The sequence below is a fragment of the Sinohyriopsis cumingii genome, chromosome 15 (genome assembly GCF_028554795.1).
Source record: "Sinohyriopsis cumingii isolate HCF-2022 chromosome 15, ASM2855479v2, whole genome shotgun sequence".
Classification (NCBI taxonomy): Eukaryota; Metazoa; Mollusca; class Bivalvia; order Unionida; family Unionidae; genus Sinohyriopsis; species Sinohyriopsis cumingii.
The window spans coordinates 78468328-78540416 of record NC_142975.1 but is presented as its reverse complement, the minus strand read 5'-3'; the positions used below and the strand labels follow the sequence as shown (position 1 = coordinate 78540416).

General features: G+C 34.7%; 1 protein-coding gene and 1 long non-coding RNA gene across 6 annotated transcripts; one reads left to right on the top strand and one right to left on the bottom strand.

The window, feature by feature from the left end:
- The first annotated feature begins 14591 nt into the window (after positions 1-14591).
- LOC149782134 (uncharacterized) lies at positions 14592-69913 on the top strand. Of its 5 annotated transcripts, none has more exons than XR_016414240.1 (6): positions 14592-14684; positions 40183-40335; positions 41225-41317; positions 60307-60418; positions 64664-64815; positions 67719-69913. It is a non-coding gene; the product is annotated as an uncharacterized LOC149782134 (long non-coding RNA). The 5 variants fall into 5 exon arrangements; XR_016414243.1 differs by having other exon boundaries at positions 14659-14684; positions 40183-40222; XR_016414241.1 differs by lacking the exon at positions 14592-14684 and adding an exon at positions 36227-36308.
- On the bottom strand, positions 28466-54207 carry LOC149782135 (uncharacterized). Its single transcript, XM_089933576.1, has 3 exons — positions 53986-54207; positions 29419-29508; positions 28466-28888 (listed from the first exon to the last, which is right to left on the bottom strand). The coding sequence occupies exons 1-3, from the start codon at positions 54001-54003 to the stop codon at positions 28541-28543; spliced, it is 456 nt and encodes a 151-aa protein (XP_089789702.1). The 5' UTR covers positions 54004-54207; the 3' UTR covers positions 28466-28540.
- Positions 69914-72089: the final 2176 nt, after the last annotated feature.

Here is a 72089-nt window from a genome sequence, read left to right as displayed (position 1 = left end):
CGTAAGAGCCTTGGTATTTGGATCTTGTTGACGCTATGCAGATAGAGCAGATAGGTTTGACATTTAGAAAGAGACGTTTAACGGTCTAGAGCACGACCTAAAATACAAATTATATAAACAAGATATATATTAATCATACAAAAGACAATGATCAAATTGTGATATTATGTCATTAATTATGTCATTATGTTGTATATTTGTTTATTATCGTTTCTAGATATATCTCTGACCAAAACTCAATCTCTTGCACTGTTTAAAGCCAGGTAATATCTCATACACACACGCTGGTATAAACGTTTCTGCACTCACACGTATACGTATTTTGTCTTTCATTATAATCTGTTTTAAAGTTATTTATTGCATTCAGTTTGCATTGGTTAATTAAGCAGTAACTGGATTTGCTTATTGGTGCCATGAAAATATTTATAATAGTGTATTATATCATATATGGGACACTTAGGGGTCGAATATTACTCCCAAAGCTTAAAATTAGGTGTACTCTTGGGGTATATTAAGTAAAAATGGTCGATAGGCTAAACTGTAGCGGCCTCTATTAAGTCAAACGGTAAATCCTTTGTTAAATGGGTCACTATGTTTAACATGAGGGTAAATGGTAACATGATTAGAAGTGGCTGATCTCAGATGTCACACACATTACGTATCTGCTGCTTAGTGGCTATATGCATGCATCGGAGACTTGTATATACAGCATTAGCTAGACCACTGGTTATGTTAGTCTTTGCTTTTTAAATTTGTATGAATTGTTATGATGTTATAAATAGATATAATCAAGGTAGGAAGCTCATATTAACACTAAGACGGATGTGAATATGTGTGATGCTAAAATTGCAAAATTGTCTCGGAACTTAACAGAGACTAGAAAAATCCTGGAACATGGGATTAAATTGATTTATGATTAACATTATTACTGAAATTACGAAAATGCTCCAGACTCGAGCAGAGACTGAGAGGAATTCGGAAAGTTAACGTTCAAATCGCCGTGACCAAAAGTAGCACTAAAATTATAAAAATGTACTGGAATTTAATGGAGCCTGAAAACTGGCATATATCCGGATTTTTTAAAAATAAAAATATTTTAAATGACCAATAGAATAAAATTAAATTCCGAAACTCTACCGAACTTTAGCGGAGACTGAAAATAATCCGGTAACAATGCAAAACAAATTAGGCATGATTAAAATAGTACTAAATTCCAAAACTGGAAGGGAGTGAAACAGTGACTGACAAAATATCCAGAAAGAATTTAAAATCGAGGCTAAAATATACTTACATTTCTAAACTAATATATAATTTAGCCTGATTGAAAAATCAATTTTCTCCAAAATAAAAATATTATAAAAGTAATTTAATAAATAGTCGACAATTTTAAAAGTGATGAATTTGCAAGTTAGTTTTCTCACAAATAAAAATGCAGATAAAATACAGGGAATTTAGCAAAGACTCTGCCAGAGAAAATAAATACTTATTTATGTATGCGTATTAATGCGCCATGGGCGGATCACATTCTCGTATACCAATAGTACTGTTATGTCAAATTCCTTTATGCCAACACTTTTAAAGCCATGCTACTTTTAATATATATAGATTCCAATATATCGGAAGTTGGAAGGATTCGTCTCTCATCAATACCGAAGTGTGATATAAAGGGAAACAACTCTGTAGAGACTACAACATAATCCACTAAGCTGAAGCCATTATTTGCAATGTATGTTGCATTCCCATCCTTATCGCAGAAAAGTCTTCATTTAAGTTCGTGACTATTAAAACTTGTGCTCATTTTTACAAAAGCCAAAACCAAACGTCTTGTGTGTTTCATAGCCTTTTGTATTACGTGGCTGAGAGACATTATCGCCATGATACATGTCATCTGCATTACAATGTTATAATGTATCATCAGCTACAAAATCAAGACAATCTTTAATACGAACTGTAAAATCACCAGCAAGGACCAAGGCAACTTCTTGATGTATTGATTTATTCTTTCTTATCTCTCAGTAAATAAATTGATTCAATTTGCTTTAGCATCGTCATAAACTGGGTACCTCCGGTGAAAATGTACAAATATGAAAACTACGCAATCTGGCATATCACTGCATATTCTTGATACTACACCTTCTTCTAGATGCGTCTTAGCAAATACCTTTACACTCCCTGAGTTCCTACCGAGATTTTTTTCTTTATGCGCACGAAGCTAAATCTTTGTATCCCTCAGAAAATTTGAAACTCATCGTCCATCACAACCTGTCTGGCACAAACTATTATGTCGAAATGCATATAATAAGAAGCAAATTCAGAGCAATATTTGTGGTTTGTTAAGTACTTCCATAGTACAGCACAAGACAGAAATGCGTATTCTGCATAAATTATTGTCATTATTTATAATATTGTGGCCTTGACCTGCTCCCTAATCCTATTACTCTCTGGTTACATTTACTACATGAATAACAGTCATGTTGATTCACCCTACTCATATGTTGGTTAGTTTCTCTGCTTTAATGTTCGTGCCGTGCCAACCGAACAAACCTCCTCTTTCTCCCAGTGATACATGTAAACTTGCCCTCTGAGATTCAGTTTACTATATTCGATTGTCGCAAAGTCATCCCTTTTCTTTTATTTCATAATTAACTCAGAGAAACTTCCTCTCGTCTCATGTACGTTGGATGTAATCTTCTGTCACACGGTGTCCGCTGTGTTTGTTGATTACTTTTCTTACCGTTTGTAGAATACGGTCTCTGTCCTCATACATGGCTATAATCAGTGAATAGCCCTAAGAGCCTTGGTATGTGGACCACAGCCTATGTGCCCTCTCGATTGGAATAACTCGCGCGTCGTCTATATCAAAGGTGTCCTATAAGAAAGTTTTGATTTTCTTCTCACATTCATCCAATCCTTTGTTCGCTGTGCCAGATAAACCATGAAAGTTAGATTGATTCTTATAGATGGTGCCTCAGCTGTGTTCATCTGTTTACCCAATTTCATTTTTTCTCTCAGATTCATTATTCTCCTGCATTAGATCATGGAAAAGATCATTACGTTCATGCTTGAGTTCAGTGTAATTGTTGTACATGGTTTTCATATCTGCTAGGATACCTTTCAGACCTTAGTTAATTTCCATTGACAAAGTCGACTGCTATGCGGATGTAGGGTTATCAACCCTGATGGCTCCATAATCAGATTACGATGACCTTGTTTGTCTCGTCACCGCTCCTCTACTGGGCCCCGGTTTAGGGTTTCGCTCAAACCTAACCACTCACCACTAACAATAAGCCAATTGCAAGCAAAAACTTTAAACTAAAACATACATCTGGTCTAACTTTCCTAAACACTTGCATTCTCGTGTTTAGCTTTCTTGATTGTACAAACCTGCCAGTTCTAGCCTCCAACAGTTCAACATTTACACCCACGTCTCTATCTTGCCATAAGCAAGATGACCCCCGTAAGTTTGTGGTTATTATATTTTGAATAGCTAGTGATTACAAAATGACTTTACACCCCCATTCTCATCATCAGCTTGTATTTTTTTGTAAGATGGTAAATACATATGCTAATCGTTATTAGTTAACTCCCCTTTCACTCCTTTGCTATGTTTGTAGGGCTGGATGTAGAAAGTCAAGCGTGCTTGTTGGATTGTAATTATGTGCGTTAGTAACCATATCCTAACTACCCCATCTCTAGTTAAGTTTGTTGTATGTGAGGATGTTTGATTTTATGAAGGTATGTTAATGAACACTACCTGTCCACTACCATCATTAATCCGTTTTGGGTTAGGTAAAACTCAGTTGTTGCTTAACCTGATAATGAGGTGGCTCAAATAGGACCAACTTTATTTTGTGGCGCCATCCACAGATGACCTACGATGTTATGATGTTCTTAAGGGATTCAGTGAATTGGCAGCGGGTTTGGAAAACAACATTGGTGACGAAGACGTTTTAGAATTTATCACTGACATCGCTGAGGAGCCGTTCGTCGAGGTTCTTAACGGGGATATGAACAATCTAGAGGTTTACGATGATGTTATGGTTGACAAACAAACAAATCCATCCAGAATATTTTCACGGGGCAGACATAATAACACACATTTATTTACGTTACATAGAGGTACACTGAAATCGCCATACATTATCAGCGATAACTGTAATTTTGGGGTTATTTTTAACGGCATTGACACGCATAGCTGCGAAATATTCACCAGACTTGGTGCCCATGCGACATAGACATAAACAAGTTTAAAAACTTCTTTGAACATGTTGTGAAAACCCCGCATGGGTTCATTACAATAAGTTGACACCATTCAGTAACTCGTTGTCGAATTGGTCTTCATGAAATCTTTTGTTAATGAAATACATTTACTGTATAATGAACCAAACAAAATATTAACAAGATTATCTCTAAGATTCAGCAACTACAACTAGATGGTTTTGCGATTCAACTTGATGTTGAAAAAATCAACGATGATTTTGAAATGATACAGCAACGATGGCAAAACGGCAGATATACACTAGCGGAAGAATTTAGATTTATCAAATTACTCCAGCTAGAAATGGAATTGTCACTGGCGGATATACACCATCAACATGAGATAGCTATATTTGTTCCACAGGCAAGCGCCGTTGAGAAAATATGATCAGAGCTGTCTCGGCAATACGAAACTCGAGCGGCTGTAAGCACGCGTGCGAAACCGCTTTGTGCTTAAATCCGCTAGTATTCCCGATCCACCAAGGTGAAATCTCAACGTCACCAGTATCTAAAACAAATTAACGACAAAAAAAACATGTCTTTGTTTCGTCAATTTTTGTTATGGTGGTGGAATGCGCTATTATTATTATTATTATTATTATTATTTGTGCCTTTTATCGTCTAGCACTCACTTAGAAACTAATAGTTAATTCCTCTCCATCTTGGTCGGTCAGACGAAAACGTGTTCGTGACAGCGACGGATTGTGACATCGTAAATAAACATGATTAGTGGACACGGACACAATCAAATCACCCGATGGGACATCTGGAGAAAAGCCGTAAAGAACACATTCCTGCTGGACCCTCCCCATCTGTGATCCAGACGAGATATAGCGACCGTCTACTGCGTCGCATACCAGATTTACAGAACTCGTCGACGTGATATTAACTATACCTGCAATACATGACGAACACCACATGTTTAATCGTTGTTATGTGCGAGAATACCTGGAGGCCTTTTAATTTCTCCCATTTTATCGGTTTCCAACCTGAACGTACTCGGTTAGTCTTTAGTGATCTTAAAATCATCAATAAATAATTGTTTATAATCAGGATCACTACGGGTTTCTCTGACAACTATCTTTGTAAAAGATGAAGCATTTGAATTCACACGGTACAGGTGTCTTATTGTGTTAACGATCTTTTTGTCAAGATCATCATTCGGATATTCAGTGTATTTTCACGTTCGTGCGAAATCGCGACATTTGGAACTCAAAAAAAATCATTAAAGGCTCTATTTATAAATCTGCGAAAATTCGTAAACGCGATTACACGATTATAATATTCAGATCTGAAATTAGCCTATCCATCAATGATTGTTACTAACGGGGTCCTTATCGCAATGTAGTTGTTGTCCACGTAATTCTTTGTTGCAGCGTTATCCTCTGATTCTGGTTCTCTCAAGTTAGCGATTGCATTTCCGCTAATGCTGAGTTCACCAGTCAATGTATCGCCTGATCCAGCAACACGTTTAAAGATCTCTCCTATTGTCTATCCGATTGATACGCTTGAATCTTTGATTTTTTCACTATCAGTTAATACCATGATATTATAGTTGACCACACCTGAGACTCGCAGGATAATATTGACCCATTTTATTTGCCTCGTCTTTAGCGGCCCATATTGATCTTAGAAAACAACATCATCATCCGGATCAACCCCGGTGAGATGCATAAGATCAGAAAGTTCATCTCGTGTCGCATACGCTGACATATCAATGCCTATGGGACCATTGCACGAAGCAGATCATCCTTAAATATCTACCATTTTAAATTATCAACCTGTTTAAAACAACTGTTCTGTATGACCTGGTGTGGTTCGATCGTCTGATTATAAAATGTTCACAGCAAAAACAGTAAGATTAAATTTCACAATGTCTTTTGTAAATCTGTTTGATTCTGAACATATTATTTCAATTATTCCCGGCCTACTAAATTTGAGAATAAAAGAGTTTTGTGGGAATTCTATACCAGTCTCATAACCCCCCAGCTTGAATTTTACTCCAGTGTCAGTACAACTACTTTATTTTAAAATTTAACAAGATTCGCCGCTTCTTTTATAACCAGTTTATGATACTGATATTCTATATTACCCCTACATTATCTCTTTTATGTTACTATGTTCTAACTTAATAAAATTAGAGCTTAAAAAGATAGTATCATATTCATCGAGTATAAAAATACTCTTACCAATTACATCTTTCCGTACTTCATTTGTTCTAGTGTTCAGATTATCAATCTTAGTATTTATCTCTGTAATCTTTTCATCAAATCTCATAGTGTCTAGTCTATAGGCTAATTCCATTTGCTGCTGCTGATACTCTACTGAGCTCTTTTTGAATATTATTAACTTTATTCAGTATATGTTGTATTCTGCTTTCAACTTGTTTATCTTTCCATCAAATCCTTTAACTGATTCTGATATTTCTGTGAGCTTTCTTTAATCGTTTTTGGTCGAGGTTTTAACGCCGACCAGATCACTGAAATGTGTGAGAATATCAGCAAGCTTAATCTTGACGAGCAAAGGAAGTTATAGGCTACTTGAAGAAGAAGTTGGTAGTTTATGATATGCCTCCTAAACACGCCCACATGAACATCATTTTCAGATCTCAGTGTGGTTAATCTATCACTCGTTGTCGTTAACAATGCACTTGTCGCGGCGTTGATGTCGTCCACGTACGTCTTCGTTGCAGCGTCACCGGTTGGTTCTCCCAAACCAGCAATTCTATTTCCAGACACATAACAAGTAAGTCGATCAAGATCAGAGAGGATGTTATTGGGACTAAGTTTCTCTTGAATCGCTGGGTAGGTTTGTTTTTGACAACGTCGATCGCAAGTTGCAAGGCCACTTTCGGACGCTAATTCGGGTGGTTGGTCGTTAAAGTCAGGTTGTTTGTCAGGAGAGCGCTGCCGGGGAGCCTTTTAGGCAGTTTTTCCTGTTCCCTTCTTATTCAAGATCTAGTTTTTACACCCGACTTTCTCATTCATTTCTACATTTTATTTGCTCTTCCGCTATAATAATGTCATCTACTGCTCGGTTAAAGATTTCATATTTCCTTTTATCATCATTAGATTTGCTTTGCTTAATATTTAAAGCAACGCGAAATACAACTTTTGCCGAATCATCGGATTTGAGGTTGTCAACATGTTCAGGTTTTATATATTTTTTCTACGATAAAGTTCAAACGCTGCAATATAAAGTATTCTGTCTCTATCCCTGATAGTGGTAATAACTTCCTCAGTACATGTATATATTATATTGGTTTTACCTCTTTTTGATTGAGGTTGCACTTTATGGGATGTCTGAAATGGTGGTGGTGGGGGCTGAAGACAGCCAGCAATATCGGCAGGTAATGTCTCAAGAATCTGCTGTGTTACCGGAATTCCAATTCGACACACAATTTAGACATTCCCAGGTTGCATGTCAAGTAAAAATAAGCGACGAATTGACCTGCTAATAATATCATGCAGGTGTTTTCACGCTCATTGTCAATACCTGTTAGGATATACATAATAGAACAGGCATGATTTACAGTCCTCAGATATTTGATAAATTCTCTGTTTAGTGTTATATATATTTAAGTCCATGTTTCTCATTGCACTTCATGCATCTCGATGGGTAAGGGAAAACGACAGACAATCTGGTTGCAGAAACCCAAACTTAAGTTCTCTCGGGTGCAGATTAGTGACGATGGTTTAGTTGTCAAGCTTATACATTATAAACAATCCAAGGGTACCCTTTTTTGCCTAATTATCGTGCCCCAAAAAGTACAAGATCAGTGTTCTGTCCATGAGCTGCGTTAATATTTGCAACTGCTGGGTTGTCATTTGGGACCACTCTTTCTTACCTCTGGAAGGGGAGCTCGTCTCCCCATAACTAGGCAGGAGTTCAACCATGCCTTGCGTATATCGCTCGCGCTATGCGGTTTCAATCCTCAATCATCCAAACCTCATGCTCTTAGGATTGAGGCAGCATCATGGTGCTAAGCATGGTCTATCAGAGAGTATTATTCGGGTCATGGGTAGATGACAGCCATATCACTTTAAGAAATATATCCGCCTGAACGACATAATTTCCAGTTTGTAATTTTGTGCTGACTTCTGTAATTTTGCAGATCACCATAGCACGTCCTTCTGCCTGGTTCTGCTTTCCCATTTTTCTTCTTTCTTGTCTCGTGGGTGCACAGGCTGATACAATGGTCCACATCTTATGAACACTGCATTTCATATGGGTTCATTGAAGAGCACTTCACTTCATATGGATTCATGGAAGACGTGACCATCTTACAACACAACATTCTTCCACTGGCGATATGTGACATGGAATACAAACATTTTTGGATAGTGTCTGCACAGCTCGACAGTCTTATGAGTGTACAAACCGATACAGCCGTACACATCATACGGTACTGCACATAATATGACTTTATTGGAGAGCATTTCATATGGGATCATTGAAGGCGTTACCATCTTACAACACATGTTTCTTCCTCTGGCGTTATGTGGCAGGGGCTACACATATGTCTGGATATTGCGGGCCATTTTGACACAACGTGTGCAGGACTGGTGGTGTCTATTTGTGTTCAACAATCCTAGATCAGTGTACATGATCGGCTTTAAGTGTTTATTGAATTTTATTGCTTGCGTCAACATTTCACTCTATCAGAACTTGTGGTGTGTCAATTATCTTCTTTGGAGCAGCATTTGAGTGAGCGGACTTCATTCTGCTCAGGAACAGATGTGTACATACATTTAATGTCAGGTGCTTTGGACAAAATTCCTTCCAAATGGATTGTCAAACTGCCATCCTCTTAGGAGCTCTCATTTAATATATTTTAATATCAAATAGAGTTAGACATTTTCCTCCAATCGGTTACTCATATGCTATACTAAGAACATAAAGGTCATGTCCGTTTAATACATTTCTTTTACAGTTTTTAATAGGAACAAAAGAATACCTTTGTCAGGCTGGGATCAGCCAAGCTCTATCACACTAATCTGGGTTCAACACAGGATAATCTCTGATGCGGGGATCAGCCTTGCATAGATTTAGTTGACATGGTATCAGCCCAGAATACACTAGTATGCTGTGATCAGTCTAGCACATAGTCTACTCAAGCTGGAATCACCCAGAATACACTTGAATGCTGGGATCCACCTGGCATATAGTCTACTTAAGCTGGGATCAGCCTAGTACAGTATATGGAAGCTGGGATCAGCCCAGAATACACATTAATGCTGGGATCAGCCAAGCACCAATTATGCTTGAGCTGAGAACAGCGCAGAATACACTATAATGCTGAGATCAGCCTAAAATAGATTTACATGAAGATAGGATCAGCCCACCAGAATACACTATTATGCTGAGATTGACCTAGGGCAATGCGTACCTAAAGCTGGGATCAGAACAGTGGCGTCACTAGGGGTGCGGGGGTGCGGGTGACAGCAACAGAGGGGGTGACACCAAAATGACAGTCTATAAAACTTTGGAACTTTTTGCAAAAAGGAGATTCATTGGGATGACACCATGAGTTACCGTGCATGACTGTCTATAAAAGTTTTGAATTTTTGTGCAGGAAGGAGGTCCATGGGGATGACACCATGAGTTATTGCACTGGGTGACAGCAGCCCTAATGTCGCCACTGGCCCAGAAAACACTGTAATGCTGGGATCAGCCTTGCACCGATTGGCAATCATATTCTTGTACATTCAGATTCTAGCCCAAGAGTAGCCCCCAAAGAGAGAGCCAAATATTTAAAATATTTTAATAAAATATTGATGTTATTTTAGTTATGATGTTGTTGTTGTAGAATATTGGAAAAAATGAATAGTGGTTTGTTTGAGATAAGGAATAGAGTGATAGAGAGAGAGAATGAATGCATATACTCGTGTATCCTATATTTTCTTACAGTTCATGTATCAAATCTTTCCTTGTACAATTCGATATTTTAGTTCTGGATAAAAATGCGTGTATACTATTAATTTTTATCTGTATGCATGTCTGTCTGTTCATAAGTGTAAATGTACTGATACGTTCTCTGCGATTCGCTGTAACAGCACTGCTGTCATAAATAGCACGACGTTAAGTAACTTGTACTGTAATCGATTGTATACTGTATGCAAATATTACTGTACAACAGTATCAACATGTCGGAAAATAGCTCTATAAATAGCGTTTTAAATAAGACAATCATGTGGAAACTTCAAGTGTCGATTCCAGGAATGCGCGACTGACATATTGTGGGCGTTAAAATAAATTATTGTAAATTGAGAGCCGGTGTCTACGACCGATTGGAAGATGAAATATCATTGAATAGGTAATTTTAAACTTGTAAAATTTACCCCAAGTAAAATCGCCTGGGCCTCCTCCCGAGTCCTAATAAGGGTGCACGTTTTAAAGCGTCAGGGGTTCACTTAAAGGTTTGTGTGTGCTTGATTACTAGTTAACAAATTAAAATTCAACCTGGACAGCCCTCTGAAATCTTTAAAATTGGTTCTAAAATTTTGTTTCGTGCTTAGCGATTCGCCAGGAGGTATGTTAATATTCAATGGAAATAAAACTAAAACAATTACCAAAGAAAGTTATACAAGGCTCGGATCGGCCTTTGAAGATTGATATATTAGCATTGCCATAGATACAATCAACACCCTTACAAAGCCCGATTGTAAATCGGAGCATTGATTAGGGGTGGTCCCCTTCAAGTGAATATATATATATATATATATATATATATATATATATATATATATATATATATATATATATATAGTGAATTATACAGAGTTAGCCATTGTTGGACTTGTGCACATATAATTAGGTATTTGTATATTTTATGTGTCGTTTTCAAATTGGTAGGGTACGAAATGCGTGTGATTCTTGTAGAGGATGATAGTTTACTGCATCGAGAAGTTAACAATTAGGCACATGTTTGCATGTATCAGAAGTCGTTGATAATATTATTATTGTTATAGCACAATTATTGTAAAACCCAGAATGTATTTAGATGTGAGTGCGTTAGTTGACCTAATAATTTATTCGCCATTATTCTAATTAAATGTCTGCGAGAGTATAGTTAATTCTCCTGAGATTAGAGCAGGACACCAGATTATACGTCCCGTCTAATTCCACAGGAAGCTTTCCGGATGGGAGTGAGAGGCGACACCCGAGGATCGGAGAAAAGAAGACACGTTGAGAACACGTGGGAGGTCTATTGTGACGTAAGCAGTTTGGTAAAGCCGTAGTGCCGGAAAAAAGCGTGGAAGAGGTCCGGAAGTGCTAGGAGAAAACGGAGTTGAGAATATCGGAAGTACTAAAAGAGAGAAACGAGAGGCGGACAGATGAGTAACAGAATCAAAACCGAAGGGGACCACTCTTTCTTAAGACTGCAATTTCATATGAGGATAGTAAATGAGAACTGTGAATAGGTCATTGTTTGTATTTGTAGAACAATATTCGGTAGAGAAATTGTCGATGAAATAGTTGAATACGTTGATAACTTGTTAAATAGGTAATACTTTTCACCTTAAGTGTTTTATACACCTAGACCGTCGGCATTGCTGACTGGGGGCTTAGAGCTATTTAAATTTTAAATGTCCACCTTCTACGGTGTTTAAAATAATGCCGTTTGAGGCCCGTTAGATAAGTGTGTGTGTGTGTGTGTGTGTTTTCTATCTCTCTCTATATATATGCACGAGCACACATTGATAGATCACTGGTAGAGAATGTGTCGAACATGCTATACTTTGTTGATGTGCACCATGCACGAGCCTGTAAATGTATATTTTAGGTGGCCTGATTAAAATGCCTAATAGGCTATTATTCATCACATGCTGTTTCTGCATTTCAAAATAAGCTGTTTTCAGTTTCTTGTCCAGAAGGCTAGTCTTATCTCGTTTTGATAATCACCCAGAGCGTGTGAAAAATTTATTTTGCCTGTTTAGTGCTGACGTGATCTTTTGAATTTTTTTTTGTTGCAATTTCGGCAAGAATTTATTAAGTTACGGATGAGTGCTTAATCATTTCCACCAAAATGGCTTTTTAGCGCGTACTTTCCATTTACCGGTACCTTGTCACCAATCGTTAGTTCTACACAGGATGTTCGTTTTATTTGATTCTAGTACAGTTAAGCATGTAATTTTATTAAGAGACTTTTTGGCACTGTACATCATCTCTATCTGACAAGTACGATTCTAAGTTTATGTCAATGGCTGATTTATCTGGTCATTTCTGTTCACATAATTGTATATCTTGTTGCAATGTTTTTGTTATTTAGACTTGACTTGTTCAAGCCGAGTATCAGATGCAAGCAAATTGCTCGCTACAAAACCAATTTGTCTCGGCCTGAAATTCTTTATCACTCTCAGAATGATAACTTCAAGGTGCTCTGGATAGTTACTAGCAGTTACTAGACTTTTGAAGGTAATATAAACTACAGAAAAGATGAACCTCATCAATCACAGTCTAAAAGGGTTGAATCTTGCTGTTTAGTGGGACATAATGCTTATGATCAATTTCAAATTCGAATTGTGAGCGAATTAAGTAGGTGCTGACAACTTTCTCGCCAGAACCTCTTGTTTCTATTTGAGATTAGCGTCGCACAGTTTGACAAATCTCGATGTGTACGCCTCCGGTCTCAGAGCGGTACCGTGCTTCTACCTTAGGCACATCTTCCCAAAATAGGCATCTGCAGACCTTTAGATACAAAAAAAAATATATTGCTTTTCAAAACATAAATATGTTATAATTTGGAAATGTCATTGATGTGATGGATATACGTGCATTAAATTTCAATATTCATAGAGCATGAGAAGTTGTCTTAGGTATATTTACACAATATTATATTGTAGATGTGTGGATCATACTTATAGAGTGATCGATGGGCATACCTGGAGGTATTCCGGGGTTTTCTTTCTGGCTTCAGAAAATGTATTTTCAATTATTGAAAATGCAAATGTTGAATCAGAATATAGGTCTGATCGTTATCTTGTTTAACTAATGTAAATTAAAAAGAACGACTTCATTATTAAAAGACAGGGACTATGTTAGAGGAATTTTAACAAAATCAAAGTTAGACTACAATATATATATATATATATATATATATATATATATATATATATATATATATATATATATATATATATATATATATATATATATATATATATATATATATATGTATGTATTGAACAACTGGACACGTCTATGAGAAGAAAAATATGCCAATATCTGGAGAATTAACATAGATAACACAACCTATGTTCTTTCTGAGTATTTGGACGGAACATCACATGCAAGAATTTGAAGAACATTGTCTGACGAAATGTAAACCTTCGTAACAATTTTCAATATCAAAGACTGATAATTTCTTTAATTTGGAATAGGATTTTTTATTCAGTGAAAAAGGATCCATTATTGCTAGATTTGTTTGGTTCATCTTCAACGCAAACCATGTCATTTAAAATTGTCACAGCTGTACATTATTTAGAATCACAAATATGGTTTAATCTTTGAATTACAATAGGTGGGATAAAGGGTGCTACAAAACACGCTTTCAGAAAGACATTTAGTTTGTTCATGATTTTATTAATTAGGATGGTTTCTTGGTGAGATTTGATAAGAGATTTTTTATTAGAATTAATTTTATAGTTTTCAAGGCATACATGCAGCTATAAAGTTATATAAAATAAACTTAGTATCACTTAAGACTCAAATCTGCCACAGCCTTCTCATCGTTAGCTGTGCATATATGTATGAAAAATAAAATAAGATAGAGAAGAATATATTAAATAGTAACTGAAAACAATGGCGACTGGCAGGAATTTTTCTTGTTACCATATCCACATTTCCTAAACTGAAATGATTCCCGCTGAAATTATTGCATATCATTTTGTCTACGAATGTACTAAGAGAGTTAGAAATATCTCAAATGACCTCTTCTCTTTTTTGTATGGTGCATACAGAAACAATTTCACACACCTCTTGGGATTTTCGCATAATTAATATTTTTATTAATCATATTTTACAATGCATAAAACGTAAATGTTATCCGAAAAAAACTGAAATTAAAAAAACCCACTATTTTGGGATAATATACAATTTATTAATTACAAGACATCAATACAGAAAGATGGCTGTGATAGTATTTTTCTGATAGAATTTAAAAGCTAGTGCATACACAGCACAACCAGATTCTGGTGTTTATTAGTTCTCATCAAGTTTAAACACACACGAATGCTATCTTAAATTGTTTATAGTAAAGGTAATACTACCGATCCAAGCAGAACTGTATTCGGTGTGGATGGTTATTGAGGTTGTAGGCGTTGATGATAAATGTCTAATTTGGGGATTGTGATATAAATTTTCGCCTTAATTCGAATTAGATATACTCACTCCTGCTTTGCCATTTCACTTTCCGGATTTTGAAGGTAACTTTTGAAGTTTTTATTTGATTTTTGTTTTCATTTTTTAATTAATTTATTATGATTTCAGAGGTAATGAATTGTCTACTCTGGTAAATTCATTTTCCTTATTGTAAAATTTGATCAAGTTAGCGTACTCTGGAAAACGTTCAGTTTATTTCTGTTTTAGACAGAGCATTCGTTCTCTATTAGCACATATAAAGAAATGTCATTCACAGCACATGAAAGTAGAATAGAAGCATGCCAGAATTTTCTCCACTGTGTTGGCTGCAAATGGAAACAACTTCACCTTATAGCTGTTCATCTTTTACAAGTACTTAATAACTGTTGAGTGGTCACAGGTTAATTTTGTATGATTTAATTTTGGATGAATAATTAAAAATTTAAGTTGAAAATATGTTCTTCAGATGAACTGAATATATTGTTAGCATCGTTTTTTACAAGCCACGCATCCTCACCCTCTCCGGTACTATAATATGGTGAAATATTAGCTATTTTTCAGATGCACATGCATGATGACATGAAAACTAGAAAAGAAAAACTAGCAAAATAGGTTATTCTGTACTGTTTCGTACTTTACATGCGGAGTGATATTTCTTTTAAATTTCATAATTTTTCGCATTGATAATCCTATTTTATTTTTTTATTATTTATTTTTAGAATTTTTTTTACGTTATAGGAACTTTTAAGTCCCTATCTTTTGGTGCCTGCTTAATGAGTGTAATTTGGGTATTAGACTATACAGCTTGGCATTGCTTCAGAGGTAAATTATAAGAATTAAAAAAAGACAAGCCGCTAATTGTACTTGCTTCCTTAGTTCCAGACAAAACCAAAACATAAATTCTATTTAAAGTCAGCATTCTTTTCTTAATGCTTAAATTCGTTTGTTTCTAATTTACACTGTCAAAGTATATCATTCCTTTCAAGTACAGGTTAATTTTTCAGATGAATACAACCTCGGAATTCATATCGTTATTATTAAACAGTCTGGCAACAGTTTAAATGTAAATATTAGTCAAGCATTCCCAAAGAATTCCTAAGTTCCGGTGCTTTTCAAAATCAATGAATTCTATTTAGGCATGATGGTATTGCAAGCCGCATGCAATATTTACTATTATTATATGCTCATTTTTTCCCCCGTTAACTTTACATTGTCGGAATCGTTCAGTATTCCCCGATACTGAATGCGCGCGACAATACACATATAGCATTCACGTGAATAAAGGAACTACTTTCTACTGTAAACAAACAATGGACGCAGACACCAACACTTTTGATTTATTTAATTTGTCCGCGGATGAAGTAAACCAGTTGTTTGAGCCATTTGAGAGTAGAGATGTCAAAATTGAAAATGTGGATGAATTCATAGAATCACAAAAGAAACTTTCAACAAAGCAGGCGACTGAGCGTGATATCAGAAATGTACACCGATGGCTGTATGATAACAAACGTGAGACATGGTGCATTGAAAACATCATTCCGGATCATTTAAACATGCATTTAGCCGAAATGTTTATAACGACTCGCAAAGTCAATGGTTCTGAGTATGAGCCATGCTCTTTAGATTCCATAAGAAACAGCATAGAACGACATCTTAAGGCTAAAGGGTATCCCGTTTCTCTTAGAGACCGTCAATTCCAGAAATCAACCGAAGCACTAAATTCTAAAAAAAATGCAACTGAAAAAGCTGGTTTTGGAAGGAAAGCAAGAGCATCAGAGCCGATAAGCCAAAATGACGAAGAAGCTTTATTTTCAGCCGGTGAACTGGGCTCTCTCGCGCCAGCTGCATTGCAATTTTCACTATTATACTTTTTTGGAAAAATGTTTGGATTTAGAGGCCGAGACGAGCACAGAAGATTAAAGTTTGGAGATATATCAGTTTTCACCGATTCATCCGGTACAAAATATCTTCAATATGCTGAGAGGGATAGCAAAACCTTTGACGGTACTGGGAAGGATGACTACAGATCAACAATACCTCGCATTTTTTCTACTGGAACAACACCGGAGCGAGACCCAGTTCATCTTTACATGCAATATTTGAAACGAAGGCCATTGGAAATGATGGATGCCGACAGCCCTTTTAATTTGACACCAGTTCCAATTCAGAAACTGACAGAAACTTCCCAGATATGGTAATTATATTTCTAAAGATTCAATTAATGCCCTTATTTAAAATAAAAATATAAATACAAACACTAATATTCGTAAAAACATTTAAGACAAATAATGAATAAATGAAAATAAAATTATATGAAAGAAAACAAAAAATATCGGAAAAATATGGAATAAATTTTGTACTCTGCGAATACTAAACCTTGCGGAATATAAGAAAACAAATTTTAATGAACGTGTAAATTTAAACAATATAAAAAATATATTTTACTGGACAAAATATTACAAATTACATGTATTATCCGAGACCAATGGGGGTTAATCAACTGGGGAGTTTGATGAATATATAGTGGATCTATGCTATATATATATATATATATATATATATATATATATATATATATATATATATATATATATATATATAGTGGATCCATGCTATAAGAGGAATCCTATCTTGTGTTTCGAAAATCAACTTAACTATTTTACCAGAGTCTTTTAAAGCTAAGGGATCCTAGTAAAATTGAACTCACGTTTCGGTTGATGTTTAGCAGTGCAAAGAAACAAATGAAAAAAATAATGATTGCACTGTAAAAAAAAAGTACACGTTGGACAGCATCAATGGTGCAAAACTACAAAAGACTTGCTCAAAACAGAAATATATATATATATATATATATATATATATATATATATATATATATATATATATATATATATATATATATATATATATATATATATATATATAATAAAAGATGAGAACTGTAACTTGAAAGAGGGTGATATTGAAAATGTCTGTATAGTATTACTATTGTGGAAGCACTCAACTAATATGCCAATTATGTGCTGAAATATATTACCACACAATTAAGTTAATTTCAGTAATAATCAAGGGCGCCCGTAGAATTTTTTCCGGTTGGGGGGGGGGGGGCCTGTGTAGTGGTCAGCCATTAAAATTTATGAATGCAGGCCAAAAGATGTTTAAAAAGTGAAATCCGGAGTGAGACAAGTGTCCCCCCCCCGCCGCCCTTATGTGCGCCGCCCATGGTGAGGATGATAGAGGAATAGCTAAAAAAAATCGGAATAATATTTCGCCGTTCAACAAAGTTCATCATCTTTGAACAGAACATCAGTACATCCCCTGAAAGCACCCCCTTGCACATGCACACACTTTCGCAACCTGATTATCTAGTTATTAAAGGCCATTTTGTTTTCACATTTTGGTATAATGTTGCAATGGAAAACTGCACTTCCTAACGCACATGGGTTTGATATCGTGTTCCACTTAGCGATCTGTTGATAATGTGATTCAGCCAAATATCAGTTGGAGCTAAATTAGGGATATATGATGAATAGGGCAAAGTTTAGATGCTGTACTCTTTCAAGTAATCAGCAAAGGCGCCATATGTATGGGCCGGTGCGTTGTTAAGGAGTAATTGGATACCACTGGTAGCGGTGCGGGGATTGACATATCGCCAGTTGTCAATCATTCTGCTCGATTGACCAATCAGCGAGCGCTATTATACACACCTCCAGGCACTGTTTACGTTCGCCATTTTCTTCCAATAATCTGCTTTTGTCGATATCGACTCGGCTATTGTATATATTTACAAATTTCGCAACGGTTCGGAGAAGTCGCCCCACTTTGCCTGGCGAAGTCGCCCCAAGGAACATATATAGTAATTCTGAGATATACCCACATGGTTAAGGCTTCATTTATTGTTGTTTTTCTTCAACTTAATAACTTATCAAATTTATAAAGTTTGCAATTTTTCAACTATTCCATTTGATCAACTCCGCTTCTGTACTTAACAAAAAATAATTGTTATCTGTCCCTTTTGCTCTGCTCTTTAAATCATTAGATGCATTTTAATAATATTTGTAGAGATAGTGTCATCAATATTTTTTATTATATTTACATCTAAAAATGAAACATGCATACTAGATGCAGTATAAGTAAATTTAATCGTCGGGTGAAAATGATTTAGGCGATCACTCATTTTTTTCAGTTCTTCAGTTGAATGCTTCCAGATATAAATGTCATCGAAAAATCTGAACCAAAGAGATCGATTAAACTTTTAGTTTTGAATAAAATCCTTTTCTAATTCACCCATGAAAGGGAAGGGTATATATGAGCCATATTAATACCCATTATCTGTATGTAATTCGTATTATTAAATTGAAAATAATTATTTTCCAAGATAGTTTTTATTATTTTTACAAATATCTTCGCTTGATACTGTGCTATTATTAGGATTGTTATCAAGAAAATATTTGCACGCTTCAATACCATCTGCATGCGGAATGTTGGTATACAGTGATGTTATATCTAATAATACCAGGATTGAAATTATCAGATAGATGTGGAATAGACTTCGACTTTTTAATGAAAGTAGTTGTATCTTTAATGTATGAAGGAAGTGATTTCATTAAAGGTTGTAAAACACTATCAATAAATTTGGATAGGTTTTCAGTATATGAATTAGAACCTGATATAATGGGTCGTGATGGAAAATATAAAGGTAAATTATGGTCAGGATTTTTATGAGTTTTTGGGTAATATGTAGAACCGAGGTGTACGTATGTTAAGAGGGAAAGTATCAAATTCCTCATATACGGAATTATTATTATTGAGGTGTACGTATGTTAAGAGGGAAAGTATCAAATTCCTCACATACGGAATCATTATTTTTAGCGATCTCATTAATGCATGTTGAACTTTTTTTATTTAATTTCTAATTGACGTTCAAATTCTTTAACATGATCATCTGATTCACAATAATGATAGTGTTTGACTTACCATTCTTTTTAATTACTATACTGTCGTCATTCATTAGATGATATACAGACTTAATTTCGTCCTTATAAATATTACTATGATATTGCTTTCATTTAGTTAATATTTCTTATGTGATCACGTATATATATATATATATATATATATATATATATATATATATATATATATATATATATATATATATATATATATATATATATATATATGAATCACGTAAAAGATGACTTAAAAACGATGAATTGTAAAAAGGTTCTTTGGGTGACATGTTTTGGGATGACTTCTCCAGCCAATTGGGGCGCCTTCTCCAACCACTCTGGGGCGACTTCTCCAAATACATGGGGACGAGTTCCCCGACTTAACTTAGAGAAGTGCAAGCGATGGATAAATGCTCTTGCTTTCTGTATCTGTCTCAATGTTGTTTCATATAACAAATATTGCTCACCAATGTCGTCTGTTATATATTTTAATGTTATCACGCCGGCCATTTTCACAGACTGTTTGTCGAAAGTTAAGACGTTGTCAAGTGACGTGTTCGGTAGGTGGAGCGATCTACCTTCTGGCGTAAGGTCAATTGGTGCTTCCGTAAAATATTCCACAACATTTGCCTCACATAGGAGAAAATAATATCCAGTCAAACTAGCATAGTCAGGTAAAGACAGCTTGACGACTGGTCATTTTGAACTTTTTTTATATACGCTCCAAGAGAATTTAGCATTAACTTGGCAACAAGGTAGGACGTCGTGTTAATTAACATCACATTTCCCATGTCACATTGCATGTTTTGGTTTTGGGTGAAAATAGCACTGTGGGATAAGTCAATGTTAAAAATTTAAATTAAAGTCTCCTGTGGATTTATATTTGGAGATGGTGGGTGGGTACAAAACTGACTCAATGGCAGAAAGTGGAAAGTTAATCTTAAAAATGTCTATGGGATTAACATTAATGTGGAACTATGGCGACAAACAAGACGTTAATGTCAAAAAACTGATACAAACAGACAAACACACACACAGACTAACCAACACAAGTCATCTAATGACTAATAACATTCACACACACCTTTAGATCAACGTTCAGTCTTACTAACACACCCATATCCTAAGCAAACTTACTAACCAGTATACAGTGTGACTGACCAGTACTTACACCTACTGACTATCACCAACAACTGCTGGCCAACATAGTCTTAATGACCATTGCCCACATCTAAAAATCAACACTCCTGGCCAATACATCGTGTTATTTCACTGTGGTTTTAAACTAAGTAATAGTAAAGAACGAAAACCAACAAGTATTGCAAAATTCAGCAAACAAATTATTACCCTACCATTAAAAGTCAAAAACTTTCCATCACAATTCCAAATGTACAGAGTTCCAGAGGAATTCCGGTGGTGTTCCAAATAAATTCCAATATTGAAGGCTTAAGAAGAATTAAATAGTACTTTATAATTTCAGTGAATAATTGTTTTACAAATAAATCACCCAAATTAAAATTTGAACAAAACAATAAGACTGATTCCACTTTGCAAGTTAAGAGAAGAATGACCAAGTTAGAAGTAAATAACAGTAATATGAGAGCTGACACAATAATAGTGCCAAGGTCAGTTTCCTTTCTAAAACATTCTACGTTGTCAACAAGATCAAGAATTTCCATGTGAATAACGAATGTACTAAGCTCAAATACAAGTAAAGATGTTTACCTTCATTAAAAATATCTGAATATTGTATCTATACTCAAAAAGAAATATTATCCATGTCTAATGTATTTACAAAATAAATGTCACTAATTGGGTATACTTTAACTTGATTTTAGACAAAGGTCAATTAAACAATTCAGATAAACGTATCATATAACATGAAAAAACTAATAAACAATACTAATTAAATATACATTGCAGCTACCCTCATAAAGGAAAAGCAAGATGTAAACAATAAAATTTTCTTTTACATACAAGTCAAATATACACATAATTAAAGTTACATCAGATTATGTCTGACGAATGGAACAAAATATGCCTTAGGCAATATACTACTTCTGTACGCGTGAAAGGGCCTCTTCAGTTAAGTTATATTTTCCATTGATGTGCCTAATGTCGATACTGTATTTATTCAACATCAAACTCGACCTTGATAATCTCTGATTTTCGTTTTTCATCTTGCTAATGAAAGTATGGGAGTTGTGAAATGAAATAATCGGAGAATGCGCTGAACTACGACCTACATCAAAGTGATGCAAAGTCAATATCAAAGCCAAGCACTCCTTCTCATTTGTGGGATAACATCTCTGGTGGATGTTTATTTTTTTAAGGAAAATAACACACCGGATGTTTAACCCAACCTTAATTGAACCAACAGATATTTGAAATTTGGTTCTGAAAGAGCTTGCGCACTCTTATGTAAAGCTTTCATATTTCAGACAAATGAAACTTGGATTTCGTATTCAATAAACTTGTCTGAGTTCAGTAATTATGGAGAACTTGGAGCACAATCTCCGATAATACCCGCGATATCCAAAACTCGCATCGGTTGCTTTATACTGATATGCACGGGTAATTCAGAGATAGCTCAGACCATAGCATCTATAAGTTTAGTTTGACCGTGTGCCACAATATGTCCTAAAATGTAATACACATACGGAAAAAACTCATTTTTACTTGGATTAGTTGTCAACTTTGCATCCGATTGTTTTCCAAGTGAGCTTTCAATGTCAGCAAAATAAGCGCCACAACTATCTAGACTGGGTGTAATCACGTTTTTTGATCTTTGGAAAATAAAGAAACCGTTCATTTCAAACGTCATCCTTTTATATTGATAAAGTCCATCTGGAGCTACAAATGCCGAAATTTCTTTTGCCCTTTTTCGTCAGTGGAATTTGCCAGAATCGTTTCAAAATGTCAAACTTGCTGACAAATTTGGCATTTCAAATTTTGTCAATTCAGTCATAATTTTAGACACTGCACATGCATCTGTTTTAGTGACTATTTATTTTTCTGTAGTGTGTGCACATGCGGAAACTATCATCTGGTTTCGACACTAAAATAGCATGGTGAACTCAAGTTACCGTAACTTCGTTCTCTGATATCATTCTCTAGCAAATACTGAATTCTGTTTTCAGATGTTACTGTTTGAGATAATTCCTGTACAGATGCTTTTTCACAAGTGTATAATGAATAAATTGAACATCAAAGTAGATTTAATTTGTTCTTGTCGGAACATCTAGAATCATATGCTTATATTCAATTAATAGCTATTTTAGTTCATTCGTTTGTTAAGAGTGTCTATATGAATGTTTCAGGTCAAGATTATTCAATGTTTCTGAGTTGCGAGGATTAGCTACAACAAAGTCATTACAGTCAGATTTCTTTCAATCACTTAAGTCCGTACAGTACGGGGCAGGGACAAGTAAATTAACTGCATGATGAACACGGCTATCTATACGAATATACTCCTTTAACTTATTTATATCCCATGAGTATTAATTACATAATTTAAGTCAATTACATTTTTTCCACGATATAACGGTGTTTAACCTAAGAGGATTTTGAGGTATGAGCAAGAAAGCCAGAACTGTACGATCAGGCTGAAACCCCCTTTCCTTCGTATTTTATTCATACCTTGATATCATTTTTGACTGAGACTGATGAAGATTATTTCTTGCTACTTCACAAGCCTATGCCAAATTATTCTGAAATCAGAACCATAGTCAAGAAGATTAATATCTAAATCTTCGGTTGAAAGAAGTTTCTCTTTCAATAATTTAAATGGTTATTGAACAGTATGACCAAAGTCCAGTTCAAAAGGAATAGAAAATAATGATTCTTGAACTTATTCTCTAACAGCAAACACGAGCGAATGAACACCGTCGTCCAATCTTTTCCGATATCAAAGCAATACGACGGAAAGATGTTTTTCAACTTTGGATAAAATATTTCTAAAGGCCCCTGTCTGTCAGGCTCATAGGAAGAATATTTAAATTCTTTGATTCCTAATTCATGCATAACTTCCTAGTAAATTTCAGATATAACATTTGACCCTTGTTCAGTCTTCACAGATTTGGGAAGGCCAAATTGCACAGAAAGCTCAATCAAAGCTTATACAATGGCTTCAGTTTTAGTATTCCTCAAAAGGGATTGCCTTTGGAAATCTTCCTGAAGCACACATCAATGTCAACAGGTATCGATTGCCTGACTTGGTCTTAGTTAAGTGAACGAAACAGTCTACCATTATTCTGCTAAAATGCAGGAATAGGTTGCAGATGAGATTTAGGTATCTTCTAATTTTTTTGTCCCTACCATTTGACAAGCATGACAGGGTCTACAGTATTTACAAAGATCACATTACACTTTCAGAAGATACAAATGTGTCAAGATCTTTTGATCAGTCTTATAGACTCCTAAATGACCAGACAAATGAGTTATATGGCCTGGAGTAAGAATTCCCTGTCTCTACTACTTTGAAACTACAGTTTGATAGTTCACCGACCACTCGTTACCAGCAGGTACATCGGGTAGTCTCCAGTTTTTCATAAGCACCCCAATTTTAACGAAACAGGTACTTACATAGCTTCAGTTTCGCTAATAGCCCTCTGAAACAAACAGGACACCTCATGATTTTGTTTCTGTTCGACAACGACTGATTGTCTTTTTTCGTCCAGGTTAGAACAAACAGAGAAAGAAGTAAAGACAAGATCCATGCGATCAATAACTTTTGAATGGTGAATATTAATAATGACCTCATCAAAAGCCTGACTATAGGAATACCTTCCTGATTATGATCATTCTCAATAGCTCTTGTTGCTATAGCTCTAGCAACTGCACATGCATGGCATAAATCATGGATTTTATTTTCAAGAGGATGGACTTTCTGATCCAAACAAGACTTCAATTACAAGTGAATTACCAACATTATCTCCAGATAAATCGTTGCCTAGTAATAAACTAATGCCATCGATGGCTAACAACGTCACTGTTCCAACTGTCACTAATCATGGCACTAAGTCTGACGCACTGGAGAGGAACATTAAATAATCTGTAGTCTTCTAACTGAATAAGAACACTTTCACTGGAAGAAGACTTCTCAAATAAAAGGCAAAGTACCTGATAATACAAGACTTGGGGACGCTGATGTATCCCATACAATTATAATCGTAAAAACCTTGACAGAATCGTAAATAACTGATATGAAACTGGTCGACATGAATGGTTTATAATTACCCATAACAAGCTCAGACTAGAATTTGTTTGACCCACCAAAATGTGGCTTCAATACACGACCGTGGCCTTGACGTCCAAGAATAAGAGCATTTGGGATATCTCTGCCTTTATTACGTTGCTTAATTTTCATTATGAAGTAGTCAGAAATAGCGTGCCCTTTCTTTGTGCAATATGTGCAAGTAGGAAGAGATAAGGATTTTGATCAATCTTATCAGAAATTTGTTTACTAAAGGTTGTGCCACATTGAGATTTGAAAGTTATCGTATGACACTGGGGTGGGTTTTTTTCATCAGTAAACTAACAAAAAGAAGACGTACTGACAAATGAAACTTTGTGATTCAAGGAATCATCGTCAGCTGTATGAGAAGAAATTTCTAATTTTCCGACATTTTGCTCATTAATTTAGGTTTGATGGTCGCTATGGAAGCTATTCTTAAACTCTTCAACTAATATAAGTTGTCTGAGGTTATCGTAGTCTTTACCAACCTTCCCGGGTGCGCACCAACAATCAGACGGTTCGAAGTGGGTATGTACAATTTCTTTTCTACAGTTTCTACACCTGTATCTCTGATACCAAACTCATAACCCTTCATGATAGAATCCTTAACTAGATCGTAATCTGCACTTTGTTGTACTAACAGTGAAGTGTAGAATGATTCCAAGAGCATTGCCAGTAAGTACACTTTGTAATAATAGAGTCAAATGCTATCTTGGTCATTTCAAATTTTTCTGCATTATTTTCAGAATGAGGGAAATATTGTTCACCTTCTTTTTCTTTAAAAGGGCTACAAGCAAAGCATTTCTAAAAGCATCAAAGTACTTGTGTGTAAAGGGGTACATTTCTCCTTTTATGTCTTCACTCATTTAATCTAAGTTGAATCTAAATTTCATTTCACTATCTTTCTTTTCTCTTTCTCCCTGTATTTCGATCTCTTATTTTTAATTTGCATTTGTCTTTTTTCTCTTTCTTTATCTCCCTTTCCTCGTTCAGCAACTAAATTTCCGTGGGCCTCTTTATTTCCTCTTCCTTTAACTGCATCTGCATTTGCCTTTCTTTACTATTTCTTCAACTGCATTTGTCGCTGATCTCTTTCAATAACTGGATTTGTCACTCTTTGTTCACTTTCAGAAGCTGAAATCTTCTTAACTCGATTTCCATCTGGTCTTCTAATTTCAGTTGTATTATTTTCATATCAGAGCAAATATAGACTTAATAATCAAACATAATTCACATCAATTTTAAACTTTCTTTTCCACTAAATATTGGACCAAAATATTTTTTATTTCTTGCTTTGTTAAAGACTCACTCGTTTCAGAAAGATCATGTTGCTTGGCAAGTTGACTCAAAATGAAAGTTTTCACTTTAGATGACATTATGAAAGTTTGTTGATTTCACTATAGAGTTATGAAATGTGGGAAATTAAAATACCCGAGACATAGAACATTCTAAAACAATTTTAAGTTTCAAACTCTGATATATTTTAAAGAAATTCGTATCGCGGACGAAATGCACCAATTTTCTGTCAGGACTATGTAGTCTTAAACTAAGTAACAGAAAAGTGCACCAGCCAACACGTTTTGTAAAATTCAACAAACAATTGATTTCCCTAGAACACAAAGTGAAAATTTAAAAAGGGACTTACAACATTGTGAACTAAATTTGAAATTCTCCTAAACGTTATATCACACATCAAGATGAATACATTTCCAAATGAATTCCAATGGTGTTCCAAATAAATTCCCGTATCGAATGTGTTGTCGGGCCTATAGCCTCATATATGTTAATATGTTAAAAGTCTTTCTATGTGCCACAATAATAAAATCCAAACAGTTCATGAATGAATTAACTATAATTCCGAATTAGTGATTTTTGATCAAAGAAGTATTAACGAATTTTAGTTAATAATTTATATTAAAAAAATCAACTCAAGTTAAAGTCTGAACACAATAACTTATTCCACCTCAAATGCTAGGGCGGAGGAATTTTGAAGGAATCAACATTAATGTAAAGGATAAGACACACTAATAGAGACAGGATTACAGTCAGTTTCCATTCTACAACATTCTAAGTTCTCAAGAAGTTCAGGAATTTGAAAATAAGAAACAAGTGTCCTAAACTCAGGTACAAGTAAACCTCCATTAATAATGATCTCAGTATTTAATATATAATCATGGAGAAAATACCGATCACAGCTACCGAGAACTCTTGCATACCATTTACCTATCTGTCCGTAAATCATATTTTGGCATTGCAAATATTTAGACAAAAGAACGTCGTGGACAAAAAATACTCCAGACAGATTAGTTTGGTAAAAAGGTTCTAGGCTGAGTGGTAACTCGTGTACCCTGCGTGACGACGAGCACCTCAACAACTAGGACGTAATTAGTGAAGCATATTTGCATCTAGTTTATTGTCCTTCAACGATTGCATGGTGTACGACTTGCTATTCTGTGAAAGAGAAAACATCTCATCCAAAATACCAATGAAGATTAAAGCGTTGTTGCCTGCTGTTGATCAAGACTATAAATGACCTTTCTGGGCCTCTTTGAAACCATAAATCTTCTATATATAGAAGTGAAAGTTCATGTAAAATCTGTCAAGGGAAACCACACTGATAATCAGGATGTCCATAACGCCAAATGAAAAGGAGCTCCTTATCCTAAAATAGTAGAACCAAGCCACCGAGCCAAAGTAAGTAGAGAAATATGTGATTTGTGATTTTGATTTTTTACGTAGCTTTAACAATTTTTCAGTCATATCGCTACGATGTATGCAATGTGTCAGTTTAAAGTGATGTCTAGCACTGGGGCATCATTCCTTAGACATGTAGCATGATGTCCCACCCAGTCACATTATCCTGACACCAGGCCGACCAGTCCTAACACTAACCTCTTAATGCTGAACGCCAAGCGAGGCATCTGTTAGTATTATTTTTGTAAGTCTCTGGTATGACTCGGTCGGGGATCGAACCCACGACCTGCCGCATCCGTACGATCTTTTGACTTATCACGCAACTATAATTTATAAAGATTTATACAGTTTATTATATGAACTATCTTGTCCTTTCTTATCATAGTTCGAATCGAAATGCTATGATCTCAGCAAGTAATTCAACGCATAGGTGCAGAAGAACCTTTGTCTAGAGATTACGGTGCACTGCAGTTTCGGGTAACATGCAAATTGTAGGAGTTATATCCATAGCACTAATTTGATTTCATATTCCTCTAGACTCATACTTTAAAGTCAATTACACTGTCATACTTGATGAGAATTCAAAGAGAGGAAAGATGTGTGCTTAATACGTCAGAGTGAATAATACGTCATATATGGCAGCAAAACCTAACCGCGAACCGTTCAATCTGCATTTCCCCATGATTAGTTTGCAACAATTTGGTGTTCTCTGTGCTCCATTCAAGGCGAAGTAGTTGTGCGTGAGATAATTCTATTCAATTAATCAAATCTGGTGTTTTTTCACTGTCCGACTTGTTGTATTGTACTATCTGCATTTATTTTCAAGAATATTTCAAATTGCACTATAGAAAGACTGAGTTAGTGTATATCGAATTTTTGTGAAATAATTACAAACTCATACACTAAAAATGACCATGGAAACAGTTTATTCATATTATATGCTCTGAGCCCATATTAGTACATTTGAATAATAGTATTTCGATAATATATGGTCCCATTTTACAAGAAATAGATAAAGCGAAAACAATATAACTATATGTTACGATGGAATACGAATATATGGATGGAAGAAAAGATTTTCGGAGGGTGGAATTCTAACAGTGTTTCCAATTGTACTGGTCAATTGACGCGTGTTGTACAGCCTGATGTCCCAGCCTTTCCCCTGAATAATGGGCTCTGTTCCTCCTAAATTCAGCGACTCAGGTTCGTCAACTCCATGTTCCTGAAAATGGAGCCCATCTGGTAGGTGAATAGGCAATGTGTTTCCAATCAAAGTGGAAAATGGGTGTGTATTCCCCTTCCTGTTAGGAACATGGGAATATGTCCCCTCAACAATGGATTCTGTTCCTCCTAAATTCAGCACCCCAGGTCCTTCAAATTCTTGGGCCTATAAACAAGGAAATTCAGTTAAATATGTATTCATCATAATGTTTAGTGGTCATCAGCGATATTGAGGCTATATAGTGTCAATTAAGAATACGCTCTCAACTTTGAAAGCAAAACATGTTATAAACTTTTAAATCTGATAGATGATAAAGCATTCCAATCAAATATAAACATACTCTTCTATAAGATATGATATAAAATGGTAAAGTTATAACATACTTTAAAAAGCATATTAACAATAAGATACAGGTATCACGCTAAAACCCCAATTCACAGCGCCAACATATGTCATAAAGACCACATTCTTTAATAAAACGGCCACTTGCAATTATGATGGTAGATCACGGAAATACTGCTATGTTTTTAAGATATAAAACAATAATTTCAACAGAGACACATACATACAATATATATATATATATATATATATATATATATATATATATATATATATATATATATATATATATATATATATATATATATATATATATATAATATTGACACATATTTAAAAGCATAGATATAAACCTCTTCAGGATGAATATCAATCCTCACAGGACGAATTGCAGCGTCTATATGCATCGCCTCATCTTCTTGATTAAGATCCCTCGCCTGCAACTATAACAAAACAAAATATTTTCTTACCTACTTCTTTAAATCCTTAAAGAAAACTTGATGCTCTCACGCTCTATTTATCCGTATCTAACTGAATAATACAATACATTATATAGTAAACTTCCAATAATGCTTTCTTTACTTCTAATTGTCAAAAAATATCATAATAACAGTATATAAACACAGATTTCTAATACACAAAGAATTTTTTTTAGTTCCTAGGTAGTTAGATGACTAAGCACAGGTTATCTCCCACTTTAAATCGACAGTCATCAGTCATTAAATATTCATACCTGTAGGAACTGAGCATCTGCTGCTCAGTACCGTTTTGGGACCCACACAAATGAAATTATAACATTACATAAATCACTTCTAATAACAGACAACTTATCAAAATGTCTGCTGAATACCTCTTCCGATCGGAAACGAACTATTCAGGCTGACCAACACCAATTGTGGACAAACCGGCTTAATTTTTGACTGACGAACGCTTATTCTGACAGACAATTACCAATTTTAACTGACTAAAACGATAATTACACATTTGCTGACGTAATAGCATAATGTGATTTTTTTTCACATTAGGACCGCATACATAAATATATTTAAATTTAATTGGGTTGTACAAGTAACTGACGGAGAAGAACTCGCCTAATCGGAGATAAATTCTTCATTTTGCAATAAATAATTCACACATTTAACCAAATCGATAAAGGTAGGCAAATGATTGATAATGTTTACTAACATACGGTTTTAAGACATTCAGCCATATATGCAAACAAACTAATGAGGTAAGGTAGGGGGATTGATAACTATCACTTAAAGACGTTTTAAAGATTAACACCCACGCTTGCAAACACACGGATAAAATAAGGCAAGGAATGTGTGGTGTTAATAACGTACATATTTTTCTGACCAAGGCATAATGTTACTGACTAAAATATATACTTGCTGGTCATATTTACCCTTGCTGACGATATCTGATACACACATACATGATACTGTGAAAGGGGGTTAAAGTATCGGGTAGGGTTATAAGGATATAACACCTTTTCCAAAACACCCACTCATTTTACTGAAGCCAAACGCTCGCACATACAAGCCTACAACGCATTAGGGAGGTACAGTTTCTTTTCCACTAAAAAAATACTATTACAATCCAACAACGAACGATGCCATCTATCAACCCCTTACAGATACAAAATGGACGAGTGAAGGTAGTAGACAGGTAATGGTAACTAATACTCATAGTTAGAATCCACCATCCACCGTTACAGGCAAAATGGATGAGGAAGGTATTGGATAGGTAATGGTCACTAACAAGGAAATCACCCACCTATTTATTTCAAAGAGAACGGTCGCAGGAAAAGGGACTAACGCGATAGTCACTAAAACACATCACTAAAATGTAACAGAATATGTGAGTTCAGTCAAAATAGATACCGGTAATTTGCTATAGCTATTGGTCAGCCCGAAGACGTGTTGGTAATCTAGAACATGTGCATACTTCCCATAGGCCATAGTATCATCCTGTGCCTGTAAAATTCCATATGGCACATGACAGGTGTGGTCCAGAAATATTATTTCGAATATGAGCTCATTCACACCCCAAACTCCCCAGTAATGTTAATTGCCTCCCGTAGGACTCTACAGTGGCGTAAGCAATGTTTGCTTTAACTTCTCCACTAGTCATATTCGGTTTATTGATGTTGATATGTGTAAAGCAGAATGTTAAATCTCGTACATACTCCTAGTGTGCCGTACTGTTAATTTCCCAGGTTCCCTCATGTCGACTAAGTATTGATAATATCATTGATCTCCATAGGAACCCCTGATACTACTAATGTGGTTTTATGACAAATGTTGACCCTTATAAGATCTCATATTTGAGGATTCTTTAAGTATACACACCTTTAACTAAATGTTAACAAGAGTATGGTTGATATTATAAAGCGTTTCTGCGGTTAGTATGTTTATTTGTTTTCGGGATATTTATTTATATGTTGATTTTTGTATCTTCAATTTCTTACCTGGTACTTTTGATACTTTAATTTAATGGGCTCCTTATAGTCAGTAAAGTTAATTTTGTGGTGATATGCCCACAGAAAGCGATGTATACATACATACATACATACATACATACATACAAGGAAGAGAGAGATGGATGTAGTAGAAGGAATTATCGCATTGTCAACTATTCAAGACGTTATATCGATTGAAGCCAATCACGCAAATAAAGCCCTACCTCATGTGGTATATTAACAATACCACCTATTTCGACACAATGGTCTAACAAGACTCAACATGCAATTCATACAACATTACTCAGCTATGACGACTAGATTGTGGGCAAAGAATACACTTCAAAGTATAATCTCAGTGCCGCTCACATCGTGAATTCTTCGCAAAGCAGTTAGACTGTTCATTTGGAACAGGTCGCCTATTATTATTATTATTACGTACGTACGTACATACATACATGCATGCATATAAACATACATGTATACATACATCCATCCATCCATCCATACATACATACGTACATTATTATTAATATTAATATTATTATTATAATAATTGTTTTTTATTATTATTACAGAGACGACAATCTAACATTAATTTATTACTAATTATTACTGTGATAATATACTTCCAAATTAATTAATTAATCAATTGATTTTAATAATAATAAAAATATAAAAAAATAAATAATAGTAGTGGTAGTAGTGAACATCAATGTAAACGGCTGGTTATTCAGTCTAATGGAATCTTGAAACTGAAAAGGTCTACTTTTAACTCCCTCCGTCACCATATTGTGCCAGGCGAACAATATTGTCCCTAATTTAGTTCTGAATAGTGGTGAATTACATCTTCGATTTTTTTCTCGCAAAATTGGTACACAAACCTGACTCGATTATTACAACAAAGGTAGTTGGATACATTAAATATTGCAAAACATAAACATAAATAAAAATTGACAATGATGAAAAGCACATATTCATTAACTATCACAAACCCTATCAATTGTATATGTCTAGCATGTACAAATGGCATACAAATTAAATGACGAAGTGATTAATTAACTGAATAAAACAAGCAAGACTAGGAATTATATTTTCGAGAAAGTGTCGTCAAATAAATGATTCAAGTACGTAAATTAATTAATAACAAACGATGTTCGATTGTATAAATTATCATAACACATAAGCATACACAAAGTTATTGAACCAAATGAAACGTAGATTTAGTACATGCAGCAAACCCATACTATATTAGTCAAGTATATATTTTCATGTTCACCAATGAATTGTACTGCCTTTCACAACCATAAGGCTGCACTTCCCAGCCCTATCTTTAACACTAAATACCATAATATATAATGTAACCACCCTATTATTATGAATATATTTTCTCCATGTATGTTATTTGTACAAACTATTTTGATACTGACAAATCACTAAATTTGATTACATAACTATATTTGCACATCAACATATCATTATCCATCTCTTTCACGATACACTTCACTGCCTTTAAATATCCTTTGACTTTCATGGTCTTATGTGCAAATTAACCACATGGTTTCCCCTATCTTTCCCGTATCTGATTTATTATCCTTCTTTTGGCACCGATGAGACTGTTTCCACTTGGAGTTTATTTACACAGCAGTTATTTGTTTTTCCTTTCTTAAATATTATTTAACCAAAATGAACGTTGAAATATTTGTATGTCATCTTAAATCATGCAACAGATAAAAGTTTAGTTTAAATCCTAACAATAACTACATGGTTTTTTTAAAAAAATTAGAAATAGAAACCCTTGTCATGCGAGATGCAACCAATTTCCTATTTAATTAGTAAACTCCATCATGATGTACCACCAGAGCAAATCTTGGACGTTTTGAGAGAACGCGAGTAGTAAATGGTGCCATGATGGATATATATTTCAAGCAACTGTATTGGTTACTTTTCGCAGATATGGATATCTAATAGTATGGATCACTATAGGAATATATGGCAATGTAAGATTTCAAGGCAATGTGCAGATTATTATTTATTTTTACAATATAAATTCCTCATCTACATTCAAATGGGTTAAGGTAAGTAGGAGATAGGTAATTGTCACTAACACACGGTTTAAAGACAAACATTCATACAAACAAACAGCGGATGAAGGAAATATATGGTAATGAGTAAAACACGGTCTAACTTACCAAGCCACATTTGGGAAAGAGTTATGAGGACCAACGCCTACTCTTACGTTCTTAAAGACAAATACACATATACAAGCAAACAAACAAATTAGGGAAAGCAAAGTAAAGTGATGATTACTAACACAAGTATTTACAATCCAGCACTTGACTTAACAAACACAAAATGGATGAGGGAGCGTAATACATTGGCAAGTGACACTAACACACACAATTGCAATCGAACACCTAACCTTACAAACATAAAGGATGAAAGAAGTTAGGATATAGGTATTAGTCGTTAACAAATGAAACATCAACACACAAACAACGCGAACAGAGAAAATGAGAGTTCTGACATAGCCACGAACACATTTAGTTTCAGTCTAAGATGCTATATCCTAATCAGTCCAAATAGGTACTCATTAGTCATAATATGTATTGTTCACTCAGAATAAGTGTTGGTCAGACAAAATCCCAAAGTCTTGATACGATTTCATTCCATGCTAAATTCCTGTAGAGCTTAATAACCGTTAATGTTAAATTATCATATAGTATAGACCAGAATTTGCAGTAATGGTAATTCCTACTGAGCCATATATTAGCCCAAACAACGTTCCAGTTATATTCTTGTAGGTTAAGTATTGGTAATGCATGAAAATCTTTTGTTTTATTTATTTTTTTAAATATTTAAACCACATTCCTGGATAGCTGTGGGTGGGGGCACCATCCCACAGTCTACCTAAGAAAGAATATGATATAGTCACATAATTAAGCAATTAATTAAACGTATCTTTCGATTACTAAACACTTTCAAATCTTTTCATACAATAATTTTAAAAAAATGGGACTGGAAGAAGACAATTTGAATGGAATATAACAGCGCCGATGTAAAAACGGAGAGAGAGAGAAAGAAAAATAGAGATAATATATTATTTTTAAACAAATTAGTTGTTTTGCACATACTTCAGATGTATTCGATTAACAAACGATCAAGTGTTTTATATTCCACAGAGCAAGCCGCCATGCAAGCAATTGTTTTTAAAAGGTGAAACAATTTTCACTGATCATTGCGAGATCATACATTTTTGTTTTCGACTATATCTAAATAGTTTAATTCTATATGTTCTCTGTTTGTTGTGAACCTAACGCCTAGCAGTATGAAAACACGTTTCCCAGATAAGTGATTTTATGACAACATTTATCTTTTCTATATTTCTTTTTCCCAATCCAAACGGCGGCAATCCTTTCAATGTCAACGATAAGGATGGCGATTTGTGCACAGTGACACAACATTGGATATCCTCGTAAAGAAATTCAATCCCTGTCTTTATCATTGGGCCTAAATGCAGACAATTAAGACCTTTATCTGTAAATGTCCATAAAATTGATTCGAATCTTTTATTAAAGTCGACAAGTAGAGCATTGATATTCTTTTCCTCTATGTATTGCATTACAGCATACATGTGTTTTAATATATTTCCTCCTATATATCGATCAGAAATGAACGCTGTTTCATCTCAGTTTATCAGTTTTGATGGAAAGAAAATTCTTAATTCTGTTGACAATAGATGCTGACGCAAATTTATAAGTAGTATTTAGCACAGATAAAGGTAGCCAGTTATATAGTAATATTTTTCCCTTTTGGAATACAAATTATAATTATTTATTTCTGAGGAGTTGATAGTTCACCATATTGAAAACAAAAAATTGGCTGTATCTAAGAAGAAATAAACCTAAATCTTTCAAAATGAATTTGAAGCTTTCTTTGAAAGAGCCCTCTGAGCCTTGGCCCAGAAATACAAAAAACGCACATACCCTATAGGAACCACCAATACTAATAATGCGATTTATAAAACGGACTTTGACCCTACTTGACACAATATCAAACGACGTTTTATTTGCCACTTTTTAATTTACACACAGTTTTCTCAAAGTAACAAGTTTTACATTTTTTCTTATAGGGCTATTATTTTTTTAATTTCTATTTTTGTCTTTATGGAACTTAACTTTTAATGTCCACCATATTTTCATACATACATACATACATACATACATACATACACACACATAACATAACATACATACATACATACATTCATACAGACAGACAGACAGACAGACATGCATACAGACATACATACAGACATACATACATACATACATACATACATACATACAGACAGACAGACAGACAGACAGACACAAACAGACAGACATACACACACAGACCGACAGACAGACAGATATGCTATGTACCAGATTATTAGCTATATAAGTTGTATAATAAGTAGCGGGTATATGGCTTCATTTGTAACATAAATTCCAAACTTTGTTTAGTGGGCAAGCTATTCATTACCAATTACTTTGTATAGTGGGGAGCGATTGAGTCACTAATTGGTACCGATTCAAAACCAGATACGGATCAACAAATCACAAAAACACTGTCAAAACGATAGGAATGGGGTATGATCCTTTATAATTAGTATGCTATACCAAAGACAGAAATGTGTTTGACATTTCATTGACTGTAGAAACAAGATGGGATTTTAGCACTCTTAAGATTCTTTGTTCAATTCTCCGGAAGTTATTGAGTTTTGGTAACCTATCACAGGTAATAGCAAAAACATCGGGTGCATGTGATTTATAATAACGGATTATTGATTTTTTAAAGAGATTGTTTAATACCTCACACGGAGATATTTTTTGAGTTCTTTTATGCGTTCGTACGTTATACAATATTCTATATGCAAATTCTGTAGCGCACTTTATCATGGATTGTTATGAAAAGAACGTTAACATTTTGTAAGAAAGATCGCCTTCTCGAATTCCTACAGGATAATATATGCTTTCTTGCCATCACATATATTTCTATACTTATTGTAAGTAGTTTTTTAAGTATTTACAATACTATCGTCTTCGTATGAGGAAGCACTTATTAACAAATCTCTGTATTTTGACAATTTTTGAAATAACTTTCGCGTTGTGACCTTTTTATGAAGCAATATTCAACAACCAACTTCTAACACCTATCTCACACTATCGGCATATCAAAAGGTCAACAAATACCAGGTTTCATGATTTTCCTTTAGCTTATTGTCCAGGCTGGAAGGATATAGGAGAGGTGGGTTTACATTTATGTGAAAATTTCGCTCATCATTCATATTGAAATGCTGATCTGAATAAATTCGTTGCAACTTCAAACAAGGATTTACTCATATTCAAATATTCTTCATCTGTTTTTGTGTTGATATAGTTATTAAGTCAAATAGATGGCCAGTATACGTGTTTAAAATCAATCTAGAAGTTTTGAAAACACGATTTTAGTTATTATTGTTGATCTTCTGCTTCTTACTAATATTATTATTATTATTAATTTAATAATAATAATAATAATAATAATAATAATTATTATTATTATTATTATTATTATTATTATTATTATTATTATTTAACATGGAGTATATACAGTGATCACCATCATGGCATAAAGATTACCCGAAGAAATATATCAACTTTAAGATTTATAGTCAGCCATATTGACCTCTATTCAATATAATTTCCAAACATGTAGTCTCAGTTTTTTAGGGTAAATTTTACTCATTTTCTTGTGTTCCAGTTTGTTAAGTAATTATCTAGAAAGTGATTTCGATGCAATACAATTAACCCTGAAATTGCACCTGACTGGAATAAAAGATAATTACTTGGTAATTTCGAGCCATCCTCGCTATGATTACGTAGAAGACAGTCAGCAGAAAATGTTTTCCATATAAACCACGGACAAAACCAGAAACAAAATCAAAGCCGAACTAAAAGCTTTACCAATGTAGGAATTACACAAACAAATTCTGACATAAGTAATTATTTTTGTATTTGTTTTCAAAACATGGACGAAATTATAATCAAGATGCTCTCAAAAGGTTATGTTGCCCCACATTTGAAATTAGAGTCATTTGAAATTAGGACCAGTTTCCATAGGAAAGCGAGGGAATGTGTTGTAAATAGTAGTAGAACCAAGTGAATCATATGATGTAAATATTAAACTGTTTGGGTTTATGCTGTATATACGTCCTTTGCACGCTCGTGATTAAGCAATCTTGTAAATGTATGTACAGATATTGTCCTGTTATATTGTTTCTACTGCTATACCAGTTTACGTTGTTTCAAAATTTGATTTCTTCAAGGCAGTTTGTACATTTGTCGTAGTGTTAGTTGTCGAAAGAGTAGATCATTTTCTAATATCAGTATATCAATTGATCTAGTCAAAAGAGTAAAGACAGATGACACGTCCATTATGGATTTCAACAACAGGAAAAGGTTGTCGCATTTGTTGGACTGCAACACTCTAATTAGTTCAGAAATTTTGATGCCGTTAACACTACAGTTTTCCCTCTCAAATTGTCATGTTTTTACGAAGTATTGAATGTTCATCAGCATCGCTTGTTTTTTGTTGTTATAGAATGTTTCGATTTGTGAGGCAGAATATTTGGAATTGATCAGTCATATTTACGGAAGTACCAGCTAGAATCTCGTTTCATCCTGAAAGACTAATTTTGTCGGACAGGTGTAGCTTCTGCAATATTGCTCAATATTTACTATCATGTTGTATACTTCAGCAGTCTTTAAAGTCAGCTTAAAGTGGGCAGAAATTCTGTATACAAATACAGTATGTATTTATGTGATCGATATCAGTAATCATTGATAATTGTATTGATCTGATATATCATTTTGTGAGATTAACATGGGTCACACAAAGCGGTAAATCAATGTTCCAACTGGTGTAAAGTTTGTTAATTGGACTTTGATCTCTCTCAATCAGCTTGACTGTGGTGATTACAAACCAACCACTCACCAGACCACCTATGTGTTGCTGCTGTTAGAACAACCAGAAGTTCATTTCCAAATCTACATTATTTTCTTAACTGTACGGTAGCTTTCTGTTAACTTCTTACACTTTCGACAACCTTTCTTAACAACAATTGTTTATACAATGGACAAATTTCATAATTAAATCTGAACATAGTATCTCATCTTTCCTTATTATGTGCTACTCCAAAGTCCCCTCTTGTCATTCAAGCAATGCTGTTAATGAATTTTGATAATTTGTTTAAATAATTTCCCCGCTTTTATTACGGTGACATGAAACAAGGTGCATCTAAGGTTGCACACAATGATAGATCTTTCGACAAATACATGTCGTCTTAACCAATCAATATACAAATTAAAAGATTATTTCTGCAAAGTAGTCACTTTTCTAAAATGTAATAACATTGCTATCTTTTGTAAAATGTGATTTCCTATACTTTTCTTTTACTAGATGATTTTGTAAAGACGTGATATCTATCCAAATTTGAGAGACACTGTTTTGAACAAACTGCTTAATACAATTATTTTTACTGGTGCATCCTACTACGTATGTTATTATTTTGTATTCCTTTGTATGTAGGTATAGAAGCAATTATAATGCATAAGTCTCGTGATATTACCTTCTTTCTTTTTCCCATACCCTTCAATTTCAAGCCTTTATGGAGGACTTGGTACAGAGGTTTTTTTTTGTTTGCACCATTAAGATAGAACTAAGTAGTATATTGGGACTAGCTAGTGGTTATAGGAAAGCAATGTATTTCCTTGTTTTTAATGCGTGAAGCTCTACATACCTATTTTAATGAATGTTATTCTGATTTCATTATAGACAACGAAAATATTGCATTACGTGTTGTCACACATTCTTCTATATAATTTAACTCGTAGGCTCAGATCCACTTCAGAGAAATCATAAACAAATATGAATGGTGAATGCCACTGATGGAACAGTGTTCCAAATAGTGATAGAATATTTCCTTTTAGGGTCATATCTCTGGCCAGAAAAACAAACGTTTTAGTACACTGATTTACTTTTAATCTTCAAGGCCCACTGTAAAGCTGGCAAGAGATTTATATATCTCAATTAAGATGTAGCAAGGAATGTGTCATTGTTGTTGTTCAATGTTTATAATTCCAGGGTCAAGTATAAAAACGATTTAAAATAAATGGAGAGTATCTTGGACACAATGATTTAACAAACTGTATCTTATGAGATAACTATTGAACTGTTATGTTTATTCTGTATGTGTGTTCATTGCTTGTTCATGGTTCATCAGTCATGTAAACGAATGCACATTTAATTTCATCTGACATTGTTTCTTTCGACAAATATGCAATTTTGTTCTCGTTGTATAAAAAACGATTTCGTCAAGGCAGTGTATCAACAATTCTTTCGATAGAGCAATTTGTCAAAATATTCCACCATTCGTCTCCATCAGTATACCGACTGCCCTATCCAAAATCTGAGTTACTTTAACTTTAGCAACTGAATGAAAAGGAATGTCTTTTATGGATTACTAACAGGAGGTAAACAGAAGATTTCATTTCAAAATGTCATTTTTTACGGTGTATCGAAAGTATATCAGTATCATTTGTCTTTTATTTTAATACTTTTTGTATTTCAGGTCTCGGTTTGTGCGATATAATATTAGGATTAATTGATCAGTAAGTATGACAGAAGCAGCAGCTTGAACCTCATCCTCATGCCCATTATCATCCAAGTGCACGAGAGACTGCCCTCGATGGATCGGTTTGGAGTCTGCAAGATTTGTCTTGCGGTGTGTGCTTATTAGAAACTAAATTCTCGAAATGTTTCCCTTCTTGAACATAATTTTCCGTTGAAGATATCTGTCCTGAACTTATCGTAAATATTTACTACCTTTGTCTGTAATGCATACTCTTCGCTGTTTCATATTTTAGTATAGACACATAAAACATTTGATTACGAATCTTCCCGCATTCTTCAAAGTAATTGCCTACACAGGAGTTTGTACACTTCCAAGATGTCATAAATAAACATAATGGATATGAATGGTAAATTACACCAATGGAACAGTATTGCAAATAATGATGAATGTATTATGATTTATGCCCATATTTTGGAGGATAAAAGTTAAGGTTTTAGTATACCGCCTTTACTTTCTTCCTTCATGGCCACACTTTAAGGTTGACACTGGAGATTTATGTCGTACATACAATTCAGTTCCTGCATGATAGTATTCTGATCAAACATACTTCCCAAAAAGATGTATTGCATAAATTGGAATATATTGTATTACCAGCATAATACCCTCAACCCCACCTTTTATTATCTTTTCCATTATGACATTATAAAACTTACACGTATGCTCAATGACATGAACATAGGTGTATTCTAAACTGTTGTAACTGGATGTAAAACAAAACTAATAATCATACGATTTCACAAACTCTCACCGCCACCCGGACCCCCGCTTCCGCAACTCACGCAAACTGTCTGGAAATCAAAGTACTGCATAATGATCCTTTAAACAAATGCTCGGTACTTCTTTAATTGACATGGTAACATAGTTGTGACTCGTACAACTAAATGCCGGTGGCAAAACAGCTGAAAATATCTGAATTAATGATACGTATTTATTGCCAACACATTACTGTATTACTTGTGCCATCTTAAATTTTCCACAGGTATCGCCCATTTAACGGTGGATGTCATGCCTTGTATGTGGAGCAGCATGTTGTAGGCCAGGGTACCAGGCTAGGGCACTCCATCAACAGAAAGTAAGGAAAATAACTCTTACAGTAATTGATCAGGGTAAAATGGGTTGTCAGTCACTAGTGTTTTAACAGACGATCCAGGATACCAGGATATTTCCTCTCATCACTCTCATGCACAAACCATACCAGAATTTAGAATCTATATGGAAAAAAATTGTGCCTGTTATTATTATTATTATTATTATTATTATTATTTAATTCATTTATTCATTTTAAAAAGCGAACGTAGCAGTATTGTCAAGAAAATGCCTTCAAGTAAACTGTTAATGTACATATATCGACCAATGTGGAAGGCGAGGTTTCATAGCGAAATTATTCTGAGCAAATCATTTATTTAGAGAGAAACGTTTATTACAATGTGGCGACGATGGGTTTACAGCTGAGGTTTAGACTTAATATCGAAAATATCAAAATAGAACTAACAGCTGCCTTAGGTTAGTGTTATGACTGGTTGGCCTGGTCCCAGGATAATGTGACTGTGTCGGATAATGTAACTGTGTGGGACATGATGCTACATGTCTGCGGCATGGTTCACCAGTGGTAGACATCACTATAAACTGCCATAATGATAACATCGTACTGATATAACAGAACATTATAAAAGCTACGTTACAAATCTAAAGTCATACACACAAACACACGCGCGCGCGCGTATGTGGTGGTATAGAAGAGTGTTGTTATTGGATTGTCGTTTATGAATAGCTGGGTCAATGGAATGTTTAGCGATGGTTGCTAGTAAATAAAAGCGGGTGGAAGTATCTACTATACACCCAAAGTGAACGTGCCAAGCTGCGAATACAGTTGTAGGACATATTGATGGATATTACAGGAAATTATTCCATTCCACTTCATTCATGCACTGTGTACTCTGTTGAATATCCAGTTTTATTTCGGATATTCCTCATTATTTCACAAACAGATATTGTGAATTTAGACTGACCCCCCCCCCACCGTTTTTTGCATTCAGACATATACATTTATTTTTTAAAATTCGGTACTGCTGGGGCTACATTTGATGTTACGAGGCCACAAAATATATATTTTCAAGAATAGACTGCATGCATTATTATTATTATTATTAGTAGTAGTAGTAGTAGTAGTAGCAGTATTATTGGGCATGATGTATAAGAAAAACATCATTACCATAATAATTAGTACATCTTCAATTTGGCTCGTTTGTAATGTGGGATTCTTTGTGGTATATTTACAATCGTTCTCTGACATTCTTGTTATAGTCTCAATTACATAATTGGCATGACAAACTGCATATATGGTATGAATAAAATGCAGTTAGATACATAAAAATACATACAACTGAATCGTAAAGATATAAATATCTCTATTGAAAAGTACAGTAAAACTCTGTGAATAAACAGGGACGGATTTGAGTTTTATTTGATTTTGATAATCGTTGAGTAACATCCCTTTTCTAAAATATATTGGTCTAGGATAGGATTAAAATATGGGTAATTATAACATTGCTATTACCGTTTGTCGTTAGAGTGTCGCCATATCTAAAACTACGACGTAATTTTAATTCCCTCGTGTATCTGTGGTGCCTCATGTTACAGGCAACGCGCATTACATCATTAGTAATGTATGTAAGCTTCTCCCTTTACCGATGTTTGTTAAGCTAATCAAATCAATTACCCGTTAATAATAATATTTTGTCATTGTTATGTATAAGATTATTGCTCCATGTATGATCAGCTAATCTCACAATGCCCATTTTCAGCAAACTTTAATTTGAATGGATGATTTGAATAAATTCATTACAAACTAGAACAAACAGTTTTACATATTCAATAATTAGTAATTTATTCAGTTTTGATATATTTTTAAAACTAATTAGCTGTGTGCTCTCTAGTAAAGGTATCAAAATGTTTCTAAGAGTACTTCAAACGCTGTTACGGCTATTGCTAGCATTATGCTTATTGCTGATCTTCGTCTTCTTATTATTCTTCCACTGATTATTATTATTATTATTATTATTATTATTATTATTATTATTATATAAAGCAACCAAGATTAGGAATTAGATTGCCCCTAAATCAACGTTTACATATACTTGGATAAGATAATACGTTTCATTGCAAATTTAGACTGAAACCAACCCGCATTTCTTGCATTTAGACAATCACATTTATTTAAAAGAATTGGTGCTGCTGGTGCTACAATTGAGGTTACAAAACCACCAAAAACTATATTATCTGGAATAGAGTTCATGCATTAATAGTAGTAGTAGTAGTAGTAGTAGAATTGGGCATGCAGTATACGAAACACATCATTACAAAAAAGGAACTGATAATAATTATCATCTCTTTTTAATCTGGCTCTTTTCCTTGCAAAATCGAATAAATCCAGAGAAACGATATGGTATTCTTTGTGATATATCAAATCTGTATAAATTATTTAAATTTGTGCCTGCAGTCTATGGTATTATAATAATAATAATAATAATAATAATAATGAGGACTTTGTGTAGCGCCTAATCATTAGAAGTTCTAAGCGCTTTACAACATTAGACAACACATATAAGATAAAAATCAAATATAATGATATGATTACCCCAAAAAAACCTGACATATGAAAACATACAAACATGCTGAGAATATTTAAGGTAGGAAACATTATTAGGTCATTAAGTTTGTTTTTGCAATCGAAATAAGTGAGTTTTGAGAGTACTTTTGAATGGTATCACTGTGTCTTTGTGTATAAGTTCAGTGGGCAATTCAGTCCACGTTTCTGGGCCCTGGTATGCAATATAACGCTGTCCATATGACTTTGTTTTCATAGTGGGAATAATGGGTATACGATTGTCAGAAGTGGAGCGTAAGTATATTGCTGGTGTGTACACATGGGTGAGGTCGGATAGGTATGTTGGACTAGAGTCCGACAGTGAAACGTAGCACAGAGAACAAAGTTTGTGTTTGATTCTGGGTAGAAAGGATAGCCAGTGTAGCGTACATAGCAGTGGGGAGCTATGCTCTGATTGTTGTACTCTACGTATGATCCGATCAGCTGTGTTCTGAACTTATGAAGTTTTCAGAGCAGATAATGAGATGAACCAGAGAGATTTAAGTTACAATAGTCCAGTCTTGAAAGTACAAATGAACATACAAGTGTTTGAGGGGCATCAACTGAAATATATTTGCGAATGGAACTGATGCGTCTCAGCTCAAGATATGCAGCCTTGCATATGTTCATGACATGTTGGTGCAATGTGAGAGTACTGTCCAGAGTAACAACTAGGTTTCGTACTGATTGTGTAAATGTAATGTTGGTGTTGCTGATATTTATTGATTGAGGTAAAGGATTTGAATAAGAAAGTCTTTGTGTTGTGATCAGAATGGCCTCAGTTTTATCATCATTCATGTGCAGCTTGTTACATGTCTTCTATGATTTCACATCAGAAATGCACCTCTCTACACCTTGGATGGTAGAATCAACTTCAGTTGGGTGGCTAGATTTATATATTTGCGTGTCATCAGCGTACAATTGATAAGACACTGCATGATGATCTATGACACCTGAGAGCGAGTGAGTGGACAGAATTGGAGTGTATTCCATTTGCAGATACAATATGTGTCCTGGTGACCAAGTAGGACTTTAACCACAGTAAGGCTGTGTCATGAATGCCAAATACATGCTGGAGATGGTGAAGTAATATATCATGGTCTGTTGTGTCAAATGCTGCAGACAAATCAAGGAGGGTGAGGACTGTAATCTTTCCGCTATCCAATGCAGATATAATGGCTATATTTGTATATTTGGCTGTCATCTGAGTACAATTGGTAAGACACTAGATGATGATCTATGACACTTGAGAGCGACTGAGTGTATAGAATGAACAGAACAGGTTGAAGAACAGACCAATGTGGAACACCACAACATAAATCAACTGGGCTGGAGTGTATTCCACTTGTAGATACAATTTGTGTCCTGTTGACCAAGCAGGACTTGAACCAGAGTAAGGCTGTATTATGAATGTCAGATACATGATGGAGACGGTGAAGTAATATAACGTGGTCTATTGTGTCAAATGCTGCAGACAAATCAAGGAAGGAGAGGACTGTAATCTTTCCGCTATCCAACGTAAAGAGAATGTCATTAACTACTTTTAGAAGAGTAGTTTCAGTACTGTGGCAAGGGTAATATGCAGATTGTACATTGCTAAAGATGGGATAGAACAACGTTTTCTAAGATTTTTTATATGAATGGGAGATTAGAAACTGGGAGGTAGTTCTTTAAATCGTCATGGTTTTGTGTTGGTTTCTTCTGCAGAGGCTTTAGAATGGCAGTTTTGAAAACTGATGGGAATTCCCCGGATCAAAGAGAGATATTAATAGCATCAATTAGTGAAGGCAATACGGGATCTAAGCACTCAAGCAACAGTGACGTTGGAATTGGATCAAGTTCACATGACTTTGGTGCACTCTTCATCAGGATTGTACGTACGAAATCAATGGAGACAGGTTCAAATGCTGCTAATGGTTGACGCTCAAATGATTTATACCAACTGAAATTGGAGTCAAGCTTATCTCTAATTGTTTGTACTTTCTCACGGATGAAGTTAGCAAACATGTGCGGAAGATCGACTGGAGATAAGGTAGTTGGAAGTGGTGTACATTTGTTCCTTGACATTGGCTTGTTATTAAACTCGAAGAGATAGTTGCAGCTGGAACTTTCGACGATCTTAGTAGTGTAGAGGGCTGATTTCGCTGCATGGACTCTATTTGTGACATTCTTCTTAGTGGTTTCATAGATTTGCTTATGAATAGTGAGTCTGGTGGAATGCCAAAGCCTCTCATCTTTACGACGGTCTCTTTTAGCAGTGCGAAGCTGGTCCCTAACACTGCTATATCATGGAGAACACTTTTGAATTGATAGTCTGCTCTTGGTAGCTGGGTCATGATTGTCGAGCAATGAACGCATGCAGTTACTGAGTTGTTCTGCTTTAGGAGGTAAGCAAGTTGTTAGGTTTGCTTGGATGTCATGCATTAGTTTGGTGCTATTTATCATACGGACGTTTCTCTTAGTAGCAGACAAAGGTGGGGGGTTAGAGACTGATACGTCAAGATGGCATATCATGTAGAGGTGATCTGATGCAAGGTCATGGGATACCAGGGAGGACCGTATAATGTTATCATCAGGTCTATGACGAATCCAGTCTAAACTGACCATGTTTATAGGTGGGTTGTTTACCTGACTTTTTGAGGTTGAAAACAATAATGGAATCTAGGAGTTTTGATGTGTTTCGGTTTCTATGACAGTCAAAGTGAAAGTTGAAATCTCCAAAAATAATCAGGTTGCTACCTATCAAATTTCCATACTCCATGCGATTCGGAAACTGCTCCAAAAAGAGAGATTCAGTCAGCTTGTTTTTTCTGCAAGGAGGAGGGCGGTATAGGCAGAAAAAATGGACTGACCTAAGCTTCAGTGTGAGTGTGGTTTGGACTATTTTAATCGATGTGTGGTTGAAACTGAATGTTGTGGTGTAGTTAAGATGTTTGATCACGGAGTTATTTGTGATGACAGCAATTCCACCATCGCGAGAGTTACGGGGAAACGACTCGATGGAGTAACCAGTGGGTGTTAAATCCGCACACTTAGGCTCATCGCCTGATGTTTTTAGCCATGTTTCTCTCAGGAAAAAGACGTCAATATTCTGGTCATTGATAAAATTAACTATTTATGTGCGCTTTTCCGGTAGTCCTACCGATTGGGCATTGAATAATGCAATATGCAGAGGCATCTCTTGGATAGTTAACTCAAAGATTCACGAATTAATAGGGATTTTAATGAGGTTATCTACATTAACGGTCGAATTTTCAATTGTTGAGATGAAATAAGGGAGAAAACTGGAATTCTTCTTCCTGTTCTACGTCGGCCTGCTTTGAAACAACGTTTCTTTTTTTCGCTTCTATTTACATTTAGGTATTGATCAATGTACTCTCAGTTCCTTTAGTCTAGAGAACAATGTAGTGTGTAGAGCCAAGGGGTGATCATTTAAAGTAATTAATGAGGGTCCATCAGAGCATAAACGGGTTAACTGGCGAGTATCATGTGATGGTGGTTTATTCAAAAACTAAAGAGAAGACAGCTGAGAAAAAGTATAATTGTTCTCATTTCCACAACAAGGAGATGAAGAAATACATACGAATTGAACAGAAAATACATAAAATGAACACAATAACTTAGATGAACATAGGCAACAAGCACAAATATCATGAAAATGACACTAAAAAGCGGAACAAATGCTTCAAGCCGGTTAAGCGATAGCGGCCATTTTGTTTAATACTCATGTTTTATCATTATTATTATTAGTATTATTATTATTAAATATAGCAAGCAAGAGTAGGAATGCGATTGTCCCTAAACAAACATTTAAATATACTTTAATGGGATAATATATTTCATTGTAAATTTAGACTAAAAAGACGACTTTCTTGCATTTATTAAACATCGGTAGCATTGGGACATATTTTGTGTTACGAAGGCACAAAACAACTATATTTGCATTATGTTCCCTATGATAGCGGTGTGTACCAGTCAGTGATACATTTTCTTAGGAGCCAGAGATTGAATAGTATTTCCCAATTTTGTTTTAGATTTTCTTAATTGCAATTATCTGTATAATGTTAAGTTTCATAATTTTTTCATTGTTCAATAATAAAATTAAATCCAAACTTGAACGCTAACTTTCAACAGCCTGTAACTAATACTACTTTCTCCTCAACCAGATCTGGTGGCCTACTAGTTAGAGCGTCCGCCTCGCATGCGGGAAGTCGTGGGTTCGATCCCCGACCGAGTCATGTCAAAGACTTACATAAATGGTACTAACAGCTGCCGCGCTTGACGCTCAGCATTAAGATGTTAGAGTTAGGACTGGTTGGCCTGGTGACCGGATAATGTGACTGGGTGGGTCATCCTGCTATATGTCTGCGGCATGATGACCTAGTGCTAGACATCACTATAAACTTTCACAATGCAGAAATCGTATCAATATAACTGACAAATTGTTAATGCCACGTTAAAAATCCAAGTCACACGCACACAAACACCCTTCAACCAGTGTGGATTGCTACACTTAAACTTAACCAGTCTCCCATTTAACAAAAATCAAATGCACAGATTATTAGCATACCACAAACACCATGCAAATGTCATTATAGCCTACAAAAAATGGAACAGGAATTAGAGGAGGAAAGATATTATTAATATAAAGATATTGGCGGACAGACTTACGTCCAGGTCATTTCTTGCCGCCATTTCGCCTCTAATGTAGGACACGTTTGTCGCACACTGCAAAACATTTTCTATAAAGGAGGCGCTCTACAGTTTCGTATTTTTGAATAGAGTTAGAATTTTAATGAAATCGAATTTCACCAGGTTTCATTACTGGTTATATTAGATATTTAAAAAATGACCTTGTATATCATAGGTATTGTTCCAAGAACCTTTAATTTTTTTGGTGCATAATTTATGGATGTACTAAGGGTTACAGAGTATGCAGCTTGCCCACACTTCAGGTGTGCACCACTTAAAAAAATGCTAACTCCGCTTTGTCATTTTCACTTCCTGGTTTTCAGGGGTAAATTGTAAACGAAAGAGCTGATCACCTTTTTTTCACATTTTATTTATTTCGTAATTAATACATTGCACTTTCAGAAGCTGGTATTGTCTAATAGGGCAACATTCATTTTCCCAATTGTAATAGATGCTAAAGGTGGTGTATATTAGACAAAGTCAGGGTGAAGTTTTAGGCACAAGGGAGAGGTCACTTTAGTTAGCAAGAGACTTAGAACATGTAAAATTTCCATAAGTACAATAGGTGGCAGGGTCCAGTTTCGTAAATTGGCCCCTGGCAAATTTCTTAATTTAAGGCTATGGTGTGACTTTTTCAGCTATTATTGTTTACTATTTAAAAGTATGACTATATTTGTGAACTAGGTGTTTCGGGATTGTGCTGTTCTTGAAATTCATCTCAGGCATGTACACCTTCCGTAATTACTCTGCAGTATGTTGATAGTGAAATACCAATAGTCGGCTAAGCAGAAGAGCTAGCATCCCATATCAGTAAACACGTGGGTTTGGGGCAAAGTGAATATCTCAAAACGACTTAGATGACAACTATTTTCAGTTGCATCAGCCTGTTTGGTACACACTGTTTTGCGGAATTGTCATCTTGGAAAAGGGCTTGTGCTTGTACTGTGAGCATCACTTGGTATGAAAAATGACATTCGAACATGAAAATTGCAGATATAAATTTGGGGTTGGGGCGCATAAACTTCTTCTGCTATGAACTAACATTGACTTCTTTGGTCAAGTGGAGATTAAACTTATGCTTTGTTTTACTATAGGTATCCAAACATTTGGACCTTTTAAACCTCACTTGTGTATTTCATCACTGATTGCGGCATTACATTTGTACATAAAAACTGGGCCCTGTCCCCTAAGGAAAAAGGATAAAACAAAATTGGTGCAGTCAGCCACATATATTATAGTTCCGGAGGCCCCGAGTGGCCGAGTGGTCTAAAGCGCTATCCGTTACGGATCACTGCCATCTCACCTATGTCTGCGTGGGTTCGAGTCTCGGATTCAACCAATGTGTGCATGTGAGAAAGCTTGCCAGTAGCTTCTCGAGGGTCGGTGGTTCTTTCCTGGGTTTTCCCGAGTTCTCCCTCCACCATTAATACTGGCCGCCATGTATAACCTATCGCGTGCTGGAAAATGGCGTTAAACCATACAACAACAACAACAATTTTCCTTTTCTGTTTCTTCGTGTGCATTTAAATAATATTTATGCATTAGCTTCATTATATTTCCTTTCTTTTTCTATATATCAGTGTTGTATGTACTCCTCTTTAGAAAGGGAGGTAACTGTGTCGTGTACCTTAATGTGAGAACTGTTTACATCATGACAAAGTAGCATATTTTGGACTTAACTTACTAAATATGGGAACAAAATGGTGAACATAATGTATTGTCTTGCTCTTTCTGTTGTTTTCGTGGTTTTCACCCCTATTTTTATGAATATCATTCTCACATCAATACAGATACACATAAACAATTGCATAACATGTCAACATGCATTCGTCAAAGTAATTTAACTCCACAGGGGTTCTGGCTGGGAAGTCGTGATAGATAAGCATCCATTATGATACTACTAGTTAGCAAAACGAAAAAGAAAAAGCTGTAGATGATTGAATGCGAAAGGTTTTCGAATACTTATGAAGAACAGCGTTTTTTTTAAACATCTAAGCACCTGCATGGAAATGTACAATGGGAATTTATATAGAATAATCAGTTTATTAGATTTCATTTTGAGGTTAAATTTATGCTTTTTGAAAAAAAAACTTTTGCAGATGACGGTAATCTGGTTCTACTAAAAACGCGCTTGAGATCACAAGGATAATAATCTTCTGATTTTATCTTTCATAGACCAAAAATGTAATTTCTGCTAGAATTACTCACACAATAAAATAATGTTTCTGAAAGCAATTATCAAGTTTTATCAGAACGGTAATTTTGTATCCAAAATATTACCTCAGACATATTATAAATAATCATCCTATGATAAATGGTGAATGCCATCAATGGAAGAACTACAAGTAGTGATGCATATGACATTTTGTAGGTCCATATTTCGGGGAGAAGGATACATCTTTTACCACAGCGACTGATCTTCTATCTTCACGAATCCATCAGAGATTTATATATCACACTTAAGCCATGCCAATAAATTTATCTATGTTATCCATTTATCTGAAACAATTTAAGTCAGGTATCGAAGGAGTAAACACCAATACAAAAGTGTAGACTGTAATGAAAGTATCATGTGTAAACGACGGGTCTCAAACCCTCGGTCAGATAGTTATTGTCACCCATTGCATGTGAAGACTGCACCCGGCGGACTGCGCGGAGGAACCACCAGCTGGTCAGTGGGCAGTAAGGTGGAACCAGCAAAGCGATGTGGAGCGCTAAGAGCACGGCAAGACACGTAGGACGCCTTGGTCATCCAATGCATCAGGTCTCCATTCCAGCCGTTTGACTACGTCTTGCAACTGGACAAAGTGGGGCCTGGACGAGAGAGCGAGGCCGACGCAGCGCAACTCTCCCTCACTTTAATCCAACTCACGCGCAAGTCAATTATGTAGTCACCCGTGCCCAAGTCCTACGGTGATGGGCGAGCTGCGACGCGGCATGTGTGGATGCAGTGACAGCCGTAGTGGCGGACCTACACGAAGGCGGCTCAACAATTCTGTTGATAGCCAGAATGAACGTTGTCAAAAGAACCGATTTTTAATTCCTATCGGTATACCGAGTGCCGTAATCAAATTAGCCTTTTTTGTAGCAAGTTGAACATACAGGACTTGCATTGTTTTTATGGACTTTAGCAACAGGACGAACGTCTTTATATTTAGAATCTTTGCTAGAGTTAACTGTACAGTTTCTCCTCTGAAATTGTCATGTTTTCACCAACTATTAAAGGTCCAATTTATAACTTGTTTACCGCTCCGGTGGCCTAGTGGTTAGAGCGTCCGCCTCGGATGCGGGAGGTCATGGGTTCGATCCCGGGCCGAGTCATACCAGAGACTTAAAAATTGGTACTAACAGCTGCCTCGCTTGGCGTTTAGCATTAAGAGGTTAGTGTTAGGACTAGTCGGCCTGGTGTCAGGATAATGTGACTGGGTGGGACATCATGCTACATGTCTGTGGCATGATGCCCCAGTGCTAGACATCACAATAAACTGCCACATTGCAGACATCGTAGCGATATGGCTGAAAAATTGTTAAAGCTAAGTTAAAAAATCAAAATCACATCACATATAACTTGTTTCTTTGCTTTTGCAAATATTAGGATTAATTAAATTGTCATTCTGATAGAAGAATAGGTTTGAACCTAACTCAGATATTCATCTCAATGCACAAGGGACTAACACTGTCGGACAGACCTACCTTCCGCAAGAGTTGCCTTTTGTGTTACGCTTTTTCAGAAGCCAAGCTATTCAAACGTCACCTATCTAATATTTCCTGCAGTTCACCTGACAATTTACATTTGTAAAGCCCAACAATCATGAAATTCATTTGTAAGTTGATGATAGACTGGGAACAAATGTATCTGTCCAATTGTATGGATTATGTATGTATGCATGGACAGTTTCAGTGTCTATTTATCATTGGAATTATTAGATGTATCACTCTGTTAGCTTAGCATATTGTCTAACAGCAGTATATCAATGTCCCAGTGCCACCTAACAATTTGTCTATTACATTTTGATGTCTGTCAATTAGATAGACAGTGGTGACTAACTTTCCATATCCATCCACATTACCCTCACCATTGTCTTCTGATGTTATCACAACCATAAAAGTAATAAAACATGTCGGAAACTGGGATCTTCTGCTTTTTATAGGACTAAAATTATTTCTAAAACCTATGATTTACTTAACTATGTGGTGGCGTCTTGAGATATCCTTTAAGATAATCTTGATATCAACCTTATTTTGACCAATTTTTTTTTTTGATTCGTACATAATGGTAAGAAAGATAAAAAGTTGAATATAAGGCACTTATCGTGAACCTTGAAGTCTTGAATCATTGATTTTTTGCTATTCCAGATAAATACGTTATGAAAAGTGCAAGACGTGATGATCCAAAAACAGTACATTCATTAATTAACAACAAAGTGCAAGACGTGATAATCCAAAAACAGTACAGTCATTAATTAACAACAAAGTGCAAGACATGATGATCCAAAAACAGTACAGACATTAATTAACAACAAAGTGCAAGACGTGATGATCCAAAACAGTACAGTCATTAATTAACAACAAAGTGCAAGACATGATGATCCAAAAACAGTACAGTCATTAATTAACAACAAAGTGCAAGACGTGATGATCCAAAACAGTACAGTCATTAATTAACAACAAAGTGCAAGACGTGATGATCCAAAACAGTACAGTCATTAATTAACAACAAAGTGCAAGACGTGATGATTCAAAACAGTACAGTCATTAATTAACAACAAAACAAACATGTCATAAACTAATCTAATAATTCTTTTATTTAAGAGGTAGACATATGTACTCTAATGCCATTATGAATTTTACAATTTTCATTTTAAATATTTGATACAATTTCCCCATCAAACGTCCCCCCTCACCAAAAATAAAACTAACGACAAACAGCTTAAGGATTGTTATATTAAATTTCTTAAAGTAATGGTTCCTATAAACGTGTATTTTGTACGTGCTATTGATATTAGTCTGTAATATATGTTTGCACTTGTGAAAGTTAATGCTTAGGCGTGGCAAAACCAATTACATCATCATCCTTTCTTCTTTCGCACAATATTGCAATTAAATATTACAAAAGACACACAAAAGAAAACACACATAAAACAACCGCCTATTGAAAAACATCAAATGCACAGATTTGCTACAAATCTAGAAATTCAGTTCACTGCACCGTTCTAACCTAAAAAATGGTGTAAAATTACTATATTCATTGAAATATACAAATATTAAGCATGAATTATACTGTCTTTTTAGGGAGACAATATTTGGTTTAGTTTGTAAGGTACTTTTCTCGCATATAATGTTAATTCAGTGAATTTAAACTTGAAATAATTTCAAATAATCGTAACTTGAAGTATGCTTACCTCTTGATCTTCGGCCATGTTCAACTATCATTATGTTATATAGACAACGGTCATCAAAAGCTTGATATCTCTAAAAAAGATATGTGTAATAAAATAATACTCAGTTTGGGTCAAGCAGCCAGCTAAATAAAGATTCAAAGACTTCTATTGCAATGTCTGACAACGATGCAGAAAGAATATCACATCAGAAGTAAATATATTTGACAAAGATATTATAAAGTGAAACTATCAAGGCGAACACTGTTTGCTTTAGCTCTCTCCCCCGCGCCCTCTCTCTCTCTCTCTCTCTCTCTCTCTCTGCAATATGGCATTTGTCGTTCCAACATCAATTGTTTTTTACGCTAATATTTGGTCCTTCGCTTAGAATACTACAGTGATTCAAACATGTGTGTTTAAACTAGTAGCAAAAAGTAAATTAAAAGGAAAAAAAAATATGTTCAATGGTGCAAAAAAAAATGTTTGATGAGAAATTAAAAACATAAACATGTGTATATTTCCTATTTTCAACTATATTTATTTATTATTAAATAAGGTTTCTTAAATGATCCTCAGAGGAAATATACAAACTTTAAAAGAGACCGCTGAAATTCCAGACTCCTAGCAAAATGATGTATTTTGTTTCATACAGTACAAATCAGGATCCAGGTGAAATCTATTTATATAGTAGTTAGATCTTTCCATGTTAAATATATGCGTTTAGAGTCAAATTATGTTGACAAATTATACTTTTATACGATCACAGACTGCCCGGATAAAATAAGGACACAAACTAATCATAGTGAAAGTTTTGATGCTGGGAGGCTGCGTTGAACGCAGCCATCAGTCTGGTGAAAAGTCTTCGAGTGACTAAAGATTTACCGCCTTTCACGAAAGAGCTAGGAACTATTTGGTAATAGGAGCATATTATTTTAAGAGACAGTCTTCGATGGCAGAAAATAATAGTCAGGAAACGGGGAATTAGAAATGTATCAATGTTATGCAACTATCTTATGCATGTTCATTTCTTGCTCGTGTCTCAGCAGTCTTGTAAAGGCACTTCAATATAATGTCCTGTTACATTGTTTCTTTAGACTACAATGATAGTTTTCTTTGAACCAAAACCATAGACTTATTCAAGGCTGTGAATCATCCAATCTTTTGATAGTGTTAAGTTTTCGAAAGTGTTCATCATTCATTTCTATCAGTATAACGATTGCCCTTGCCAATCATAAGAATTAATTTGCCTTTCGCAGCTGAATGTGAAAGCAGCTGTCATGTGTCTTTCGGATTTCAACAAAAGGAAAAGCCTCCAGATTCGTTCGGTTGAAACTCTTTAATTAGCTCAGAAAGTTTAACATTACAGTGTTTTCCCTGAAATTGTTACTGAGTGTTCAAAGAGAGTCGGTATCCGTTTTTATCATTTTTTTATTTTTGTATCTTCATTTCTTGGTTTGAACTGTATAATATAAGTATTAATTGATAAGTCATACGGACAGAACCATAGGTTAAATCTCATCCTCATGCTCATTCTGATACAAGTGTACAACATCCTGATTTTAAAGGACAGACTTGCAAGAGTTTTGTTTTGCTTATTAGAAAACAAACTCTTCAAATGCTTCATTTATTGAACTAACAGTTGGTTTTACAAGTAAGACCTTCGATCATTAAAAATGAATGTAGTATATCATATCCCCACATAATATATCATTCCAAAATCCCTTCTTAGCACACAAGCAGTATTGTAAATGAATATCACTAATGTCCAGACACGTATGATGGTGTAAATATGAGGTTGCACCCGATGTAAATCTTTCAGCAAATGTAGGAGGTAATAATGCACACGAAACAAAATGTGCTGTTTTCTTGCTGCAAAGTAGTCACTTCTCTAAACGTAAAAATTTATAAGGCTTGTGAGTAACTTTGAAATGGGTGTGTCACGCAAATATAAGAGTTTGACTAACATTTGCCACAATTATTACCTCCTGGCTAGTACCAACGAAAGTAACCCCAATCTAATAGCATTTTTCCTGTCTTCTCTTTACGACTATGCTTTGTTCAGACATGCTTAGATTTAGGCATTCATAATATTTTTAGCGGAAAATGTTTAGTCTTTAGCAAATGAACATCATGGCGTGATTGCCTGTGTAGAATATACTGCACAGTAAATAATCTGGCACTGCAGAGCACCGGTAAGTAAAATCTTTGACCTATGATACTTCGTCTTTGTTACAGTTCAACCTCTCGAAATAAACTGATGCTGAATTTATGACAAAATCTTCACCGTCAATTCATCTTTGGGGATAATTTAGATTAAGATATGATTTACTCGGATCTGAACACACTAGAACGCTTAGTACTGACAAGCAAATGTTGAGAGTTTATAATGAAATTATTTGTGAACCGAGCCATGTGCCAAGTGAACAAAATAAGTTCAAAATATAATTCAAAATAGAGGCGAATTACAGCTGAAATTTCATTCTCAATTTGAAGGACAAGACCGATGTTCTTATGATTTCATGTGCAATGTTTGCTCTGCCTTTTTAATTTAACTCCACTTTAGACAAAAACGACTTTTTTCATCTATTTAATCAGTGTAAATGAAAATAGAAGTTTCCAAAAGAATGTGAATCCCAAAATCAGCTGCAGATCTATATTTTGTAACAATTACACAGGAGAGGGACGCTGTATAGATTATAGTTTAAAATATTAAAAGTGTCTGTAGATTGCAAAGGATCAATAAATAAATGTTGCCCAATTACTAATAATACAACATGTTTACAAGCTTAGGATTATTTAAGATTGAATTAAGTTATAGACAGGTTTGTTATTAAAATAATTATTTACAATCGTATGGGTCGGACAGGTGGAATCTTTTACTATATGATATATTTATGTGATATTTGCAAAGTATCACGTAGTGAGAAGGTACAATGCGTTTTGGGACTCTTTGTCTGTATATAAGTCAGTAGATCTGGACTATTTTTTCATTCTTATTTCATATGTTGTTATTGTAATATTAGTCTGCAGATTTATTTATTGTTGTGTTAAGATATAATTTAAGAAGAGACATTTGCATTTCCTTGGATTATTCATCGAAATTTCAAAGTGATCATTGGATTAAAATATTATTCTCGGAATATTGTGAATTTATTCAATGGAGTTCTGGATAATGTCATTGTGATACACAAGGACTATTGGGAGACCAGTACATTCAAGAATCTGGAATTCATTTGGAGCAGTCGATTCTTTAGGACCTGTGATATAACTTATGGAATTATTTTGGATTCAATGCATAATACTGTAAGTTCCACTTTTCCTCTTCAATTTTTATTTATATCTTTCCTAATTATATTATATCCTAAGTTTTACGAAACATCTTTATTTTCATTCTTTCTGGTACTTAGCTTTTGACCATATTCAATTTATATATATATATATATATATATATATATATATATATATATATATATATATATATATATATATATATATATATATATATATATATTTGGGGAATTTGTAAAAAATATTTTAGGTTTTAGGTCCATATTGGGATATATGTTTCCTTTGAACAGATGAAATGCATGTTTTGCCAGAAGTAGAGATGTTTTGCTAAAGAATAATTATTAATTCAAAGTACAGAGTATTAAAGGCTATATCGGGTAATAAGCTCACTTCGTATATTAGTATAAAAAAGTAAAATGACGTTGACAAATAAATATCGCCTAAGAAAAGATACGATAGTCTCCTATGAAGAGGTAGCAAGAATGTGGCATACCAACCAAGGTTTAATTATGCCATAACGGAGTAAGGCCCAAGTCACATGACACATGAAACTAACATGGCGTTTGAAGAAATAGTATAACAGAAAACAGAGTGAAAGTGTGAAGCTAAGAGGAAAATGTCAATATAGGACATTTAAAAGAAATATGTGGCAAAAGGACTAGAGATGCATTAAGAAACATAAGAACAGGGATAACTAAAACAAAACAAAACATCAAGACATAAAGAATAAGTACATTAAATGCAGTCAAATAATGATGCCACCTTGCTTCCCCTACATAATAGTGGACGGCAGCATCAGATATATAAATATCGAAATGAAAGAAAGAAAAAAATAGTTTGAACTGTTCATACATAAACCACTGTGTAACGTGCTGAACTAGTACATACATTAGAACTATAAAATACAAAAGTATTATGATTAAAATCTATGACATTTGCACTATATATAAAGACAAGACCAAAATCATGCAACAGGTTGTACCAGGAATTCTTAAAACATGCTCTTCAAGCACGAGTATGTGTATAAATCAATATAGTTATCGAATACTATGAGATGTATTTAATCAAAAGCCACATTGCTAACCTAGTTGCTAAAATGATTTATCCTGGATGACCGGCTGGCTTTATGCATGCAAAACATACAGTTTCCCGGCAGGAATAATAGTTTACGAATCACTGATAAAATAATAAAGTTTGCTTCACAGGTGTTTTTATCACTTTTAAGACTTGCTTTCGCTTACATATTCCGGAAAAGGAAGTGTGATGTATAGTAGTGAACACATCTGAAGTTATTACTACATCGACACTACGTAAACAAAAATAACTGTAATCCAGACTGGAATTAATCAATATGCTATTTTTAGAAGGAGAAACATCGTTTCGTTAAAGTATAAAGTATGTTCTGATTAACTTTCGTAAACAATATGAACCACAAAACTGACTGTGGGTCTAAATCAACAGGCAATTCTAAATATGTCGATTCACAAGTGAGGAGGGTAGGCAGATGTCATTGTGAAAAATTATGAAACAATTAAGCATAATGCTAACTGAAACATGCATTACTTGAATGCAGTTTCCCATTCTAATCCAATAATTTAGACAGATCATCAGTAAACAAGTTTCGTTTAATTCTGTTGTTAGTGAGTTTTCAACCGTTTTCTTTTATTTCTTCTACAAAGTCAACTGCTGCGTTTGTAATGTCTTCCTTGTCTTTATACAAATTTGCTAATGGCTGATCTATTTGCATTTTCGTCAAATTACCATGACGATGCGAATTGCTGATATCTTTTTCATTGATATCGGCTCCAATTTTCTTTTTCAATTTTCAATTTTCAATTTTCGCTACGTAGGTAGAATGCGTTTTGCATCCAAATTTTATATTTAGTTGATGATATAGACTCTAATGCTCCATATAGTTATACGCCAAATACATAAAAAGCTCTCTGCACCTGAATTGTGATATTTTGCCATTATAAAATGGTTCCTTATGTTAATAACGTTTTATTTAATATTTTCCCACTTAATTTCCCTGTATACCGGTATGTACTAATGATTCACTCAAATAAATAAATAAAAAAATGAAATACAAAATAAAATGAATTAAGGGTAGCACACCAAACCTTACTTTTAATGTTTAGTTTGGCTGAGACAGTGACACGCATAATGCGACATCGTAGCATAAGATGGCACACATTCGGATAAAGTAATCCCATCTATAGCTCATCCATTAGGCACATAATTGGTTGTGTACACACGAAAGATCGCCAAATGTCATTTCTATCATGAATTAGATTTCTTACCGGTAGTATCTTTGAAAGAGTGACTCGTTGTACTTTGAACGAGTGACTCGTTGTACTTTGAAAGAGTGGCTCGTTGTACTTTGAAAGAGTGACACTTTGTAGCATAAGCTGAAATTACATTCTATAAAACCATTCAATTTAATAACTGCCAACTGACAGTCTTAACAATACACAAGAAATGTTCAAACTGATGATCTGCATTCCCTATATACAGTTGATTTTAATATGTACACGATCGGTTACATAACTCATGTGTCCAAATGTCCATCCTTATTTAGAATGTGTGTGGATCGAAATTTCTCAAATAGTTGACGTGATAGCATCTGATCGTACCTATAGTGATATGTCAGGAATATAAATGGAAATATGCACTTGAAATATTCCCAGATAAAATTTTAATCATACATACATATGGTAATATCTTTTTCATTTGCCACTCAACATCCTTGTAACTTGTTATGTACTAATTGTTTGCGCAAATGATCAAACCTCACCCTATCTACATTGTCTTAAATTTAATGATAACTTGGGCAGATTATTAGTTATTTAGCACGTAAATGGCTGGACATTATCTGATAAACTTATTTCTGAAAACCTCATATATCTTTGGGGATGAATAGTAATTTATGTACATATCCACTATTGTACATTTTTGAATGTCACTGTGTCAAGTATAATGATATATTTAATGTCAATTTAATTTGCTTATATTAAAATTGGTATGTGAGAAGAAAAATGCATATTTTACCATTTTCAGGTACGGCCTTGTATTTGGAACCAGGTGGAAGAGTTGAATTAGTTTTGATTCTCTGCAGCGGTAGGTGGCGATACCAAGGCCTCGTTACGACATGTATAGTGTTACGGTAAAGGTAACCATAATTTGTTCATACTACCGCATTGACATTCTTCAAAGACATGGCTTTTGTCATTAGGAGAGAAAATAACATTACTGCAGAGTAACGTGGAACCTCCAAGTACCCGTATTTTCCAATTACAGAGTCACATAATGATTTTTACCATTGAAATGCTATATTGATTTCGTTTAAAAAAGGGAACTCATACAATTCTTATACGAAATTTTAAATGTGTTATTATCTCTGCTAACAGCAGGCAAAGTGCTTGGGTCAATATACCTGGAACATATCGCTTGTCATTCTTTGTATATAATATATATTCATACTAATCGGATCAGGCAGATTTCAATTTCCTTAAAACTCAATCTGAGCTAACGCGCTTCACAACACATAGTCAAAATATTACATGATGCACAGACCCAAGCTACCACGTGTCTTAAATATAATGCATTTTCGATTTAGCTGCCCGGAATGTGGCACTTTCTTGTTTTGAATTTGTGTGTACGTGCGTGTGATCTGTAAAGAATATACTTTATTACAGCACCAGTTAGAGGCTTCAGTACTCGTAAACATCATATCCATGAATATACTTGTATCTAGGTACTATATAAAGTTTTTCCCCCTGGTTCAAAAATGTTTCCTATCCTATGTCTTGACTGGCTAGCCACTAGGAATTAACAAACAGTATAATCAAGCCAAAATATAATTGAAGTCCTAAGTACGATGATTTTCACATTTTAGACAAGGAGCTTTCGTATTTTTGCAAAATGGATGGGTTGGTATATCTTTTAGATTCTTCTTAGATGTGAAATTGTTACATAATTGTATTTACTTAGTCACTATTGACACTTGAATGTTATATAGTACTGATGTAAAGGTTTTCCTTATCTTCTGTAATAGAATGTCTGCACAGATTAGACTTGGCGCTTGTGACTCTATTAAATACATATGGCCCAAGCAAAGATGCCCTTGTCTTCCATTAAGAGATATCAAGGGATAGAACAAATATGTATAATGAAACTGTAATGCTAGCAGTTAAAGATATCAGTGACTCCTACAATATATACATATAATCACGTTAATGCCAATCCTCTCAGGCAAAAGAAAACGGTGATTTTTTAATTTGGAATCCCCACAATTTCACAAAGGGAAGAGGTTTTCATTATTTCTTTAGAATGTACTTCTAGATACCTTTGATCGGGAATATTACAACTCTCCGGAAAATGCAACGTGAGCTATCGTGTTCGACAATACCCTGAAAAAATACTAAAAGTTGCACAAACCCAAAGTTCCTTGTGTCTTGAATATCTCTCATTGGTCGATTTATCTGCCTAAACATTTTTCAGTTTCTTCTTATGAATTTATTTGTAAATAATATACTTAATGAAAATACTATTTATAGGTTTTAATATTCTTGGATATCATAAACATGAATATACTTGTACATAGGTACTGGTTGAGTTATTTCCCATGTCGCTACATTTTTCTTATCCTTTTTTTTTTTGAATGCCCTCCATTAAAACTTTCTGGGCGGTATCACCAGGCAAGGATATCTGAACTCCTAACTGCCATAATTTGCACATTTTAAGCAAGAGACTTTCGCATTTATGTAATCTGGATAGGTGGATAAACATTAAGCTTTTACATATTTGTGTTTGGCATTCTACTTAGTGGTGATTATATCAAGTTCCTGGTTAAAATATCTAAAGTTATATACTAGGTCACTGTTCAATCTTTGAATTTGCAAACCCCTGCGTAATAACAACTGTACAATAAAGGATCCCTAGAATACAAATGGTGTTCTCATTTTTGTTCTTCAAGCAAACAATGTTCTATACACCTTTTACTAGATACACATTCTGATCAATTCGGAACAATAGTTCCACGTTTGGATATGCGTGTTTATTTGTGTTGATATACATATAACGGTATGGGTATTGGTATTTTACTAAATAATATTCTGAATTCAGTGTACATATCATTAAGGGTAATAATCAAGCTAATAAACTCATTTTAGATATTAGTATTTAGAATCGCAAAGTGACTCTAATAAATACATCTGCTCCAAGTAAAGATATACCTGTCTTCTATGAAGGCATATCAAGGGAAATCACTAATGTATATAATAAAAATGTAATTTTAATATTACCATGAATCCTACAATATATACCTATAATTATGTTAATGTCAATGCTCCCATGGGAAGAGAAAACGTTCTGGATCTATGCCATGCATTTGATCTGCTTGATATTTGGAGCTAATTTAACTATGGAAGCTTAAATGCATTATTTTGTATTGCTAATTTTAGCTGACATCGGTGGACATAATACGAAGTTGTATCATCAGCTGATACACATTCTAATACACTAATTATATATATATGGCTGATCTGTCAGGTACACTGCTAGCTGTATACACTTGGAAGACACTTAATGTTATTTCCATCATGCATTAGCTTTCTTGCTGGCAATATATTTAAATTTAGTACTTTGACAGAGTGCGACATGGTATTATAGGCTGATATCATATTCTATAAAACTATACTTCATAGTAACTGTTAAATGACACTCTTAAAAATAGACCAGAAATGTTCAAATGGATGATTTGAATTATCTCTGGACAAATGATCTTAATAGGTACACAGTTACATAACTATAATGTCCAAATCAGTCGCTTTTCTAAAACCGTAATACCATTTTTAGTTTTGGGCACAAAAGGTTTACTTTATACCAATTTACTACATAATGTCTAAATTTGCTATATGTACATAACATTTGGCATAAACCATTTTCAGCCAAATTCTTAAGGTGGCAGGGTCCAATTTCGTAAATTGTCACCTGACAAATGTTTAACTTAAGGCTATGATGTGACTTTCTCAACTATTATTGTTTACTGTTTGAAGTTATGACTATATTTGTGAATAGGTCTTTCGGGCTTCTGTTTTCCTTGACATTGATGTTAGGTATGGACATTTTAAATAGTTACTTTGCAGTATGTTGATAGTGAAATACCAATAGTCCTCTAGGAAGAATAGCTAGCCTCCCATAGCAGTAAACACATGGGCTTGGGAAAGTAGAATATCTCAAAAAACGGCTTCGATGAAAACTATTCTTAGTTGCATTAATCTTTTTAGTACACACTGTTTTGCAAAATTGTCATCTAGGAAAAGGGTTTGTGTTTGCACTGTGAGCATCACATGGTGTTAAATATGACCTTCGAACATGAAAATTACAGGTAGGATTTTGGGGTTGGGGTGCATAAACTTTTTCTGCTTTGAACTGCCATTGACTTCTTTGGTCACATGGATAATATTCGTATGCTTTGATTTAATATGGGTATTTAAAAATATGGACTATTTTGACCTCACTAGTGTGTTTTATTTTTTATTATGTTTATGCTAGGCCGCTGATTGCTGCATTAAATTTGAATATACCAACCGGTCCCTGTCCCCGTTCAGGAAAACTGACTAAAAAATGTTGCTGCAGTCAGCCACATCTATTTTACCATTTTTTTCTTCGTGCATATTTAAATAATTGTAATGCATTAGGTTCATTATATTTCCTTCTGTTTTCCATATATCACTGTGTTGTATCTACTGCTCTTTGAAGAGGGAGGTAACTGTGTTTTGTACCTCAATGTGAGAACTGTTTACATCATGACAAAGTAGTATACTTTGGACTTAACTTACTAAATATAGGAACAAAATGGTTACCATACTGTATTGTCTTGCTGTTTCTGTAGTTGTTAAGGTTTTCACCATGATTTTTATGAATATCGTTAACAGTTCAATACAGACACAGAAACAATTGCATAACATGTCAACATGCATTCTTAAAAGTAATGTAACTCCACAGGAGCAAATAGGCTTCAAAGTAAGCATACATAAGCATACTATTGTGAATGTTAAATGTCACCATTGGAACGGTCACAAAAATAGCGATGCATATGACATATTGCTGGCTATATGTTGGTGAGAAGAATGAGAGGTTTAGCACACCGACATAATTTCTAGCTTCATGGCCCCACTATGAAGATGACATAAGAGATTCATATCTCACATTTGGGTAATGATAGGACATTTTTCAATGTTATGTATATATCTTGAAGTTTCTAGGTTCATTTAAAAAAGGAGTGAAAAGCTTACAATTATGTGGCAGTTTAATGCATTTGACAATACACATACAGATTCTCCTCTGCAATTCTTGTTTTCACATAATGTTACAAGTACATCAATATCACTTGTTTCTTTTCTTTTTGCAGGTCTCAGTTTGCATGGTAAGAGATTAAGATTAATCGAATAGTCATGCTGAATGGAAAATAGCTTCAATCTCATCCAGATACTGATTCTGATCTACGTGCACAAGAGAGTGACTTTGACGGACAGATTTAGCTTCCGCAGGAGTTGTTTTATGGTACGTGCTTATTAACGACAAGCAGATGAAATGCACACTGCCTTAACTGAATTTTCCATTGTAAATATTTGTTGTATAACTTATCTTATTATTCACTATGAATTTGTAAACTTCAGAAATCATTAAAGTCAGTTGTAAGTGAACTGGTGTCTGAGAGGAAATTTCTCTCTTAAATTATATTGAGTAATTGTATATGTGTGGTCATTTTCAGTGGCTATCTACCAATGAATTTATTTGATATGTCACCTGTAAGTGAAACAGGGTCCCACAAATCAGCATATCAATATTACATAATGCTCTAACGTTAATTGATGAAAACTTGACCTCTCCAGATTATCAAGACCTTTTGTTGTCATTGCCCCCCAAAACACCCACCCACACAACATGATTGATGTTATTTGCATCTCCAGAATAATAATGAAAGGTTAAAAACCGCTTGTTTCATATCAGCCTAAAAATAAATCCAAAGCACATGATTTACTTAAATGTGTGATTTCGTTAAGCATCCTAAAAGAGTTTATAGAAACTTTTCACTTCTCACACTGTCATCTAACATAGCATTTCTGTAATTGATTCTTAAAATTTATAACTTCCAAATCTCTTCTTGACATTCATGAAACATTGTATAGGAATTTTGATTCTGTCCTGATGATATGGTGGTAAAAAGCGACAAAAGTATTGCATGTTGGAAACAATTTGCAATATATCAAGAAATGCAGTCAGTCATAATTCACAATGTAAACAATGCAGTGCAATTTCATTGGTTATGTATCAATGAATTTATTTGATACGTCACTTTGTACGTTTTAGGGTCCCATACATGAGTATATCAATATTCCAGCATTGTCTAATGTTAATTGATTAAACTTTAACTTCTCCAGACTAGCAAGACTTGTGTTGCGATTACCCCCACCCACAACACACACTGACACAACACTGATGCTGCTATTAGCATCTCCAGAATGATAATGAAAAGTTAGGAACCACTTCTTTTATATCAGTCTAAGAGTACCTCTAAGGCACATGATTTACTTAAATGTTTGATTTCTTTAAGTTTGCTAGATGAGTTTATAGAAACTTTTCACTTCTGTCACTGACACCTAACATAGCATTTCTGTCATTCCCTCCTAAAATTTATAACCTCCAAATCTCTTCTTGACATTCATGAAACATTGTATAGGAATTTTGATTCTGTCCTGATGATATGGTGGTAAAAAGCGACAAAAGTATTGCATGTTGGAAACAATTTGCAATATATCAAGAAATGCAGTCAGTCATAATTCACAATGTAAACAATGCAGTGCTTTTTGCCGCAAAGAGGTAACTTTTTCAAAAGCATAATACCATTTTTAGTTTTGTGCACAAAAAGGTTTCCTTTATACCATTGTACTAGATCATGTATAAATATGTGATATGTACACAACTATTGACATAAACCATTTTCAGCCAAATTCTTAAGGTGGCAGGGTCCAGTTTCGTAAACTGGCCCCTGGCAAATTTCTTAACTTAAGGCTATGGTGTGACTTTTTCAGCTATTATTGTTTAGTATTTAAAGATATGGATATATTTGTGAACTATGTGTTTTGGGCTTGTGTTGTTCTTGAAACTGATGTCAGGCATGTACACCTTCCATAGTTGCTCTGCAGTATGTTGATAGTGAAATACCAATAGTTGTCGAGGAAGAAGAGCTAGCCTCCCATAGCAGTAGACACGTGGGTTCAAGGCAACTAGAGTATCTCAAAAACGGCTTGGATGACAACTATTCTGAATTGCATCAAACTATTTAGCAGACATTGTTTTTCAAAATTTTCATCCAGGGAAAAGGCTTGCGTTTGTATTGTGAGCACCACACATGGATGTGAAAACCGCAGGTATAATATAGGGGTTGGGGTGTATAAACCTCTTCTGCTGTGAACTGCCATTGACTTCTCTGGTCAAGTGAATACTATTCTTATGCTTTGTTTTAATATAGGTATCTAAAAATATGTACCTTTTTGACCTCACTTGTATATTTGATTTTTTATGATTGTTTATACTAGGTCGCTGATTGCGACATTAAATTTGAACATAAAATCTGGACCCAGCCCCCTTAAGGAAAAATGATAATTTTTTGATGGTGCAGTCAGCGGCATCTATTATACTCTTTGGTTTGTTTGTGTATATTTAAATAATTTTTATACACTGACTTTATTATATCTCCTTCCTTTCTCTATATATCACTTAGTGTTGTATGTAATGCTCTTTGGAGAGGGAGATAACTGTGTTTTGTACCTCCATGTGAGAACTGTTTACATCATGACAAAATAGCATATTTTGGACTTAACTTATTAAATATGGGAACAAAATGGTAACCATAATGTATTGTCTTGCACTTTCGGTAGCTGTCAAGGTTTTGCACCCTTATTTTTATGAATAATATTCACATTTCAATACACACACACCTAAACAATAGCAAAGCATGTCAACATGTATTCTTTAATGTAATTTAACTCCACAGGAGCAAATAGAATTCAGATGAATCATACATAAACATACTGTTGTGAATATTAAATGTCACCAGTGGAACGGTCTTAGAAATGATAATGCATATGGCATATTACTTGCTATATTTTGGTGAAAAGAATGAAAGTTTTAGCACACCGACATAGTTTCTACCTTCATGATCCCACTCTGAAGTTGACATAAGAGATTTATATCTCACACTTGGGTGATAATATAAAATGTTTCAGTGTTATGTATATTTCTTGAAATTTCTAGGTTCAGTTAACAATGGGGGAAAAGCTTAAAATTAAGTGGATATTCATGCATTTGACAATCCACATACAGTTTCTCCTCTAAAAGTCGTATGTTTTCACTGAATATTAAAAGTACATCAATATCACTGGTTTCATTTCTTTTTGAAGGTCTCAGTTTGCATGGTAAGAGATTAGAATTAATTGGTTAGTCATGCTGAAAGAAACAATAGCTTCAATCTCATCCAGATACTCATTCTGTTCTAAGTGCACAAGAGAGTGACTTTGACGGACAAATTTAGCTTCTGCAGGTGTTGTTTTATGGTACGAACTTATCAATAGCCAAGCCGGTGAAATGATTTTTACCTTGAACTGGATTTTCCACTATAAATATTTGTTCTATACCTTATCTTATTATTTACTATGATTTTGTAAACTCCAGAAAACATTAAAGTCAGTAGTAAGTAAATTGGTGTCTGAGAAGAAATTTCTCTGTTAAATTGTATTGAGTAAATTGTATATGTGTGGTCAGTTTCATTGGTTAGGTATCAATGAATTTATTTCATATGTCACTTTGTAAGTTTTAGGGTCCCATACATCAGTATATCAAAATTCCAGCATTGTCTAATGTTAATTGATTAAACTTCGACTTCTCCAGACAAGCTAGACTTGTGTTGCGATTACCCTCCCCTCCTCCACAACACACACTGACACAACACTGATGCTGATATTAGCATCTCCAGAATGATATTGAAAAGTTAGGAACCACTTCTTTTATATCAGTCTAAGAGTACTTCTAAAGCACATGGTTTACTTAAATGTTTGATTTCTTTAAGTTTTCTAGATGAGTTTATAGAAACTTTTCACTTCTGTCACTGACACCTAACATAGCATTTCTGTCATTCCCTCTTCAAATTTATAACTTTCAGATCTCTTCTTGACATTCATCAAACATTGTAAAGGAATTTTGATTTTGTACTGATGCTATGGTGGTAAGCAAAGACCAAAAGCATTGTAGGTTGCAAACAATTTGAAATCTTTCGAGAAATGCAGTCAGTCATAATTCATAATGTAAATAATGCAGTGCATTTTGCCGCAAAGAGGTAACTTTTTTAAAAGCATAATACCATTTTTAGTTTTGTGCACAAAAAGTTTTCCTTTATGCCATTGTACTAGATCATGTCTAAATATGTGATATGTACACAACTTTTGACATAAACCATTTTCAGCCAAATTCTTAAGGAAAATTGATAATTTTTTGATGGTGCAGTCAGCGGCATCTATTATACTTTTGTTTCTTTGTGTATATTTAAATAATTTTTATGCATTGACTTTATTATGTCTCCTTCCTTTTTCTATAGATCACTTAGTGTTGTATGTAATGCTGTTTGGAGAGAGAGATAACTGTGTTTTGTACCTCCATGTGAGAACTGTTTACATCATGACAAAGTAGCATATTTTGGACATAACTTAATAAATATGGGAACAAAATGGTAACCATAATGTATTGTCTTGCACTTTCGGTAGCTGTCAAGGTTTTGCACCCCTATTTTTATGAATAATATTTACATTTCAGTTTACATTACACACATAAACAATTGCATAGCATGTCAACATGTATTCTTTAATGTAATTTAACTCCACAGGAGCTGATAGAATTCAGAGGAATCATACATAAACATACTGTCGTGAATATTGAATGTCACCAGTGGAACGGTCTTAGAAATGATGATGCATATGGCATATTACTTGCTATATTTTGGTGAAAAGAATGAAAGTTTTAGCACACCGACATAGTTTCTACCTTCATGATCCCACTCTGAAGTTGACATAAGAGATTTATATCTCACACTTGGGTGATAATATAAAATGTTTCAGTGTTATGTATATTTCTTGAAATTTCTAGATTCAGTTAACAAAGGAGGAAAAGCTTAAAATTAAGTGGATATTCATGCATTTGACAATACACATACAGTTTCTCCATTGAAAGTCGTATGTTTTCACTGAATATTAAAAGTACATCAATATCACTGGTTTCTTTTCTTTTTGCAGGTCTCAATTTGCATGGTAAGAGATTAGAATTAATCGGTTAGTCATGCTGAAAGAAACAATAGCTTCAATCTCATCCAGATACTCATTCTGATCTAAGTGCACAAGAGAGTGACTTTGACGGACAGATTTAGCTTCTGCAGGTGTTGTTTTATGGTACGTGCTTATCAAAAGCCAAGCCGGTGAAATGATTTTTACCTTGAACTGGATTTTCCACTATAAATATTTGTTCTATACCTCATCTTATTATTTACTATGATTTTGTAAACTCCAGAAAACATTAAAGTCAGTTGTAAGTAAATTGGTGTCTGAGAAGAAATTTCTCTTTTAAATTGTATTGAGTAAATTGTATATGTATGGTCAATTTCACTTCAGACAGCCTTGCCTCTCCTCATCGATTCTTCTTTCCAAAGGGCCGTATCGGTGGTCTTTGCGATAGCCCATGATGATTTGACATACATGGGATTGTCAGGTTTGAACAGCATTGATGAGATGAGGGTAGACGATTCTACGTTAGTCCACATCTTGTGACGAGAACATGTGAATGGAATGAGATGAAGTGCGGTTATTTATAGTGGAAAAAGGGGATCGAAACGGATTGAGGTATTTCACCAATCCTAACACGCGTTACAAAATTAGGTCACAGTGCGGAGTCTGTCTTCCAATCAGAAGAAAGCGACTTCACATTCCCTATAGTGGTGCGCTAGTGTCTGTGTGCAGTGAATCGATGTGACCTTGTTAGAACATGACGGAAACTACAAATACATTGATTTGGGGTACACCGGTCGTGGAGACTAGGAGTGAAGGCATAGCAGCGGCTACTAAAACAACAACAGTCCTAGTTCCAGAAGAGATCGAGTTTAATTGAGATTTAGCGGATTTTCTCTCTTCACAAGAATTTGTTCCGGTAACAGTACCTTCTCCGGTATCACCTTTCTTACCGTAAGTCGAGGACTTTAAACAGAGACAGAAAAAGAATTGGAGCAATTTTTCCAACAGCAGAAAGAAGCATAACAAGACTTTCTCATTCAACAGCAACAGCGAGAAGAAGAAGAGGCAAGAAGAAAACGACAGGAAGAATAAGAAGCGGAGAAAAAACAAGGTCTAAGAATGAAGGAAGACTGAAAGTCAACGGTGAGAGTAATTTTAGACATTTTGGTAGAGTTAAGGAGTCTGAAAGAAATGTATTAGACTTCTTTAATACGACCCAAGAGAAAAGACCCTCCCGAGCCAAAGACTCCAATCCAGTCAACACTCCCACTATCCCTGAGATACCAACTCTAGTGATTTCTAGCACATCATCGACAGTAGCAAGTCCAGAAGTAGGCCTTGGCCGTGGCAAAGGGATAAGGCAGTTAAATGTCATTACTTCCCGTTCCTGAGTTGTTTTGTTTAAAATCAAAAACAGAAACACCCCAACTGTCCTTTTCAGGGCCACCCATCAATCTCCGAAAGATACTAAATGTTTGCCAAAATCAAATAAAACCATTTTACCCATGATGTGCGTGTGTGAGTGAGTGAGTGTAAGTCCTTATTATAAAATCAAATCCAAGAGACACTTAAGTTTTTCTTTCTGGTATATTATCTGGTACAAATTACAATTCAATTTCAAAACACATCACTTTATAACGTTCATTGATTTCTTCTTTGTCTTTTCACTCTTTCCGTTTTTCAATTTCTTCAATGGCACAGGTTTTTCCTCTTCTTCCTCAATTTCTTCTCGTCTTTTCTTCTTTCTGGACGTGTATGGGTTCTTCCCTTTTGGAGGGTACCTATTCTTCCTGTTAGGAACCCCCACCTCTCTCTCTCTCCTGCTCCTGTTCCTTTTTAGGGCAGTCTGAAGACCGATTTCCTTTACCTTGACAATGATAACAGGTATCTTGACCTTTGTCTCTTTTGGTGCCTGTCTCGCTTTGACATTCTGAAGACAAATACCCTTTCTTCTGACAGATATAGCATGTGTCTCAACTTTTATCTCGAAAGATAGGGGAGTTGTCCGTTGGTTTCTCTGAAGAAGACCCTCGTATGAGGCCTCGCAAAGCTCTGATCAGAAGTTCGATCTGGATGGAGTGAGAAATGAATATTTTGAAGGGAACACATTGACCCTTCATATAGGTAAGACACTCAACTTAAATTTATATACTGGGAACCATGCGTATAAAATGTAGTCATTTTACATTGTGCAATCAAAATGAAACAGTCGCATCATTTCTTGAAGAAATGAGAAGTAAGAGGCAGAAATGTGACCTACCGCCTCGCGCAGAAGCTGAAGTCTTGGCTCATATCCATGCCAGCAATTTCGAAGATGACATGAGTGAGCCAAAATCCAGACCCTGAGAGTCTACGCCAAACCAAAGTCCACCACTATCACCCGAAAAGTATTGCCACATTCGAGAGACGGATAAACACTCCTCTAGAAAATTTAGAACGACGGCCACGGTGATGTCTCACAATTACTCGGGATGTGATGGACAGTTTCTTCTGAAATACTAC

What these genes read in the sequence shown, in the direction of transcription:
- LOC149782135 (XM_089933576.1), bottom strand. An exon ending in TTGATATTCATCCTGAAGAG is followed by an intron (nt 28,889 to 29,418) that starts GTTTATATCTAT and finishes CCTTGTTTATAG; the next exon opens with GCCCAAGAATTTGAAGGACC.